Source organism: Helianthus annuus, chromosome 13 (genome assembly GCF_002127325.2).
Source record: "Helianthus annuus cultivar XRQ/B chromosome 13, HanXRQr2.0-SUNRISE, whole genome shotgun sequence".
Classification (NCBI taxonomy): domain Eukaryota; kingdom Viridiplantae; phylum Streptophyta; class Magnoliopsida; order Asterales; family Asteraceae; genus Helianthus; species Helianthus annuus.
The window spans coordinates 34,990,987-35,063,075 of NC_035445.2; the positions used below are offsets into that span (position 1 = coordinate 34,990,987).

At 36.9% G+C, this 72,089-nt stretch overlaps 1 protein-coding gene and 2 long non-coding RNA genes across 3 annotated transcripts; all 3 read left to right on the top strand.

The window, feature by feature from the left end:
* The first annotated feature begins 3,543 nt into the window (after positions 1 to 3,543).
* Positions 3,544 to 4,671, top strand: LOC118485607. Its single transcript, XR_004877010.1, has 2 exons — positions 3,544 to 4,182; positions 4,310 to 4,671. It is a non-coding gene; the product is annotated as an uncharacterized LOC118485607 (long non-coding RNA).
* Positions 4,672 to 27,137: 22,466 nt separating this feature from the next.
* Positions 27,138 to 28,358, top strand: LOC110902722. Its single transcript, XR_002571361.2, has 3 exons — positions 27,138 to 27,281; positions 27,824 to 27,877; positions 28,182 to 28,358. It is a non-coding gene; the product is annotated as an uncharacterized LOC110902722 (long non-coding RNA).
* Positions 28,359 to 32,325: 3,967 nt separating this feature from the next.
* LOC110900922 (calphotin-like) lies at positions 32,326 to 33,441 on the top strand. The gene has a single exon (XM_022147778.1). It carries the CDS (start codon positions 32,326 to 32,328, stop codon positions 33,439 to 33,441), a length of 1,116 nt encoding a protein of 371 aa, XP_022003470.1.
* Positions 33,442 to 72,089: the final 38,648 nt, after the last annotated feature.

The window sequence follows — 72,089 nt, forward strand, 5'->3', positions numbered from 1 at the left end:
CAAACACCACGTTTCCATATAACTTGACAAGAAAATGAATTTTGATTCGTTTTCTCAATACTATTTCGAAAACCGGTTATTCCAAAGATTTAATTCAATCACAACTCAAAAGATTTATTTCAAATCTTTTACAAACAAACTATGAACTCGCTCAACCTTATGTTGACTTTTTCGCATGTTTCTTTCTCAGGTTGCATTTCTAAGACAAGGCACGGTTGGAATAGGAGGACCATGAAGAGTCGAGTACTTAGTGGGCGTTCAATTTCTAAAAGACTTAGATTATTTGCTTCCGCTGTGCAATGAAGATACCAGTCCAGTCACGCCAATGCTCTGATAATTTCGGGGTGTGACAGATTGGTATCAGAGCTATAGGTTACAGCGAATTAGGTTTCTGTTGTGATACCTAGGCTCTAACCTCACCTTTCCCCCTGGGGACTTAGATCATTGAGACATTGAACACATACAGAACGCCTAGTACTCGAATATGGTCTCCAACCGTTGCCGAGAAACAAACAGTCAGAATATTATTTTCAAACATACGCTATTATGGTATTTCATGCACGGTGCATAAAACAATTACATACAGTACACAACCCTCTAAGAGTATAGGAAACATGCATTTAAGACCTTCGGAAAAGGGGATTCAGTCTGAGAGGCTGGGAGGATAGTATAGTGGGACTAGGAGATTCAGTCTGAGAGGCTGGAAGGATAGTCTAGTGGGACTAGGAGATTCAGTCTGGGAGGCTGGAAGGATAGTCTAGTGGGACTAGGAGATTCAGTCTGGGAGGCTGGAAGGATAGTCTAGTGGGACTAGGAGATTCAGTCTGGGAGGCTGGAAGGATAGTCTAGTGGGACTAGGAGATTCAGTCTGGGAGGCTGGAAGGATAGTCTAGTGGGACTAGGAGATTCAGTCTGAGAGGATGGAAGGATAGTCTAGTGGGACTAGGAGATTCAGTCTGGGAGGCTGGAAGGATAGTCTAGTGGGACTAGAAGACTCAGTCTGAGAGGCTAGGAGGATAGTCTAGTGGGACTAGAAAGTTCAGTCTGAGAGGCTGGGAGGATAGACTAGTGAGACTAGGGGAATTACTTGATTGCTTATTGGTGACTAACATGCTTATTTGATTATATGATCGATTATTTGTGCATGGTCATCACGTAGGAACCGCGAATATTAACTCGGGTACACACTATTATCCATATTGTCTATGACATTTTAACGTCCCAAGCAGGCAGCCTACGCATAACAAAACGCTAGCGCACGAGAATACATGGAACTCAATTTTTACGTCAACGGATGTCGGGGTACATCACCTTCTACGCGGCACACAACGCTAGTGCACAGGTATATGTGAAACTTAAGCTATATATCAACGGAGGTTGAAGTACGACACATACGATTATCGAGGTGAGGCCTTTGAGAATGAACGATGACGCAAATTTAATGACGACGCTAGATTCCTGTCAGCACGAGAACTAACGATCAGGAAACGGCAACTTGTCACGCGATCCTGCAACGACACGAATCACGCCAGGGAGAAGATGATTGTCTCCGCATTTCTCCCCCCCCCCTACCTAATTAATGACGAGTACGCTATGATCGACATTCCATGGTAATGTCACTTAACAACCGAATATCACACGCAACCCCGGGTAAAGTCCTCAAAATTTCTTTTATTGACGTTTCGACTCTTACATTTACTGAGTAGATTTTCGTATCTCTACTCCTCTTAAGGGTCATTGTATCACGATCATTTCTTTACAAGTTACATACATGGTTTTTCGTTGTGACCATGCCGAAAGTTTTCTTGTTGATACATATGTTTATTGTCGGATTGCGCTAAAACCAAGTTCAATTGTTTGAACTTGTCCATTACACATGTTCGATTCAAAACACCATATGATGTATTGAAAACATCATATTCAAATTCGTATTAACAAGCGTTTCATTTGTTCCGAGTCGAAGTAGACTTGTTTGACATTCGACTCCACTAAATTGTTTGTTGATTTCGACACCTCGTGGTGGTATCTTTCACTTATTTGAAGCTTGCGCTAAACTCGTTTAGACATCTCATGCACAGATTTAAATATTACTTATTGATTGCTTTAAATCCGCTTTGATTTATCATAATTAAAACAGTCTTAACACAATCGTGTGATAAGACAAGGGTATAGAAAATTCGTTTCATATTCCGGTGTACCTTCTAACGGTCCTTTCAACATCGATCGACTATCTTACGATATTCATTGCTTCTGCACCTTCGATCGAGAACATTATTTCCTTGGTGTTTCATTTTCAATTGAAAATTCTATGATGTCATTTGAAACGAACTTTCAGATTCCCTTTACTGCGCATTCAATTGACTTCAAACACGGTGAATTTGTTTGATCACCGCTATTATTGGATTGTTTAAATCGTTACGACACCTTGTGGTGTTGGTACAAACTTGTAGCTTGGGCTAATCATGATCAATCATTTCATGCAAAACACAGGTGATACTTGTTCGATCACCAATATTATTGAATTGTTTCGTTCATTACGACACCTTGAGGCGTCAGTATAACTGGCAGCTTGTGCTGATCACGATCGAGCGTTCATGCAAACTATTATATTTGAGATTGTTGATTCTAAGTTCATCCAGTAGATGTCATTGCTTCTAGAACTCGTTTACATGTTATAAACGTTCATATGGAATTCGATTGGTCGGAGTTCCTGTTCATTGTTGGATCCTGTTAACATAGTTAAACTAGTGACTGTATCTATACATCTTGTTTCCCTTGACATCAACTCTTGAAACAGAATTCTGAAGCGATAACATAATCTAAATTTCGAGGAAGAAATTTCCGTAACAAGGGGAGAATGTGACAACCCGTGATTTACGGCTCTTAACTACGTGATTAACAAGTGATTAACGCGATAATAAATGGTGTTTACAGCGCGAGTTAACTTAATTAGGCCTTTGGAGTGCCTGGGAACGTCTATCCGTCTTTACAGTGCGCGAACGGTGGTTTATAGAGAAACCGGCGAAACGTTAAACGGCAACACATTTAAACCGAACAGAATACTGACAACACCGACAAATACTAAATTTTTACGATATATTTTAGCTTCGTAGTTAAATTTTAGTGACTACAGTCGAAACCGGATTGAAAAACGGATTAAAAGACGACAGCGATATAACTTTTCGCGATTATTACCGTAATCAACGAACGGGCGTGCAAACAACGACTACCGACCGTATTTTGTGTATTTTAATTTTGACATTAAAACGGAGTTCAGAATTTGACAACGGGTCTCGTAGGAATTAGGGGCCACTTACACATGGGATTGAGCTTGTGGGCCCCGGGCACAAGCCCAAGATACACAATCCTAAACCTACACATAATATAATAGATCTTTACCTTACAAGATCTTATAAAATCATGTTAAAATCTCTACAAGATCCAAGCAAAAGATCTACACAATTAATAGAGATCTTCTTCCAGTGGAAATAGCATTTGACCTGAAGGTATTATAAATACACAAAAGAACATTAATCCTCAAATCTCTATTTAAAGGGACCCCTCATTTGCTGCATACCCACACAACAAACCCACAAATTGCTCTCACTCTCTCACTCGAATACATGTACAGAACACAAACAACCTTTATACTTTCAAATACCCACACAAATCCTATCCATTTCTTACATTTACTCTCTCCCTCTCGATATTACTTACACAAACACAACCACACTCCCTCATCCTCTTCCCCTCCGATGAAGGTGAACGGCCGGACTCCGGCCAGGCATGGCGGAGCCGGCGGCGGCGGTGGTCATTCCAGCCAAAGACACCCTCAATCACACCCACCTAGCCCCCCCTCTTCAAGCAACAAGACGGACCACCACCACCACAGTTGGGTGGTGGTGAGCGGCGAACCAAACAGAGAGAGAGAGAGAGAGAGAGAGAGAGAGAGAGAGAGAGCGTCGGAGATAGGAGCAGCACCGCCGCTCACGGCAACGGCGGCGGTGGAGGCGACGACGGGTGTCTCTCGGCGGCGTCACATCATGGTCCGGCGATGGTGATTGTTTGACGGAAACAATGGATGCTGTTTATGTTGAAGACGGTGATAGTGGTGGCTTCGGGTGTTCGACTCAGCTCCGGTGACGGCTGTGGAATAATGGTGGTGCTGATGTTCGGTTTCAGGTATGAGGTTCTAGATTCAGATTCAAGATTATTTGGTTCCGGTTATGTCGGGCTCGGGTATGTGGTTCTGGTTTCGAGTCATGGTTCGAGACCTGACTCTGATTTGCTTTATGGATTTTCGGTTCAGATTATGGTTTCGGGTCAATCCGGGTCAAACCCGGTCAACATATGTTAAGATCAGTCAACAACAGTCAACCCGATCGGATGTGGGTTCGAGTCAACACATCGGGTCTTGCGGTTCGTGGTTCGGTTCGGTTGGCTCAGTTAAACCGAGTCGACTCAGCGGGTCAACTCAGTCAAACTGAGTCAACTCAGTCAACCGGTTCAGCGTTCTGACACGAAGAGTGGTAAAGTTTTAACGGCGAATACGTTATTTCTATAAATTTTTATTACATATGTGAAATCGAGCTCACACGAACGGTTTAGTGTTTAGTCTATACTTTGTCGTTTTTACGAAAATTTATATATTAGTGATTGAATATTGTTGAATTTTTGAAATTATAACGACACTTTAGTTGTCGGGGGCGTCCAAAAACAGAGGAAACTCTGTCCGTTTTTCAAGAAAATCCGAAAAAACAACACGCATCTTATTATATAACGAAAACAAATCGGATTCATACGACTTTTTACTAATGCATGTTATTTCGACGACACTTACAACTTACGAGAACAACGATACGGAAATTATTTTGACAACAAAAATAAATATAGTTATTATTATATTTATTTCAAATAAACTCGAATCCTTTATAAATAAATATAGTATATATATTTATTTCAAATATCACGCGACACGATTTCGCCTTATAAAATAAATATAGTTTTTATATTTATTTCAGATATCGTACGACACGAGTTCTTTTATAAAAATAAATATAGTTATATATTTATTTTCAAATACAACTCGACGATTCTTTTATAGAATAAATATAACTCTTTTATATTTATTTCAAACGCCTAAACGGCATATACACATATTTTGATAATTTTCATACAAGACGCGATACAAGATTATTATATATTACTTTCATACGAATATTCCTATATATCAACATACGACTTCTCAAAACGAAGCTAAACGAATATAACTTAATCATTTTCATTAAGTTAACAACTTACGTCAAATCATTCAGTTAACGATTCAGTAGAGCTCGGTAATACGTAGTTACCGTTTTTGCTTAGAAACTTATTAGATATTCCATGTTAGGAATATTGTAGAACGCACGCTAGCGAGTCTCGTCTTGGAAACAACATCACGAAGTCGTATTTAGCTAGCTTTGCACAGGAATATTCAGGCGAGTTCATAACCCCCACTTTTTACCGTTTTACATTCTTTTTGTAAATGTTTTCGGGGTGGAAAGATATGCACGATTTTCTGAAACATACAAAGTTTTGAACAAACGAAAAACTCGTATTTCTAAATCATATCACGAATGGATTTCGAGGAACTCAAATGATTTACGAAAGGTTTATACTAAACATACCGGTTTTTACAAAACAAATGCTTATTTTCGAAATATGAATGATTTTTCATAACTAAGGAGTCAGCCTTAGTGGCTGGGGAGGTTCAGTCAGGGTGGCTGGGGAAGTTCAGTCAGGGTGGCTGGGAAGGTTCAGCCAGGGTGGCTGGGGAGGTTCAGTCAGGGTGGCTGGGGAGGTTCAGCCAGGGTGGCTGGGGTGGAATATATGTTACAGTAATTACGAATACTTTTTACATGGTATGGTTAGCGTAAGGAGGGTTACTACTTAGATCATGTGAGTGGGTAGGCGCAACTTGAGGCCATTAATCCTCATTGTAGGACCGAGGGACAGTAGCGGTAGATCTATCTGGGTGTAGCGAGCCCAGCCCCAGGCCCAGCAGAACGGACCTCGGGGTGACTTTGTGCCCAACGCAAAATCCGCTAGGTTTGAGTCTTCCTACTTGCACTTCACACATATCAATGGCCTTGCAAACCATTGGTGATCTCTTTTTCCTTATCTGCTACATACTAGGGATTTTATACTTACGGAAACTTCTTGTTCATACAAATTAACTACCATGTTTTATATAAATTCAAAGAATTATGGGGGTATGGAGTCACAGTCAGGGTGGGCAGTGACGGTTATACGAACATTACAAACACAAGACTTTATAAATACATGGTTTTTATGAACATACTGTGTTACAAACACCACGTTTCCATATAACTTGAAAAGAAAATGACTTTTGATTCGTTTTCTCAATACTATTTCGAAAACCGGTTATTCCAAAGATTTAATTCAAATCTTTCACAACTCAAAAGATTTATTTCAAATCTTTTACAAACAAACTATGAACTCGCTCAACCTTATGTTGACTTTTTCGCATGTTTCTTTCTCAGGTTGCATTTCTAAGACAAGGCACGGTTGGAATAGGAGGACCATGAAGAGTCGAGTACTTAGTGGGCGTTCAATTTCTAAAAGACTTAGATTATTTGCTTCCGCTGTGCAATGAAGATACCAGTCCAGTCACGCCAATGCTCTGATAATTTCGGGGTGTGACAATACGTGTGTAAATGTTTAAAGGATTTCGGCTAGGATTTGATAGATTAGTATGTTTTGAGTTTGAATGATAATTTCTGAAACAAGATCCGTGTGATGAATGATGAACAAGCTAACTATCTTAAGAATGATATATGATAGTTGATGCTTGATAAGCGACATGGAAGCTTGGCAAAGAAGCGGGCCAATGGGACTTATGCGCACGGGAAGCACATTTGGATGAGAGGTAAGTAAGCTTACACCCCTTTTTGTAGAATATCTATTCGTTGTATTGATTACGAACATGGTAAGTAAATATGTGAAGAATGATGTTCCGACAAGTATTTGATACGGGTCGGAATATGTGGGTATGATAAGAAATTAAAGTTGATGTCTAAAAGGGTAAAATGGACATTTGGATCTAACGAGTCAAATGGTAGAGATGTCACCATTTGGCGTTATCGACTAATAAATTGTTTTGCCAAGTATTATGAATTCACAGAATGAATAGCGAAAGGATCTTGTTGTTATCATCTAACAATTTGGTGGATGAAGTATTAAACGGATCTTAGCTTTGATCCCAGCAAGGTATGTGTGTTTAGAGTTGTAGTTAACTGATAGGATTGGTTGAATGTGCAATGAAGTCCTTTGTTGTAAAGGATGGAGCGAAGTTGACAAAAATGCCCTTGATAGGTATATCGGGAAAACGACTCTAAAAGTTGTTTAGAAACAAGCCATTTAATTAAATGATTACTTAGGACAAGTATGAAAGCGGAAAGTATGATCTTTGCAAGTCAAAGTCCTTAAAAATGCGTAAATACCCTTAACGGGTCAAAATAAGTTTTAAGCGGAAATGGGTTGGGATGTTGTAAGAAACCGTGATTGGAACCTTATATGATAGACGACGTTGAAATTATAAGGCTCACGAGAAATTGAGGTCAAATAAACAGATTATTTTGATAAATGCATGAACGGGTCAAAACTTAGTAAAAAGGTGATAAGTCGATAGCTTAAAAGTCTAGAATTTTGTTAATCCGGATGTCGGATGTTAACTCCATGTGATAGAGAATTAAATTACGATCACGTAGGAAAAAGAATCGGGTAAAACAGACCAAAAACGAGAAAGATATGCTTGTTTCCGTAAAATTGAGTTATGCGGGGAATATGCAGCAACAGCTGCGAACATTCTGTTAAAAAGGGGTGGTGGCGCGAAGCGACGGCGAAGGCCATAGGCCGTCGCGTGACACCATGGGCTCCAGAGTGTTGAAAAATAATATTTTAATTGTATATGCAACACGAACCCGTTTAGACCGTTTTTAAACGCTTATACACTAAGTATGACTGATTTATTTCATGTTTTAGGAGATGTAGACAAGGGTGAGGATATGTATGTATGTATGTATGTATGTATGTATGTATGTATGTATGTATGTATGTATGTATGTATGTATGTATGTATGTATGTATGTATGTATGTATGTATGTATGTATGTATGTATGTATGTATGTATGTATGTATGTATGTATGTATGTATGTATGTATGTATGTATGTATGTATGTATGTATGTATGTATGTATGTATGTATGTATGTATGTATGTATGTATGTATGTATGTATGTATGTATGTATGTATGTATGTATGTATGTATGTATGTATGTATGTATGTATGTATGTATGTATGTATGTATTGTATGTATGTATGTATGTATGTATGTATGTATGTATGTATGTATGTATGTATGTATGTATGTATGTATGTATGTATGTATGTATGTATGTATGTATGTATGTATGTATGTATGTATGTATGTATGTATGTATGTATGTATTGTATGTTATGTATGTATGTATGTATGTATGTATGTATGTATGTATGTATGTATGTATGTATGTATGTATGTATGTATGTATGTATGTATGTATGTATGTATGTATGTATGTATGTATGTATGTATGTATGTATGTATGTATGTATGTATGTATGTATGTATGTATGTATGTATGTATGTATGTATGTATGTATGTATGTATGTATGTATGTATGTATGTATGTATGTATGTATGTATGTATGTATGTATGTATGTATGTATGTATGTATGTATGTATGTATGTATGTATGTATGTATGTATGTATGTATGTATGTATGTATGTATGTATGTATGTATGTTATGTATGTATGTATGTATGTATGTATGTATGTAATGTATGTATGTATGTATGTATGTATGTATGTATGTATGTATGTATGTATGTATGTATGTATGTATGTATGTATGTATGTATGTATGTATGTATGTATGTATGTATGTATGTATGTATGTATGGTATGTATTATGTATGTATGTATGTATGTATGTATGTATGTATGTATGTATGTATGTATGTATGTATGTATGTATGTATGTATGTATGTATGTATGTATGTATGTATGTATGTATGTATGTATGTATGTATGTATGTATGTATGTATGTATGTATGTATGTATGTATGTATGTATGTATGTATGTATGTAATGTATGTATGTATGTATGTATGTATGTATGTATGTATGTATGTATGTATGTTGTATGTATGTATGTATGTATGTATGTATGTATGTATGTATGTATGTATGTATGTATGTATGTATGTATGTATGTATGTATGTATGTATGTATGTATGTATGTATGTATGTATGTATGTATGTATGTATGTATGTATGTATGTATGTATGTATGTATGTATGTATGTATGTATGTATGTATGTATGTATGTATGTATGTATGTTATGTATGTATGTATGTATGTATGTATGTATGTATGTATGTATGTATGTATGTATGTATGTATGTATGTATGTATGTATGTATGTATGTATGTATGTATGTATGTATGTTATGTATGTATGTATGTATGTATGTATGTATGTATGTATGTATGTATGTATGTATGTATGTATGTATGTATGTATGTATGTATGTATGTATGTATGTATGTATGTATGTATGTATGTATGTATGTATGTATGTATGTATGTATGTATGTATGTATGTATGTATGTATGTATGTATGTATGTATGTATGTATGTATGTATGTATGTATGTATGTATGTATGTATGTATGTATGTATGTATGTATGTATGTATGTATGTATGTATGTATGTATGTATGTATGTATGTATGTATGTATGTATGTATGTATGTATGTATGTATGTATGTATGTATGTATGTATGTATGTATGTATGTATGTATGTATGTATGTATGTATGTATGTATGTATGTATGTATGTATGTATGTATGTATGTATGTATGTATGTATGTATGTATGTATGTATGTATGTATGTATGTATGTATGTATGTATGTATGTATGTATGTATGTATGTATGTATGTATGTATGTATGTATGTATGTATGTATGTATGTATGTATGTATGTATGTATGTATGTATGTATGTATGTATGTATGTATGTATGTATGTATGTATGTATGTATGTATGTATGTTATGTATGTATGTATGTATGTATGTATGTATGTATGTATGTATGTATGTATGTATGTATGTATGTATGTATGTATGTATGTATGTATGTATGTATGTATGTATGTATGTATGTATGTATGTATGTATGTATGTATGTATGTATGTATGTATGTATGTATGTATGTATGTATGTATGTATGTATGTATGTATGTATGTATGTATGTATGTATGTATGTATGTATGTATGTATGTATGTATGTATGTATGTATGTATGTATGTATGTATGTATGTATGTATGTATGTATGTATGTATGTATGTATGTATGTATGTATGTATGTATGTATGTATGTATGTATGTATGTATGTATGTATGTATGTATGTATGTATGTATGTATGTATGTATGTATGTATGTATGTATGTATGTATGTATGTATGTATGTATGTATGTATGTATGTATGTATGTATGTAAATGTATGTATGTATGTATGGAAGTAGTTATGTATTAACGTAAGTATGAAGTTATGCTTGAAAGTATGTATGTATGTGGGTACGTATCTATGCATGTAATGCAAGTAAGTAAGCATTTTTCAATACGATCGAGTATCGACATTATTAATAGTGTACCTTGTGAACGAAGTGTAACGCAGGAATAGCAAAGAAGTCTCACCGCGGATTGTATGATCGGATGGAAAGCCGGAATGTAAAGAGTTAACGGAACCAAAAGTAAACCTGAGTAAATCTTATATGTTTATGATGCATACTAATGTTATGAATTTTATGTGGTGAACGCAGGTAATACGAAACACGAGGATCATCAAGGGATAGAGATCTAGGACCGAGTCACTTGATGGATTGTACGGGATTGTCTGAGAATGTAATTTGATACACATAAGTTATGTTTTATTTTGTAAATGAGTTAGATTGATGTGTTCAATATAAAAGAGTTGTTTTAAAAATGAACTTTCAAGTAAGGCATAAAGTTTATAATAAAAGAAATTTTATGGCACGAATTTTCCGCTGCGACTTTTTGTCAAATACGAACTAGGGCCTTACATTTTCAGCTTTTTTAGTTTTTATTTTCATGTTTAAAACTTTTTTTAAACTTTTGATTTGATTAGACGTTGAGGATAAACCGGTACTAAAAGCTCTTGTGTCCTTGGACGAGCTCGGTATCTTACCAACGCTATACTACGCTCACGATGGGCGCACTTACCCATATGTGTGTTTAGTGTTAGTAAAATATCGTGTTTTATAAATTTAAAACTTGACCAAAGTGTTAAAAAGGGCTTAAAATATAACTAAAAATATATTCACACCGACACACATCAGTCATTCTCTACAAAACGCCAAACATCAGAAACTTCGAAAAAACACACCCAGGAAAAATGGAAACAGTAGTCTCTTGAAGGTTAAACACTTCAATCAACATGAACTCGCTCAACAAATTCGACTCCAGAAGAAGGGTGATGGTGAAAACTGTAAACGACATAATGAACATGGAAGAAGAAGTTCAGAAGAGGATAATGGAACTTAGCGTTCCTCTGGACAACATGTTTGAGAAAACGGAGACTGTGATAAGGCGATTGAGAAGAAGATTTCCACGGAATAATGCAAATCAATTTGTCGATTCAATCATCGAATCATGGTGTTATGATGAAGATTATGAGTGGGTGATAGTTATGTGGAATGACAAGCAAGAAGATGACCACATAGTTGATACAATATTGACCGAACAAAGACTTCGGTTTATAGAACAGTTATGAAATGCAAGATGTTTAATCGCTGTGATGAGCCCGACAGTGGCTTCGTTTGAGGCAATATTTAAATGGATGCGTCAAGAACTTGAGGACGAGTACGCCCTTAAAACTGAAGATGAAGATGAGCATTTTGGTGAGGAACTAGAAGAAAAGGACGAGGGCAGTGGTGGGTAGTTCTCGGACGTAATTCCATCTAATGATGAATTTAGTTGTTTTCTTGTGTTTTTCAAGCATGTCTTATTTGCTTGTTTTCCTTTAATGAATGTTCTGATAATTATGGTGAAATATTGTCTATCAAAATGCCTTAACATATTATAATTAACACCAAGACGTTTGTTAAAACGGGTTAAAACACTATTTATAACACACAAAGCTAAAACGCCAAAAATGGTAAATATAAAATAACATGCCAAACTGTAAAAATGTGGTCTCAGTTAAATCAAATACTGATGGAAACAAATGCCAACGATGGTAATGTAATAATAAAACGCCAAAATGTAATGTTTTTGTTGTGGTCTTAGTTAAATCAAAGACTGATGGAAACAAACGCCAACGATGGTAATGTACTAATAAAATGCCAAAATGTAATGTTTTTGTTGTGGTCTTAGTTAAATCAAAGACTGATGGAAAAAAACGCCAACATTGGTAACGTAATAATAAAACGCCAAAATGTAATGCTTTTGTTGTGGTTTCAATTAAATCAAAGACTGATGGAAATAAACGCCAAAAATGGTAACATAATAATAAAACGCCAAAATATCATGTTTTGTAATGCTTAATATTTGCAATAAAAATTAAAACACTGATACTCATGGAATAATAAAACAAAATAAACGCCAAAGTTATTCTTCGTTAGTGTCCGCTCTCAAAGACCGTGTCGATCTTCTTTTGATTACTGGTTGTTTGCATGTGGATGCGTAATGTCCAAATTATTTACAATTTTTACATTGTCGTTCTTTCGCCCCCGTCTGCTCTTTTGTTTTTGTTTTTTTTTTGTTGCTTACTCATGTTTCGTCTTCAACCGTTTGTGAGATCCATAACCTTCCGACTTATAAACAATAGGAGCTCTTGTGGGAATCTTGTCGTTTTGATATTGCCTTGTTATCTCGGCAAATCTATCCTGGGTACTAGGATCGGGGCAACAATCTGCATATCCTGAACCTTCTTAATGTAGGATTGAACATGATCCTTATATAAGTAAAGCTCCTCCTTCTTGCTTGATAAATGATTCAGAGTATACTCGGTCGCAAAAATAATTTCTCGCATCATAACTTGGACATTGGCATCAAGTTCGGTTATAAAATCACGGCTCATTGTGTCATTTGTGGAACAATTTGCCGCAATGTCTTTACGCCATCTATTGAGAATGTATTATTTTCAAAATTCCCAAATGTCCAAACTTCTAAAAACATAGAAGACATGTCTACATAACAACCCAAACTGTTTAAAGCGCCTGCATGAACAACTACTAGTGTAATCAGACTTCCGATAAATTACCTACAAAACGCCATACTAAATTAAGACCAGCCACTGTAAAACCCAAAACACGCATGCAAATACAAGAATAAATGTTTCCCATCTCAAGAAAACGCCAAAGTATGTTGAGAAAACGCCATTAAGCAAAAAACACATTATACACACGCATTAAACTATAGTGTATGATGGGAAAATGCCATGATAATTAAAAACTCCATTTACCTCAAAAAGTGAGGAACATGGCTGCTGAAAATCGTTTATATAGAATTTAACAAAGCCATCGGGCTGATCTTCATAACGAGCATTTATGTAGTCCCTAATCCCGATTAGTTCAGCTTGTATATCTTGTAAGATGCTTTTGGTGTATATCTCCGAAGTTTGGCTCTCCATCGCTTTATAATTAATTTTCAGCTTAGGATGTTTGTATCGAGTCTCGTGGTCATTTTTTCGATGGGTATGGTGTTGTGCTTCTATTGCAGCTTCATAATGGGTCATGGACTCAATAGGAGTAGATTTTGCGTTACATACTTGACCAAAGAAGTGGTTTTCACTCTTGGACCTAGATGTTGTATGCATAAGACTCGACAAAACTCCATCCTATAGTATGCAGGGATCCATGATTCCTTTAAAGCAAAAATATCAGATAGCCGGTCGTTATCAGCTAGATTGAACTCTTCAATAACCTCTTCTCATCCCGATTCAAACTCTTCAGATGTAAATATATCCGACCATACAACACCACAAATACGTTCCTTAAAATTGGTGGAATTGCATGGCCTTACACCAACCTACATAAACACGTAAACGCCAAAGTAAAAATGAAAAATAATATACTAAGCTAATATAAAAAATTATTTTTGAAAAATTCCAAACATCTTAAAACTCCAAAAAGGAGAAAAAGGGAAAAAAAACAATATTAATACCTTTAGAGAAAGTTTATGCATCACATGCCACATGCATAGTGTAAGGACTTGCACGAAATTGTCCTAAAACGCTCGGTAAGTAGAAACTCGGACCCCTAAAACCCTAATCCTTGTGAAAAATCAAAAAATTCAAATTTTTGAATCGCTTGCGGGCCGCGTAAGACTTAAGGGAAGCTTACGCGGGGCGCGACAGCTTGATGGTTCGACCGGATAAGCTTTAGGCCACGTGTCGGCCACGTGGTGGGCCTACGCGTGACACGCTAGCCCTAGCCGTAGCTAGAGTGGCCCTCGCGAGCCGCGTAAGATATTGTTAGAGTTTACGCGGGCCGCGACAAACTCAATTTTCTGCTATAAATAGGTCGTGCATGGGGCTTGCTTCGGTGTTCGAAAATTTAGTTCAAAATGCCCATATTCTGCTTAAAAACGAGTGTTAAGTTATCAAGATGCTGCTACGATTACAGGGTAATAACTCGATCACTACTACGATATAATGTCCGATCGATTGAAACCGATCCGATGGATGTTTAAGTGCTGCCCGAATTCGGGCTATACTTTGTCATTTGTCGTGAGGGTTTTGATTTCGTGAGTTTATCGTAAATGTTGTATCAAGTTACTGACCTAGTTTCGTGTGCATTGTTATTTAACTAGGTTACAAGGCTAAATCAGTAGGCAAAGTTCTGTCCAACTAAACTTGCAATGTGAGTCATTCTCTTTTTATCAAATTGCTTTACAAAACCCTAAATGTTTTCCAGTTATAATTTGCAGCGATTAAATCTTTGCTAATCTTTAATTACTGGCAGTATGTGGGGCTTTTGTGCATATTACTACTAATGATTTACCACTCTTAGGTGGGCGAGCCTAATTAGTGATATGTCCACAGTCATAGATCCGGTCGAGTGACAACTGGACCAGATAATTAATAGATAAGGAAAAATGTAAAAACTCTTAATGCTGTAAATTGTAACAATGTGTCGTTTTGTGCAAATTGAATGACTCACCAGTATTTCCCCGCTGATAAAATCTTTTTAAACATGTTTCAGGTGATTTACTGTGAACCAGGAAAGAGTGTCGCGTAGCACTACGACTTGAAGAATGTGGCTAAGTAAATAAAATAAATAAACATGTTTTTGAAAAACAGGGAATTTCCCCGTGAAATTCCTTTATTGTAAATTATGGGGTTTATCCCAAAAATGTGAAATAAAATAATTGGGTGTTTTCAGTTTAAACGATCCTGTTAATATTTCCGCTGCCAAATTAAATACAAATACCACGGGTTTCTGTCCCGCGACTTCTGGACCGGGTAAAACCGGGCCGGGGGCCGTGACAGAAAAAGGTGGTATCAGAGCCACTGATTTAAGCCAATTAAGTATTTAGAAATACTTAATTTTTCTGATAGCCATTCTGTGATTCTTTGAAAATTTAATTTACAATAAATAAAATTTTAACTTAAATTTGTGTGTGTTTCTTCATGTGTGCTAACAGCATGAATGAACTGTCGGAGGCACTCCAAAACTTTACTATCCATACCACCGATATGGACACCACAGGAAACCCATCAGGCTACCAGGCGGATACTGAGGAACCACTAACATTCCAGGCCTAGCCCCAGGAGAAACCAAAGCCGAAAAAGGGAAGGAGAATCTTGGACTGGAAACGCGAACGTAGGAAGAAGCCAGCTGCCCAGAAGATTAAAAAGACTGAGGATCCGAAAGACAAAGGGAAAGGAAATGAGATCGGGGAAAGTTCCGGGCAAGCCCAGGGAATGCCACCATGGGAGGAGCTTGATCGCAAACTAGCAAATTGTGACCTCATCAGACCTGCTGATGAAAACCTCTTCAATTACCCTGCCTAATCTGAACTTCCAATTTTTTTTTTTAACGACAAATTTGGATCTCTGACGGACCAATTCAGCGGAACCACCCGATCATATCCATCTCCACTAGGCATAATGCCTATACACCAATTCAGGAGGAAACCCAATAAATATGGGAAAAACCCCCTTGTGAGAATCGATCCTAGGACCTATTCGTCCAAAGTCTTATCTCACCCCCAAGATACCACTAGGCTATAAAGCCATGGGTATCTGAACTTCCAATTAATCTGGAACCTGCAATCCTGGACCATATTGTCAACCCCCGACTTTTACCCGGAGAGCTGGAAGAATGGTGGACGAGCGACTGGAAATTTCAAAACTTCATGAATAACCCTAACGTTTATTTTCCCCAGTTTGATCCTGAACCTGCACCAAACCCACCTATAAGCACAGAAAACTTGGCTGAACTCCACCACTATGGCGAGGAATTGGTGGATGCAGGAAATAGAATTCGGGAAGTGGGGGAGAAAATCACGTGGAAGTACGACGAAAGGGAACGTCGTTTCTGAAATGCCAGCTGACTGTGGTTGTGTGTGGTTGTGTATTTGTGTAATAATAATAATATAAAAACAATATAATAATAATATACTATTGTATAATAACAACTAAAAATAAAACTTTTGTAAAATACACGGTGTGTATTGATGCATATTACTATATATAAAAATATGAAAGTCGCAAGGTCTACAATTTTGGCTATACGTGCTAACGTGATTATGTGTGATTGCCTTATTGTGTTTGGTTGTTATTTATTTTGTGACAATAATTTGCATATATTGTTAATTATTCAGATGGAAAACGTGGAAAACCAACCAGTCAACGAAGTTAATCAATCTGAACAAAACAATGAGGATCATTTTCTTAATAGGCAAGACATAGAAAATATCGTTGCCCTGGGAATAGCCAATGCTATCCCGGCAATCGTCGCTGCTATTAAAAGCCCTGTTGAACCTTCGCAAGCCAACTATAGTATGTCACACCCCGACCACGTAAAACATCAAATCGTGGCGGAAACGTCGGGGAGTGTTGTAACAGAATTATTGTTTCACAACCATGGCATACAAAGTTATATTTTATTTATCAAACAAACGAGTTTCATTGTCTTAAACAAAAGATACAAGAGTACATCACATAAATTAAACTAAGTCTATCTTCATTTTAAGTCTCTAAGGCACAGGTCCGCCCTAGTGTCACGAAAATCATCCTAAGCAACAGCTCCTGAAAACACATGTGAAAATAGGTACGTCAGCATAAAAATGCCTGTGAGTAACATAGGTTTTGTGAAAATTTGATTCATGACTTAGGTTTTAGAAAAATGTTTAATAAAAATTCAGTCATGAACCTTGTTAATTGTATTGTTTTGTAAATCATTTGTAAAACGATAAAATCAAATGATATGTATAAATAAAAGAATAGTGTATGGTTAAATGAATGACCAAGTAAAATAAGTTGTATAAAATAAACTGTTTTGTAAAACAAAGTCTTGTGAAAAATATGTTATTTGTGCAAAATGTATAAGTCCAAACTGAATGCTTTAAATAACGCTACAACATGTAATATAATACAAGCACTTATATATAGGAAGTACCAGCGGCGTATCCACCATGCTTGTATTATACTACACACGTCTCGTTACTTAAGTCATTTAAACAAACCACCAATGTATAAAGTCCATGTTTAAACCAACCATCAAATGTTCTTGTATAAACCATTGTTAAATGTTTAAAAGTCCAAAAATGTAGTCATGTATGTGTAACAAATGTTATGTATGTTAAGTAAAATGTGTTCACTTAAACCAAATGTAAAAATGTACAAAACAAAGTATTTTGAGTATATCAAAAAGTTATGTTTTGCAAAGTAAAAGCATGTTTTAATGATACAAACATTTATGTGGTAAGTTAACGCATACATTCAAGCCTTGAGACAGACGGATAACCCTAAGTCAAGGTTATCAAAAGAAATGTTATCGGATTCAGTCATTCCTTTCATCCAAACAAACCTAGGATGTCAGGAACGGGATTTGTCAAGTCCTATGGTACCATTACTTACTACCGAGCGGCGTAGCTAATGTTAATGAATGTATATAAGTCCCGTTTGTGCAAACCAAATGTTATACCAAATGTAAACATGTTATAAGAAAACAATGTACTAAGTATGCTAAGTTAACATACGAAGCAGAGAAGTCATGTAAATCAATGTGCTAGCATGCTCAGTCAACATACATAGCAGTAAATGTAATGTAAAACAATGTGCTAATATGCCAAGTAAACATATATAGCAAAACAATGTAATGTAAATCAATGTGCCAGCATGCTAAGTTAACACACATAGCAAAACAATGTAATGAAATCATGTACTATAAGTGTACTAATGAACATAGCAAGCATATGATGTGAAAACAGGAAAGCACGAAAGTAACAAGTAGGCACATGTGTTTCACCCCAAAACGTTTGAAAAACAGAAAAAGAGGGGACTATGTACTCACCTGAGATTGCTCAATAGACTTTAGATATCCACCAAGCAAAGCTAGAAGATCACGGATTCAAACGACACCTAATATAGGTATCTACATTAATAAACGGACCTATCGGAGGATCGGGTAGTACGAGGGTTTGTAAACCAAATAAGTATGGGAACTTATGTAATACGGTTTAACAAAGCCTACATACTAAAACGAAAGCTATCCTAAGTGCTTTTGACCCGTTACGACCCGTTTAGGTAGCTTATGCTACTTTAACGCGTCGTTCGCGTAAAACGCGTTTGGAATGCCTAACTAGTCCTATGACAAGTAAAATATGCCTTAACATGCTTAATATTGTTGCTAAATCAGTTTAGATATCAAAAATTATGTTACATAGGCTTAAAATGAATTTCGGTGCAAAAAGGGTATTTTGGTAATTTTCCGAAGGCATAAGAACTACTTATCATACAACTACTTAAACGACGTGACCATAAGGTATAACCTCGGAAGGTTATTCCCTATACAACTATGGTCACCTAAACTATTTGGTCGGATCCTAAAGATCGACCAAATGGGTCGGGTTCGAAAGCATAAGCGATTGATTAGATCACTTACCTTTACGACCCTAGACAAGCACAATTCTAAAAAGCGACGAGCTAAACATGCTAGAACATGTTTAGTAAATTTAGAAAACAGGTTTGGTATTAAAACAAATGGTTTTAATACCCTAGAGTAGTTTGGTTACAAAATACACGAGAAAACGAATTTTGGCTGAAACTACGACTCGTCACTGAGCCTAGATAACGTGGTAATCAGTAGGTATAGTCACTAGGGACTATAACCATCGTGATTACGCTCACGTTATGAAGTTCAAACGAACTTCGCGTTGACCATAAATTAGTTAATGCAGAAAGTCAAACGCAGTTTGACTTTAACGCTAAAATGAACGAAAAACGCGAAAGAATACTTACAGAAGGTCCCCGCAAGGTTTGAACCCGATTCACTCTCTGGTAGGAAGCATATACTTCCACTTAGAGAGTGTAGAATCTGATTCAAATGTGAGGAATGAAGGGAAATGGGTTGGGGGGTATTTATAGGTGTAGTAGAACCGTTAAGATCGTTCCTCGTTATCCGAGATTCAATCCTAGCCGTACACATCGAGCCCATAGTTTTAGAAAACCAGGGAGCCCCTAAACCAGCCCATAGACTCAACAAAACCATGTGCAAAGGTGGGTAACAACTGGAAATGGCTGGAATGCAATTCTGCTGATCTGGGCATGGCTTACGGACCGTAAGCATACCCATACGGTCCGTAAGGACCCTGCAGACCAACATGTTTTGCATTTTGACAGCTTTGGTCCCTGTGCGCGTATGGTCGTGTTTTGGCACTTCTAACACCCGTCAAACCCATTTTTAAGCTCCATAAGGATGTTAAACTATGGGGAACATGCTCAAAAATATGCCGGATGTCGGTTCGTTTGGCCGTACGATTGCGTTGTTCGGTTAATTACGACGGAAGTCGTAACGGACGCAAAAACGGTCCAAATTGCGCGACGAATGGATTGTTGACAAGCCAATAACTAAAACATAATTTTTTAATGATTACATAAATTTTTGGATGTCCGGATGTATTCAGAACGTAAGTTATGCGCGAAAATGCAAACTTATGCACTTTTTGACGCTTTTAGTCCCTGAATGAGCATAAAGTTTATTTTAGCACACCGAACCCCTCGAAGCCTATTTCTAAGCTATGTAAAGGATATTTAGGGTGTGTTTAACTTATGGTCATGTTCTCGAATGTTACAGTTCAGATTGGCGTACTTTCGCAGTTTGTCAATTTTAGTCCCTATAAGCGAATAAACTTGATTTTGCCATACCAAAGCCTTCAAAACTTATTTCTAAGTTATGTAAAGGTTATTTAAGGTATGTTAAGCATAAGTTGATGTTCCAGAGTATTTGTCGCGTTTAACTGATTACGTTTATGCACCAGTTTGCGTATAATTCTCTAGAAAGCGATATGGAGTTTGAAATTCAATAAAAGTCAAAACATGAAAAACATCAAACATAAAGAAACAAACATAACTGAACTGTTTACAATGATTACAAGCACAAATGTCACATAGTAAACGCACGCGCGATGATAATTTTAGTAACAGTGTAAATGGAGGCGGCAACAATGATAATAATGTGGTTCAAGCCCCAATACTCAAGAAAATGAAAGTTGCAACACCTGGTTACACTTACAAGGAATTTCTTGCCTGTAAACCGGTCGAATTTGCAGGCAATGAAGGGGCGACTGCCGCACTGCGTTGGTTAGAGAAAACCGAAGCAATAATTAAAATAAGTAAATGTGCCGAGGAAGATAAGGTCATGTATGCATCTCACCTCTTCAAGGAAGAGGCATTAGAATGGTGGAATACGGTGTTGTAAGCCAAGGGAAGTGACATGGCTTATGCCATGAGTTGGGAAGAATTTAAGCGAGAGGTGGAAAGAAAATTTTGTCTCGAATATGAAAAGGAGCAAATGGCAAATAAGTTCCGGAGCCACCGAATGGTGGATGTTGACTGTCAAGGGTATACTTCGAAATTCTTCGAGTCTGCCAGAATTGTACCAACTCTGGCTTCGCCAGAACAGGTACTTATTTCTCGCTATATTTGGGGTTTAATTAGCGAGATTCGTGATATCGTCAAAGCTGCAAGACCCCACACGATTGACGATGCGGTGGAATTGGCCAACACCTTGACTGATGGGCTGATACGCACAAGAGAGGAAAAGCGGAAGAAGGAACTAGCCCAAAAGATTACCCAAGGCTTCCGTGGGGGTAATACTAGTAATTACAAGAAAAAGGGTATTGGGCAATCTAACACCCCGCCATTCTGCGGAAATTATAAAAAGAAACATTTTGGAAAATGTATGGAAAATTGCAATTTCTGCAAAAGATCAGGCCACCAAGAAGAGGATTGCAGGAAGAAATCAGTAATCTGCTACAACTGCGGCGAAACAGGGCACTTCAGGCCCGACTGCCCGAAACTGGGCAAGCCAGCTGACAACAAGGCCAAACCTGCAGAAGGAACTACTAAAAAGAATGCAAGAGCCTTCCAGCTGACTACACAGGAAGCAGATCTGATCCTAGATGTGATAGCTGGTACGTTTCTGGTACACAATGTTTACGCAAAAGTATTATTTGACTCTGGTGCAAACCAAAGTTTTATAAATACTTCATTTTGCCAAGCTCTTAACCTACCTTTAACCAAACTCAGGCAGATTTATACAGTAGAAACGACCGATGGAAATTCTGTTAACATAGATAAGGTTTTGCAAAAAGGAAAAATAGAACATTCAGGCCACAAATTTTCTGCAAACCTGCTACCTATGAATTTAACTGGATTCGATGTCGTGCTAGGAATGGATTGGTTAGTATCCAACCATGCTCGAATCCTTTGTGATAAGAATTCCATAGAAATTCATACACCTGCAGGAGAAGTAATTGTGATCACAGGAGATAAGCCACATAAACCAATGAAGTTCATTTCAGTAATGAAAATTGCTAATTATGAACGGAAACAAGGAATAGTGTATATGATTTCGGTAATCATTAACACTAAAAGTAAGAAACTTAAGGAAATTCCTGTAGTATCAGAATACCCGGATGTATTCCCAGAAGAACTACCAGGATTACCGCCCAATAGGGAAGTAGAATTTAGAATTCATCTAATTCCCGGAACTACACCAATAGCTAAGGAACCCTATCGGTTAGCACCCACCGAAATGCTAGAACTGAAAAAGCAGTTAGATGACTTGTTAAGCAAAGGATTCATACAACCTAGTTCATCCCCTTGGGAAGCACCAGTGTTGTTTGTGAAAAAGAAAGATGGTTCGATGCGAATGTGTATCGATTATAGGGAATTGAAAAAGGTTACAATTAAGAACCGATACCCATTACCTAGGATTGGCGATCTTTTTGATCAACTTCAGGGAGCTAAATATTTTTCTATGATAGATTTACGCTCCGGATATCATCAGTTGAAGGTACAAGAAGAAGACATACCTAAAACTGCTTTCAGAACTAGGTATGGTCATTACGAGTTTACAGTCATGCCTTTTGGACTAACAAATGCTCTGCAGCATTTATGGACATGATGAATAGGATCTGTAAACCGTATTTGGATAAATTCGTAATTGTCTTCATCGACGATATACTTATTTATTCCAAAAGTCAGGACGAGCATTGTGAACATCTACATGCACTCTTAACTTTGTTAAGAAAGGAAAAGCTTTACGCCAAATTCTCGAAGTGTGAATTTTGGCTACAGGAGGTGCAATTTTTAGGACACATGGTGAATCACGAAGGTATTCACGTAGATCCCTCCAAAATAGAAGCGATCACCAAGTGGAAGGTCCCACAATCAGCTACCGAAGTTAGAAGTTTTCTAGGATTAGCTGGCTATTACAGATGCTTCATAAGAGACTTTTCTAAGATAGCTGTGCCATTAACTAAGCTAACCTGTAAAACAGTCAAGTTTGAATAGGGACCCAAGCAAGAAGAGGCCTTTAGGATCTTAAGGCAAAGGTTAACAAACGCCCCAATTCTTGCCTTACCCGAAGGGACAAAAGATTTTGAAGTCTACTGCGACGCTTCTAAGCTAGGATTAGGATGTGTGCTAATGCATCGCAAAAAGGTAATTGCGTATGCCTCAAGGCAATTGAAAAAGCACGAAGAAAATTATACGACTCATGACATAGAATTAGGAGCGATAATTTTTGCCCTCAAGATTTGGAGACACTATCTGTATGGAAGTAAGTTTACCGTTTATACAGATCATTAGAGTTTAAGGTATATATTTGGGCAAAAAGAATTAAACATGAGGCAAAGAAGATGGATGGAAATTCTAAGTAACTACGACTGTGATATTTAATATCACGAGGGAAAGGCAAATGTAGTCGCTGATGCCTTAAGTCGTAAGTATCATGAGAAACAAAGACGAGTTCGTGCTCTTAAATTAAATCTACAATTAGATTTAATGAAACAATTGAAGAATGTACAGGAGACAACAATCAAGGATGATGCTGAAGGAATGAAGGGACGAATAAAGGAATTAGAACAAGGGGCTAATGGAATTTGTAGATTCCACGAGAAAAAGATTTGGGTACCTAAGCAAGGAAATTTACGAAATAAGATTTTAGAGGAAGCCCATAAGTCTAGATATACCGTGCACCCTGGTAATAATAAGATGTACCAAGATTTAAGAAATAACTTCTGGTGGATAGGAATGAAAAAGGACATAGCTAGATATGTATCTAAGTGCCTAACTTGTTTACAAGTTAAGGCAGAACACCAGAAACCTTCAGGGTTACTCTAACAACTAGAAATGCCTGTATTGAAATGGGAACTAATAACAATGGACTTTGTGACTAAGTTGCCCAAAACCCGGAAAGGTAACGATGCAATCTGGGTGATTGTAGATCGATTAACCAAATCAGCTCATTTCCTGCCAATAAAGGAAACCTTTAGCATGGAAAGATTGGCTAAGTTGTACGTTGATGAGGTAGTATCTTTACATGGAGTTCCACTCTTCATTGTATCAGATAGGGATAGTCGCTTCACTTCACATTTCTGTACGAGCTTCCAAGAAGCAATGGGAACATGATTAAATTTAAGTACTGCCTACCATCCCCAAACAGATGGACAGAGTGAAAGGACGATCCAAACCCTGGAAGACATGCTCAGGGCATGTGTAATAGATTTTGGTGGAAACTGGGATGACCACCTACCCTTAATCGAATTCTCCTATAACAATAGTTATCATGCAAGTATCGAAGCTGTCCCATTTGAAGCACTGTATGGACGAAAGTGCAAAATTCCAGTATGTTGGGCAGAGATAGGAGAAAGTCAATTATCAGGTCCCGAAATTGTACAAGAAACCACCGACAAGATAACTCAAATCAAGGAAAGACTGAAAACGGCTCAAGATCGCCAGAATAGTTATGCAGACAATCGACGCAAGCCACTGGAATTCCAAGTTGGGGACAAGGTGCTCCTGAAAGTTTCTCCTTGGAAATGAGTAGTTCGGTTCGGTAAGAAACGAAAGCTGAGTCCGAGGTATATAGGACCATTCACCGTTACCCAACGAATAGGACCAGTTGCCTATCGATTACAACTACCAGAAGAGCTAGCCGGAGTACATGATGTATTTCATGTATCCAATCTTAAGAAATGTTTATCTGACGAATCCCTGATAGTACCTCTTCAAGACATAGAGGTAAATGAGAAGCTAAAATTTGTTGAGAAACCACTCCAAATAGAAGACAGGAAGTTCAAGTTCCTCAAACACAAGAGACTGGTACTAGTCAAAGTGAAATGGGATTCGAAAAGAGGACCCGAATACACATGGGAGCTGGAATCGGAAATGAAGCGGAAGTACCCTTACCTGTTTCAGTAAATCTCGAGGACGAGATTTTAAATAAGGTGGGGAGGATGTGAGGACTTGCACGAAATTGTCCTAAAACGCTCCGTAAGTAGAAACCCGGACCGCTAAAACCCTAATCCTTGTGAAAAATCAAGAAATTCAAATTTTTTGATCGCTCGGGGGCCGCGTAAGACTTAAGGGAAGCTTACGCGGGGCGCGACAGCTTGATGGTTCGACCTGATAAGCTTTAGGCCACGTGTCAGCCACGTGGCGGGCCTACACGTGACACGCTAGCCCTAGCCGTACCTAGGGTGGCCCTCGCGGGCCGCGTAAGATATTGTTAGAGTTTACGCGGGCTGCAACAAACTCAATTTTCTGCTATAAATAGGTCGTGCATGGGGCTTGCTTCTGTGTTCGAAAATTTAGTTCAAAACGCCCATATTCTGCTTAAAAATGAGTGTTAAGGTATCGAGACGCTGCTACCATTACAGGGTAATAACTCGATCACTGCTACGATATAATGTCCGATCGATTGAAACCGATCCGATGGATGTTTAAGTGATGTCCGAATTCGGGCTATACTTTGTATTCGTCGTGATGGTTTTGATTTCGTGAGTTTATCGTAAATGTTATATTAAGTTACTGACCTAGTTTCGTGTGCATTGTTATTTAACTAGGTTACAAGGCTAAATCAGTAGGCAAAGTTCTGTCCAACTAAACTTGAAATGTGAGTCATTCTCTTTTTATCAAATTGCATTACAAAACCCTAAATGTTTTCCAGTTATATTTTTCAGTGATTAAGTCTTTGCTAATCTTTAATTACTTGCAGTTTGTGGGGGTTTTGTGCACATTACTACTAATGATTTATCACTCTTAGGTGGGCGAGCCTAATTAGTGATATGTCCACAGTCATAGATCCGGTCGAGTGACAACTGGACCAGATAATTAATTGATAAGGAAAATGTAAAAACTCTTAATGCTGTAAATTGTAACAATGTGTCGTTTTGTGCAAATTGAATGACTCTCCAGTATTTCCCCGCTGATAAAATCTTTGTAAACATGTTTCAGGTGATTTACTGTGAACCAGGAAAGAGTGCCGCATAGCACTACGACTTGAAGAATGTGGCTCAGTAAATAAAATAAATAAACATGTTTTTTGTAAAACAGGGAATTTCCCCGTGAAATTCCTTTATTGTAAATTATGGGGTTTATCGCAAAAATGTGAAATATAATAATTGGGGGTTTTCAGTTTAAACGATCCTGTTAATATTTCCGCTGCCAAATTAAATACAAATACCACGGGTGTGACAACCGTCATAAATCCAGGTATCCGTACAATTAATTAATATTGATTAATGCTTAATGACTGTTCTTAATTACAACTGATGATATAAACTGCTTTATGATTTCTATATCATACATACATGTGCATCACATTTCATACTGTCACACCATTTATTACATACAAACTTTAGTGACAAAAACGATGCACAAAGCACGGTTAGCACAGTTAGCGGATAATTCAGAAACATGCTGACAATGTCAGTACATAGACAGACAATGTTTTGAGACCCCGTAAGGGCCAGAGATAAGGTACTACACTAGTATGGAGTGTAGGGAAGTAATGACCATAACACTGCGTCATTAGGTGATAGTTTAAGTGCCGGAAAGTGCCTAAAACCCACTCAAAATGCAGAATTCTGCATTAATCATCAAAAATCAGCATTTTAACATGCTTGTAACATGCAAAAATATGGCAAAATGGTCCTGTATGCTTTATTAAGTATCGGGAATTAAAAGTGTCACAAAAGGGTACTTAATGAACATTAAACGGAATAACTTGACACTTTAATGAACCGGTGTAACACCCCAAAATGTGCAATTTATTTATGTTATTTGAAATGTCTAGACAAGTTATATTTAACCTAGTTAAGTAGTTATACTAGTAACTTGATAGGAAGAAAAGTTAAATGATAAATAAACAAACTAAGAAAGTGAAGGGACTAAACTTGTTAAAAAGAATAAAAGTTTTAATTAAAACAAATAAAGGAAAAAGGGAAAACACAAAACACACGTACTGGTGTGTTTGTGGGATCGATCAAGAGGGAGAAGCCAAGAACAAACCCTAACTTTCAGAAAATCACAAGATTAGGAAGGAATTAAGGGCCTAAATTGATGCATGAGCTCCAATCTTTAACTATCTAAGCTTGTTCAACACAAGGTAAGTCGAAAATTATGATTTGATGATTTGTAGAAAGTGGGTTTTAACCCAATCATGAAATCATGTGGAAATCTTGTGTAATTCTGAGTTAGGAATTCGTAATAGACTGAGGATTTTGTATAATTTTGATTGTTTGGATGATTAGGGTTCATACCCACTTGTTGTAGGAAAAAGATGAACATGATGAATTATGATGATATGTTTATGGAGGTGAATTGATACATAATCTGAATGTGATAGAGAAATTAGATTAGTTAAGATGGTGTAGGATGAAAGAAAGTCATGAACTTGATTGATTCTTGTTAGATTAGAAGGTGAATAAGTAGGGTTATGCAATAAATACTTGTACTTTGTGCTTTGTTGATAATGTGCACATCAAGTGTTTGACAAAATGCCTTAATGAAAATGCTAGTCATATAAGCCATGAACTTGTGTGAATTGAACATGTTTATGAAGCATGAGTAAATTGTATGATGATTTATCGATTGATATGTGTAAATGAGCATGAAACATGAATTAAAAGAATGAATGGTTATATGTAGGCGTTAAGGAAGAAAGTTCGAGTAAAGTGAAGCAACAAGGGGATCAAGACCGAGGTACGCTTCTTGTACAAATTTTTGGTTTCATCATAGATATGTGTTTATCAATAATGTGTTAATTCGAATCAAATTGGAGAAAGATGTATGCATAGACCCTTCTCTTGAAAGGGTCGAATGATGTTATTGTAAGTTTAGAAGGAATGGTATGAAGTCCGTTGGAACATTTTACCGTGCAAGGATGTAAGAATGTAGCAAAGCACAAGTTGTGAATGTCACATTTGTTTCTAGCCCGTAAGTTAGATTCTTGGGTTAAAGAAAGTAATTTTTGTTCTAATGAGTTTTTGATGTTGTGGTCATGTAGGTAAATCTCATGTCTAGCTATCAAGCTCCGCCCGGTTCGAACACGCCTCAAGCCCGTCAAGCGTTCCGCATTTTGTAAAAGTCAATGTTTAATACTTTGTCACTTATGTTTTCGTCTAGTAGTTAAACCTAGTTTTATTATGTTTGTCTTTTGAAAAACTTGTCGTAAGTACGTACATAAACTTAATGGTTTTGCAAGTAAAACATGGTATGTTTTGATGTGTATGTTGTGTCTTTCGAATGATTTTGGATTATGTAAAACAGGGGACCGCTCGTTTTTCAAACGGGTCATGCCCAATTTTCGTTAGAAAAGTACGTTGTTATTTAATAAATTAAAAAAGAAAATTTTGGACGTTACAACCGGTATCTAACCGAACAATCGGACATTACCCGGAATACCAAAATATTGCTAGAAGCATTGTTCTACTTTTTCTGAGCTAGTTATGGTTCCCAAACACTTTAACATACTACATAATGCATGATACACTAAAACACTAGACTTTTACACTTAACCCCTAACTAATTACCTACTTTTACCACCAACTTACACTTAACCCCCCCATATGATATTTACGGCCCAAATGGGGTGGCTCCACACTCAAGATTCATCTAATCTTACTTAAATCTTCCAATGATTTTCCTTGGGATTTGATTTGATATTGTTTGTACTTCTTAAGACATAAAGACCAATGGATAATAGAGATTTGAGGATTATAAGAACATAACCATCTTCATCATCCTCACAACTTCACCACAACTCTCTCACCCTCTCCCTCACCTCTCGGCCGACCCCTCTCACACACACCACCATCTTTTTCATTCCAATCTCAACCATTCTCAAGTGTACTCAAGGTGTAAGAAGCCGTATTAGAAGGATTGGTGGACTCGGATCTTGAAGGACCTTAACCGTTTGCTTTTATCCACTCAATTTTCATCATTGTTCTTCCCTAGCTTGAAGCTAGTAGTAAGATTTTTTCTAACCTTTGTTACTCTTATTTTTAGTGGATAAAAGATGTATTGTGTTGAAATCACTAGAACACTAAAAGACTTGAACTTGAATCTTGAACATAAAGTTTACATATGATGATACATGGGTGAAATGATATTGTTTAGTGCATGAATGATATTTGCTAGTTGATTTCTTGAGATGATGATGTTAATCATCACATGAAGCTTGCTAGGTGATGTTTAAACATTTAATCTAGCAAGTGGAAGGATGATCATATAACAACATATGATAATCATCTTCTAGTAAACACATTAACTTGATAAATGAAATGGTTTCTTGGGAAATAATGAACAAAGTAACCTAGTAATCTTATAAATCTAAGATGTATGAGTGATTTTTCCAAAGAACCACGTTTAAAATATGATTTTTAGAAGATCATGGTCTTTACTTGAACTTGCATTATTTTTGGTGATAAAATAAGTGTAGAAATACCTATGAAGCAAGAAGATGTTATGAATAAACATCTTTGCAAAATGTGTTTACAAGTTGTAAATATCTAAAACTTCCAAGAATGAAGTTTACCAAGAAGTAAATATATTTTGGAGGATAACTAAGGCTACTAAACACTTTACCAAGTTACTACGCGTTTTTGGAAAGATCAAGTTCATGTTGTATTCTAAATGGAATAGTTTTTGCACTTGGTAAGTATAATATTGTTTAGGGTTGATTGTTGATCATTATGTGTTGATTTTTAAAAGAAAATGATATGCTAAATAGCATGGACACCTCCATTTTCAAAGGAAACTATGGCGAAATTTTCTAAAAATACCAACACCTAGAAAATATTTTCTAAACAAGTGTTTACTAGTGTATTTTAAACTATGTTTTTCAAATATAAACTTTGCCATAATTTTTGTAATAAAATACAAATATTGGAGGTTGGTTTTTGTAAATAAAAATGGATAAATATATATTTAGAATATATATTTTGTATTAAGACACATGTGTGAATATTTGTATACTTTGTGGAATAGTAATATTATTTTAGGATAAAATAATGTAACATACAAATACCAAGAATTTACAACTCCAAAATAATACCAAAAATCACAAGGATTAAAATATAAGTTACACACTTGATATCGTGAAACCGAACGAGAAAACGTAACTTACAAAATATTCCGAAAAATATCATTACATATATTTTTGGTAAATATTATTTTGGATACAAGAAGTGAAAGTATGATTTTTGGGAAAAATATATTTTCTTGGGAATACATTATTTTTGACAAATACGACATATATATTTTCTGAAGTTAAACTTGAAAATATATTATTTTGAGAATACAAAGGTACATGTATAAAATACCCCCATCCTTGGGAAGGAAAATACTTGAGAAGTATTAATACAGACTATTGTCAAACAATTATTCCAAAACGAAATATAATTTAAAGTTAAAATAATTTATTTTAACAAATAATTATAATTTTGAATAACATAAGAAACGCAACTCAAAAACGTTAAACTCTAAGCCAAGGCACGGCCCGTTCGTCTAATAGACGTTAGTACACTGTAGGTAGTCGTGTTTGCTGTGGAGACTTGAGTTGCTAGTTCTGAAGACGCAATACTGTGAGTTCATGTCCCCCTTTTCTTTTAACTGTTTTCAGTTTTATACTTCAGGGGTGAAATACATGTTACAATTATTATAAACGTTTTATACATGGTATGATTAGCTTAAGGAGGGTTTACTACTAGATCATGTGAAGGGTGGGTACGACACTTAAGGCCATTAATCCTTGTCATAGGACCGAGGGACATGAGTGATAGATCTATTTGGGTGTAGCGAGCCCACACCCATGGGGTCCAGGGTGGCCCATAGTGGTGACTATGTCTTCCAGCCGGAGGCCCGGTACAAATTTGCTGGGTTTGAGTCTTCCTGCACCATTTCACACATACCATTGGCTTTGCAACCCATTGGTGATCTCTTTTTCCTTATTGCTACATACCAGGGACTTACATTCATAGAGACATACTTTAAAGGTTTATACATACTCACATACACATGAACTCGCTCAACTTTTGTTGATGTTTTCAAACTACATGTATTTCAGGGAACTAATGGATCTGGCAGGGGTATGCATGTGTCTTCAAGCTGCGTCGTGAAATAAAGATGTTATCCATGGTTGTTGAGTTTAGAGGGTGTATCCTAATCCTGGACGGGATACATGTTTCTAAGCTCAGGTTTTATTTAAAGTCTTTTGTGGAGTCTTTATGAACTCAGTTGAACATGTCATGGTTTGTAATTTAAATTTGGTATCGATGTTTTCAAGACAAGTATTGTGGTATTTCTAAACTTAATTAATGGATAAACATCTACTGTTTTTTATCATATAGCATTGTTATGATTGATTGCTATGGTATTAAGAAGTCACACCAAAAAAACCATGCTTCCGCAAAAGCCAGGGTGTGACAGCTTGGTATCAGAGCATCGATCGTAGCGAACTTGGATTCTTTCTCGAGTCTAGACTACGATCACTAGGGCTCTCACGAAAACATTTTTACATTGCATACACAAAATGTCCAGATCCAGGAAACAAACATTTTTACAAACATAAGGCACAAAACACATTTCAAAAGGTCATGTTTAAAATTCAGTCTTAGAGACTGAGGGAGTTCAGTCTTAGAGACTTGGGAGGTTCAGTCTTAGAGACTGGGGGAGTTCATTCTTAGAGACTGGGGAAATTTAGTCTTATAGACTTAGGAAATTCAGTCTTAGAGACTGGGGAGGTTCAGTCTTAGAGACTGAGGGAGTTCAGTCTTAGAGACTAGGGAGGTTCAGTAGAGACTGGGGGAGTTCAGTCTTAGAGACAAGGGAAATTTAGTCTTAGAGACTAGGGAAATTCAGCCTTAGAGATTGGGGAGGTTCAGTCTTAGAGGATGGAGAGGTTTAGTCTTAGAGGCTGGGGAAATTGAGTCTTAGAGACTGGGAAAGATTGAGTCTTAGAGATTGGGTAGTTCAGTTTGAGAAACTGGGAAGGTTTTAGTCTGAGAGACTAGGGAGTTCAGTCTAAGAGGCTGGGTGGGATAGTCTGGGGAAGACTAGGATGATTACATGCTTACATTGTTATGACTTACATGCTTATTTGATGATTATTGATATACGTGCACATGTGTGATTGTTTTGTCACAGACACTATGTCATCTTCTTCTGAGAGTGGAGTATCCGATTCATTAGACCCTATGGCCATAGTCTCAGATGACGAGATAGCCACAGACCCTAAGGTTTTCACTTCAGACACTACGAGCAGCGACGATGATGACTTTCAGCCATTCGCTTTACCAGATTTTGGAGATGGCATACCTATAGCTGATGGTTTTCATGATGGGGATCTACTTCTTGTCCCGATCCCTGCTCCTTTTCCCCTCGCTGCATTTCCTTTGGAGGATCTGCCTCTTGATGATATGTCAGACGACGACATCGATCTCCTTATTGAGGGTCCCCCTAAGGATGCCCAGGATGGCGGGGATCCGGTTGATGATGATGTCGCTATTCCGTTTGCAGAGATTCCAGTCGATGACGATGTTGTTATCCCTCTTGTTGAGATTCCAGTTGCTGATATTATTGTTGTTCCGTTGGTCGAGATTCCTGCTGTTGAGATCTCATCTGACCATTCAGGTCCTGATTCGTTTGATTCGGTATCATCTGTTACTTTACAAGCACGGGGCGTGCAACATTATCCCACTGACACTGATTCCGACATAGCGATTTCTGCCACACCCATCTTTCCACACGACTTTGACCCTGATCATGAGATTGAGTTTGTACCTGACGAGCAGCCTTTTGAGGCACCTGTCATACCTGATGATCAGCTCTTTGATATACCCGCTGATTTTGAGTATGCTCCAGCTAACCCTGAGCCTGAGATTGCACCTGAGGCTATACCGGCACACAACCCACTACCTGTGCATGACCCTCTCCCTGTTGATGTACCTGTTGTCGCACCACCTTTTCCGGACCCTCTACCTGCACCCACAGACCACGCTCCTTTTGCTACCCATGTAGACCCCAGATATGCTCACACTCACAATGGGTGGATTGAGGACGACGACGACTATCCTCCTTTTGTCAGACCCGTTACTCCCCCATCTGCACCTGTTCATGCACCCATTGATATCGCTCAGTTTTACCCACACGAGTCAGATATGCACCGCACAGATTTGCCAGTCACATTTCTTCAGGATATCCATCCCCCCGTCCCGGGGAAGGACCATCGAGCCAGCAGGCCAGTCACGTACCTTTTATGTCAGTAGCCGATCATTTCATGCCACAGTTCACACACGCTGCTTCTTCTTCTGCACCCACGGGCGAGCCACTTATTTGGTTTCCGCCCAACGTGATGCCTATATATGATCCATACCATCCCTTCCACATTGGATATTCGAGGGATGATCTGCTTGTATCCTTGCAGCTCCAGCAGGATATGTTGAGTCTTAGAGTCACTGAGTTAGAGAGGATCCCGCGCCCTCCGTTTTGCACTTGTCAGTCACCATTCGCGATTCCGCCGGCTCCTCTTCAGTCCTATCTAGAGTTTGGCGCTCGTTTCCTCACTGTGGAGCAGCAGATTGCTTACCTGCTGCGTATTGTTCACGCACTTGAGGAGGATTTAGCGCATTTGCGCAGGTTGATTTTCGTTCCTCTACCACCTCCTCCTCCTCCCCCATCAACTTAGAGGTTTTTGGTTTGATGCAGATATCACGCTTTTGATGAGAGTGCAGCTATTGAGCCAGATTGTGCAGCTTTTTGAAGACCACATGTTGACTTTGACTTTTGACTTTTGATTGTGTGTAAATTGTTAGACGATTCGGACAAGGGTGATGTGAACCTTAGTCTCCTTTGATGTATGATACTATTGTGAAACTTGTAAACTATACTTATGGTCTTGATATATGATAGCTCAATCGCAACATTCTCATTATATGCATTGTTGGATTACTTGTTTGTGTTATGACATGGGATGTTATGTATTTACTTGTGTTGATAAAAGTCATTACATACGCGTACTACATACTTATATGCATAAGACCTGACCTATATAATCTTCTTATAGAAGATGCCTCCACGAAGGGAAAATCGTTTGCCCACTACCGAGGCCGAATTACAAGCAAGGATCTCCCAAGCAATAGCAGATTACGAGGCCTCACGCGCTGAAACTAGCGGGTGTACCTCGAGGAACAACCCACCAGATGGTAATGTTTAAGTCGCTTGGGACACATTACGTTACCATTGGATATCCTATGTGCATTTGCTAATGCTTCCTATGAATGACGTTACTTGTACAGGCTGTACCTTTAAGCAGTTTTTAGACTGTAAACCGCTAAATTTTGATGGCACCGGAGGTGCTGTGGCTTTTGTTCGATGGACGGAGAAGACCAATTCAGTGATAAGAATGAGCAAATGCGCACCAGAACAACAAGTCACCTACATCTCCGGATTGTTCATAGACGGAGCGCTTTCATGGTGGAATCTCCAAGTCCAAACTCTGGGAGAGGCAGCAGCATACGCTTTGACTTGGAATGAGTTAAAGGAACTCATGCTTAAAAAGTATTGCTCCAGGGCCGAAATTCAAAAGCTGGAAACTGAATTCTGGAACCTCAAGATGGGCGGCACGAAGATCGCCGAATATGTGCAGAGATTTCACGATCTATCTCACGTGGTACCATTCATGGTCAGTCTGGAATTCAAACTCGTTGAGCGTTTCATTTGGGGGTTGGTACCTCAGATTATGAGTATGGTAACATCGTCAAAGCCTGCAACAATTACTGAGGCTATCGATCTGAGCGTGTCACTGACCGAAGAAGCTATCAGGTTAAACAAGTTTTCGAATTCCGACCAGAAAAAGAAAGAAACTCACATTGAGTCCTCGGGAGAGAACAAAAGGAAGTTCTCCAACTTTAAAAAGGGTACCAGCAGCGCAAACAAGAAAAAGGAGGTGAACCCACCAGATGAAGTTAAAACTGGTGCTGAAGTCAATGGAAAAGGATACATGGGCGCTCTGCCCAAATGTGATGTCTGCCAATACCATTATTCTGGCCAGTGCAGGTTAAGGAAATGTGAGTCTTGTGGGAAGACCGGCCATTCGAAGGAAACATGCTGGGCTGGTACTGGTGTTGGTCATGGTAATCAAAGAGGTCATGGAAACAGTAATGGAAACCGCCAAAAAGGAGGGAATGGCGGAAATGGAAATCGTGGAAATGTCGGGAATCAAGCTGGTAACCGGGGAGCAAACAACAATCGAGGTGGTAATGAAAACGGTAATGGTCGAGGACTAGGTTATTTTAATTGTGGAGACATGGGGCACTTCAAGAGAGAATGCCCAAAGCTCAATCAAGCATAAGGAAGAGTTTTCAATATCGGAGCGAGAGAAGCACGCCAAGATCCAAATGTGGTTACTGGTACGTTCCCTATCAACCAACGCTTTGCATCTGTGCTATTTGATACTGGTGCCGATTATAGTTTCGTATCGCTAGAATTTAAGAATATACTTGGGTTGGTAGCCAGTAAGTTAAATATCCCCTATTCGATAGAACTAGCTAATGGGAAGCTAGTAGAAACGAAGAAAGTCATTAGAGGATGCGTGATAGAACTGGGAGAGCACGAGTTTACACTTGATCTACTACCAGTCGAGTTGGGAAGCTTCGACGTGGTAGCAGGGATGGATTGGTTGTCAAGCAACAGAGCCGAGATTGTGTGTCATGAGAAGGTCATTCGCATTCCGATGGCGAATGAAGAAACAATTGTGGTTCATGGAGAGAAGCGCGATACGCCCTTAAGGATCATTAGTTGCTTGAAGGCTAGAAAATGTTTGAAGAAGGGATGTGTTGCCTTCTTGGCACATATTGGGGATAAGGAAGCCACTGAACTGAAGCTAGAAGATATTCCAGTCGTGAAGGAGTATCCTGATGTCTTTCCAGAAGACTTGCCAAGATTGCCGCCGCAAAGGCAAGTCGAATTCCGCATCGACTTAGTTCCAGGCGCCGCGCCTGTAGCTAAGGCACCTTATAGACTTGCACCTTCAGAAATGCAAGAGCTGTCAACGTAACTTCAGGAGCTACTGGATAAAGGATTTATCAGACCTAGCTTCTCGCCTTGGGGAGCTCTAGTTTTGTTCGTTAAGAAGAAGGATGGTAGTTTTCACATGTGTATCGACTACCGCGAGCTGAACAAGTTGACTATCAAGAATAGATATCCCTTGCCAAGGATTGATGACCTGTTCAATCAATTACAAGGTTCGAGTTTTTACTCCAAGATCGATCTTCGATCGGGATATCACCAGTTGAGGATTCAAGAGGAAAGTATTCCAAAGACGGCCTTTAGGACTCGCTATGGACATTACGAGTTCCTGGTTATGCCATTTGGTTTGACAAACGCGCCAGCTGTATTCATGGATTTGATGAACAGAGTTTGTGAGCCATACCTCGATAAGTTCGTGATCGTGTTTATTGATGACATTTTGATCTACTCGAAGACGAAGGAAGAACATGAGCAACATCTAAGAGCTATCTTAGAGATGCTTAAGAAAGAGAAGTTGTACGCTAAATTCTCGAAGTGCGAGTTCTGGTTACGCGAAGTCCAGTTTCTTGGTCATGTAGTTAACGGGAATGGAATTCATGTGGATCCCACAAAGATCGAGCGATCAAGAATTGGGAGACTCCGAAAACGCCAACCAAGATTCGACAGTTCCTAGGTTTGGCAGGATATTATCGCAGGTTCATCGAGGATTTTTCAAAAATCGCTCAACCATTGACCTCCCTCACACCGAAAGACAAGAAGTATGAATGGGGAGACAAGCAAGAAGAAGCATTTCAGCTGTTGAAGAACAAGCTTTGCGACGCACCGATTTTATCTCTACCCGAAGGCACTGACGACTTCGTGCTATATTGCGACGCCTCGCGTCAAGGTCTGGGATGTGTATTGATGCAGCGACAGAAGGTTATAACGTATGCATCACGCCAGTAGAAGGTCCATGAGAGGAATTACACCACGCACGATTTGGAATTAGGCGGGGTGGTATTTGCTTTGAAGATCTGGCGACATTACTTATATGGCACGCGATGCACAATCTTTACTGATCACAAGAGCCTGCAACATATCTTCGATCAGAAAGAGCTTAACATGAGACAGATACGCTGGGTTGACCTGTTAAATGATTATGATTGTGAGATTAAGTATCGCCCAGGGAAGGCGATCGTGGTCGCCTATGCCTTGAGTCGGAAGGAAAGGATCAAGCCCATAAGGGTTAGGGCTTTAGAAATGATCATACAAACGGACCTCTCGTTGCGCATTCGTGCCGCGTAGAGAGAAGCTCTTAAGGAAAAGAATCTTGAGAATGAGTATCTCCGTGGGATGGAGAAGCAGTTGGTACCAAATGATGAAGGAACATTGTGCTTCATGAAACGAATTTGGGTTCCCTTGTCTTGTGGTCTGATAGAAGTAATTTTTGATGAAGCTCACAAGTCACGGTACTCGATCCATCCTGGATCGGATAAAATGTACCAAGATTTAAAGGATTTTTATTGGTGGCCGATATTAAAAGGCGAAGTTGCGACTTATGTTGGCAAATGTTTGAGTTGCGCCAAAGTAAAGGCCGAATACCAGAAGCCTTCAGGTCTTCTGCAAAAACCTAAAATACCCCAGTGGAAATGGGAACAGATTTCGATGGACTTTATAACGAAATTGCCAAGGACGCCCAAAGGTCATAACATGATTTGGGTAATCGTAGACCGACTGACGAAATCTGCACACTTTTTGGCAATCAAGGAAAAAGACACCACGAGCAAGCTTGCTGAGCTGTACCTGAGAGATTGTTGCACGGCATGGAGTGCCTCTCTTAATTATTTCTGATAGAGATGGAAGATTCGTGTCAAGGATCTGGCAATCCTTCCAAGAAGCTTTTGGTTCTCAGCTGAATCTGAGTACTGCATTTCACCCACAGACAGACGGACAGAGTGAACGAACGATTCAAACATTGGAATACATGTTGAGATCTTGCGTAATGGAATTGGGTGGTAGTTGGGACACTCACTTACCCTTGGTAGAATTCTCATACAACAACAGTTACCATGCAAGCATTCAAGCCGCACCGTTCAAAGCTCTTTATGGACGAAAGTGTCGATCACCGTTATGCTGGGCTAACGCGGGTGATAGACAGCTTATTGGTCCACAATTGGTTCAAGAGACAACTGACAAGATTTTCCAGATCCGAGAGCGCATCAAAGCGGCTCGTGATTTGCAAAAGTGTTATGCGGATCGAAGAAGGAAACCTTTGGAATTTGAGGTGGGAGATATGGTTTTGTTAAAGGTTTCACCCTGGAAGGGTGTAGCATGCTTTGGGAAGCGTGGGAAATTGACTCCGCGATACATTGGTCCATTCAAAATCTTGGAAAGGATTGGTCTGGTAGCATACAAGTTAGATCTACCCGCCGAGCTGAATGGTGTTCATGATACATTTCATGTATCAAATCTGAAAAAAAGAGTCAAACTTAGGAAACAATTGTCATTCCTGCCGAAGAAGTTCATATTGACGACACACTCCACTTCACTGAAGAACCTATTGAGGTTACTGATTGGAACGTTAACAAGACACGCCGGAGTAGTGTCAAACTCGTCAAGGTTCGATGGAATGCACGACACGGCCCAGAATTCACGTGGGAGCGTGAGGATCGCATGAAAGCCAACTACCCACATTTGTTCCCCAAGACCCCTGCATCTAGTAGCAGAACTAAAATTTCGGGACGAAATTTTCTTGACAGGGGGAGAATGTGACAACCGTCATAAATCCAGGTATCCGTACAATTAATTAATATTGATTAATGCTTAATGACTGTGCTTAATTACAACTGATGATATAAACTGCTTTATGATTTCGGTATCATACATACATGTGCATCACATTACATACTGTCACACCATTTATTACATACAAACTTTAGTGACAAAAACGATGCACAAAGCACGGTTAGCATAGTTAGCGGATAACTCAGAAACATGCTGACAATGTCAGTACATAGACAGACAATGTTTTGAGACCCCGTAAGGGCCAGAGACAAGGTACTACACTAGTATGGAGTGTAGGGAAGTAAGGACCATAAAACTGCGTCACTAGGTGATAGTTTAAGTGCCGGAAAGCGCCTAAAACCCACTCAAAATGCAGAATTCTGCTTTAATCATAAAAAATCAGCATTTTAACATGCTTGTAACATGCAAAAATATGGCAAAATGGTCCTGTATGCTTTCCTAAGTGTCGGGAATTAAAAGTGTCACAAAAGGGTTCTTAATGAACACAAAACCGACTAACTTGACACTTTAACGAACCGGTATCTAACCGAACAACCGGACATTACCCGGAACACCCTAATATTGCTAGAAGCATTGTTTTACTTTTTCTAAGCTAGTTATGGTTTCCGAACACTTTAACATACTACATAATGCATGATACACTAAAACACTAGACTTTTACACTTAACCCCTAACAAATTACCTACTTTTACCATCAACTTACACTTAACCCCCCCCCCCCCTATATGATATTTACGGCCCAAATGGGGTGGCCCCACACTCAAGATTCATCTAATCTTACTTAAATCTTCCAATGATTTTCCTTGGGATTTGATTTGATATTGTTTGTACTTCTTAAGACATAAAGACCAATGGATAATAGAGATTTGAGGATTATAAGAACATAACCATCTTCATCATCCTCACAACTTCACCACAACTCTCTCACCCTCTCCCTCACCTCTCGGCCGACCCCTCTCACACACACCACCATCTTTTTCATTCCAATCCCAACCATTCTCAAGTGTACTCAAGGTGTAAGAAGCCGTATTAGAAGGATTGGTGGACTAGGATCTTGAAGGACATCACCCGTTTGCTTTTATCCACTCAATTTTCATCATTGTTCTTCCCTAGCTTGAAGCTAGTAGTAAGATTCTTTCTAACCTTTGTTACTCCTATTTTTAGTGGATAAAAGATGTATTGTGTTGAAATCACTAGAACACTAAACGACTTGAACTTGAATCTTGAACATAAAGTTTACATATGATGATACATGGGGTGAAATGATAATGTTTAGTGCATGAATGATATTTGCTAGTTGATTTCATGAGATGATGATACTAATCATCACATGAAGCTTGCTAGGTGATGTTTAAACATTTAATCTAGCAAGTGGAAGGATGATCATATAACAACATATGATGATCAGCTTCTAGTAAACACATGAACTTGATAAATGAAATGGTTTCTTAAAAAATAATGAACAAAGTAACCTAGTAATCTTATAAATCTAAGATGTATGAATGATTTTTCCAAAGAACCAAGTTTAAAATATGATTTTTAGAAGATCATGGTCTTTACTTGAACTTGCACTATTTTTGGTGATAAAATAAGTGTAGAAATACCTATGAAGCAAGAAGATGTTATGAATAAACATTTTTGCAAAATGTGTTTACAAGTTGTAAATATCTAAAACTTCCAAGAATGAAGTTTACCAAGAAGTAAATATATTTTGGAGGATAACTAAGGCTACTAAACACTTTACCAAGTTACTACGCGTTTTTGTGAAAGATCAAGTTCATGTTCTATTATAAATGGAATAGTTTTTGCACTTGGTAAGTATAATATTGTTTAGGGTTGATTGTTGATCATTGTGTGTTGATTTTTAAAAGAAAATGATATGCTAAATAGCATGGATACCTCCATTTTCAAAGGAAACTATGGCGAAATTTTCTAAAAATACCAACACTTAGAAAATATTTTCTAAACAAGTGTTTACTAGTGTATTTTAAACTATGTTTTTCAAATATAAACTTTGCCATAATTTTTATAAAAAAATACAAATATTGGAGGTTGGTTTTTGTAAATAAAAATGGATAAATATATATTTAGAATATATATTTTGTATTAAGACACTTGTGTGAATATTTGTATACTTTGTGGAATAGTAATATTATTTTAGGATAAAATAATGTAACATACAAATACCAAGAATTTATAACTCCAAAATAATACCAAAAATCACTAGGATTAAAATATAAGTTACACACTTGATATTGTGAAACCGAACGAGAAAACGTAACTTACAAAATATTCCAAAAAATATCATTACATATATTTTTGGTAAATATTATTTTGGATACAAGAAGTGAAAGTATGATTTTTGGGAAAAATATATTTTCTTGGGAATACATTATTTTTGACAAATACGATATATATATTTTCTGAAGTTAAACTTGAAAATATATTATTTCGAGGATACAAAGGTACATGTATAAAATACCCCCATCCTTGGGAAGGAAAATACTTGAGAAGTATTAATACAAACTATTGTCAAACAATTATTCTAAAACGAAATATAATTTAAAGTTAAAATAATTTATTTTAAAAAATAATTATAATTTGGAATAACATAAGAAACGCAACTAAAAAAACGTTAAACTCTAAGCCAAGGCACGGCCCGTTCATCTAATAGACGTTAGTACACTGTAGGTAGTCGTGTTTGCTGCGGAGACTTGAGTTGCTTGTTCTGAAGACGCAATACTGTGAGTTCATGTCCCCCTTTTCTTTTAACTGTTTTCAGTTTTATACTTCGGGGGTGAAATACATGTTACAATTATTACAAACGTTTTATACATGGTATGATTAACTTAAGGAGGGTTTTCTACTAGATCATGTGAAGGGTGGGTACGACACTTAAGGCCATTAATCCTCGTCATAGGACCGAGTGACATGAGTGATAGATCTATTTGGGTGTAGCGAGCCCACACCCATGGGGACTAGGGTGGCCCATAGTGGTGACTATGTCTTCCAGCCAGAGGCCCGGTACAAATTTGCTAGGTTTGAGTCTTCCTGCACCATTTCACACATACCATTGGCTTTGCAACCCATTGGTGATCTCTTTTTCCTTATTGCTACATACCAGGGACTTACATTCATACAAACATACTTTAAAGGTTTATACATACTCACATACACATGAACTCGCTCAACTTTTGTTGATGTTTTCAAACTACATGTATTTCAGGGTACTAATGGATCTGGCAGGGGTATGCATGTGTCTTCAAGTTGCGTCGTGAAATAAAGATGTTATCCATGGTTGTTGAGTTTAGAGGGTGTATCCTAATCCTGGACGGGATACATGTTTCTAAAGTCAGGTTTTATTTAAAGTCTTTTGTGGAGTCTTTATGAACTCAGTTGAACATGTCATGGTTTGTAATTTAAATTTGGTATCGATGTTTTCAAGACAAGTATTGTGGTATTTCTAAACTTAATTAATGGATAAACATCTACTGTTTTTATCATATAGCATTGTTATGATTGATTGCTATGGTATTAAGAAGTCACACCAAATAAACCACGCTTCCGCAAAAGCCAGGGTGTGACAACGGGTTTCTGTCCCATGGCTTCTGGACCGGGTAAAACCGGGTCGGGGGCCGTGACACATAGCCTATGCTTGGTATCAACAAATACAACATAAATAGTCTTCTTCACTGCTGGATCTTAGTCAGTAACAAAAACTTTTGGTTGATCACCGACAGCATTTAAAAACACTCTCAACAACCATTTATATGTATCAGCAGTTTCTGACGCCAATAGTATATCACCAAACGCAACATTACTGTGGTGATTATCTACACTAGTAGAAGGTACAAACACCATAGAGTATCTGCAAAAAAAAAAAAAAACAAATAGGAAGAAAAAATCCTTAAAAACGCCCATCAAAGTGAAAACGAAAAAGACCACGCAAATGAAGCATGATAACGCCAAAACACAAAAAAGATGAATTCTAGTTCATACTTGTTACAGGGTAAGTGGCATCAAATCACATCACCAAACACATGATATTTATGTTTGCATTGATCATCACACTAGAAAAGACCTTTCAACCGATTGTCATCGCCTGTGAAGTAGTCGTACAAAAAATTAGGCTGAGATTGTTTCTTTTCATGCAACTATCTCACAACCATGTTTGCATCATATTCCCTGATGAATAGATTAGTTTGCCTCTTGTAATTATTAAAATCAACTTTACTTGAACCCACAACTTCAAAACCACCAAAAACAGTCTTCAAAACATTAAACACCTTAACCGGGCCCAAGTTCAACTTAGACATGCTATGTATAACGTGCTTCTGAAGCTGAGTGAGGTGTCGTTCCGACGATAGGAAATGCTTGTCAGGCTGATCGAAAAATTCGTGGTTGTGCTCTTCAACAAACTTATACACCTTCCATAATCCAGCCTCAAACTCTAGACAAATTTTTGCTCCACAACCAGTCCTCTTCGAAAAATTGGATCACACACTCGTTTCCTTTTGCTTCGGGTCAAACGTATCAACCTTCTTTTCTTTATATGCTCCAGATTTTGTACACATGTAATACTTTATATGTTTTTCTCCCTTGGCGTTTATCTTTTCAGTCTCTTTCTAGATAGCAAACCTACCAGCCGTCGCGTACTTAAGATAAAAAGAAGAACAATCATCAAGGCTTTCGAAAGTCATTTCTATCTTTGGCTTTAGATCTTCTCGAACGTCGGGAAGGTACAATGTAAACCCAAGTTTGGGAGAAATCATTTCATTGGACGCAACAGGCTCATCTAAAACCAACAAAAACGCCATGACAATAAAAAGTGATACATCAAAAGAAGAAAAAGAAGACGCGACATGTTTTCAAAAACCTCAACAATGAAAATAATACACGCCATAAAATAATTCAATGTTTAATATGTATATAACTGCATAATGAAAGAACGTTCAACATTTAAAATAATTAAAACACCATTAACCTTAAAAAAAAGATGTGCAAAACACAAATGCCAAGAATTAACATTAATGGTACTAAAATAAACACTATTAGTGATAGATGATATAAAAACTTCATTCATTAAATATAAAAAGGATCTAAAGAATTGTTAAAATTGAAATGCCATTAAACACATAAAAATGTGAATAGAAAAACAAACGCCAAGGATAATATTGATGTGTATATTAATACCAAAACAAACGCCATTATGTACCATATAATAAACAAACGCCAAAACTTTTACATGAATTTCTTGAACGAATTTCAAGCAGAGAAAATAAATTTAAATATGTATTATTTTGTAGCATGCAATCCATATCAGACGCCATGGATCTCGGAAACTTGGAGATGAGGTAACAGGTAACACGATTTTTTTGGAGTTTTATTTCAAAAGGAATAAACGCCCTGACAATAAAGGAATGTTTGGATAAATAACTTGGAAATGACGATCATACCCCCGCATATTATTTAGCGCCAACGCCACGTGTCGTCCCATGATCCGTTTTCACCGTTTTCACACTTTCCATCGTTTTCCCCTAACCCCGTTTCCATATAATATTGTATATAAATAATATTAATTTTATCGTTGTGTATCTTTTAAATATAACTTTTACTTATAGTAAATAAAAATAAATTTAAGGATATGTCCTAAATTATATTTTTTATTTTTATTAATAAATGTTATTTGGATTTACTTAATAATTAGTTATCGTAAAAATACGATCTAAGTTAACGGTTTATATGTGCGAAATAAAATAATTTCATAATTAATGGATAATTTACTATATCACGAATTGATAGAAGATAAATAAAATAATTATATTAAAATATGATTTAAATTACTCTTTCCTATTTTATAAAACATTTTTTTTTTATATAGGGTCGATTAAGTTACTCTTTCTAACTTTATAAAATATCTCTTTATTTAAGGTCATGAAGAATTTTGGACGAGAAAAATTTTGTGTGGTGAAATATACCAACAAATAATATGAGTTCTAGCCAAATTGGGGTGTTACAATTATGGTATCAGAGCTCAAGCTCTTTCCAGTCGATTTTTTTTTCTAAAACAAAACATGTGCGGTAATGGGTAGATGCTGGATTATGATATGTGTATAAGTTACGTTATTGCTATGAATAGTGTTCGTATTTATTCATTATAAATGTATGATATTCTGACTATGTATTAGTCTCTAATGACATAGATTTTCTGTCTCTGTCATTCACATACCCTGTAAGTATTTTTTGTTTAGTAATTTCGAGAACGTTATTTTGTTTTAAGGTTGTATAGTTGTACAAAAAAATAAATAATTAATAGTTATACTTCAATAATATTTAAAATGACATTAATGCCAATGATGCTGAAGGTGGTTGTATGTTCATATATCAATTGATAAAAATTAGAACCAACTAGATTTAAGCTCTTCGCGTTACGGCGGGGGCGTAAAACTATGTCAAATAGTACTAATGTCACACCACCGTCAGTGACTACCAACACTGAGTCAATCCAGAACCCGCGCGTTGCGACAAACTTGTCATACAAAAAAAAAATAAATGTAAAACATTGAACCACACATGCATGTTGCGTGGTGTTAACTCGCATAATTTTGAACGAAACAAAAAAAACGTTAAACGACACACGCACGTCGCGCCGTCTTAACTCGCAAATTTAGAATGAAACGTAAAACAAAAATTTGCGAAAGATGAAAAGTATAGAGACCAAAATTGAAGGTAAAACTATTGTGAGGTTAAATTGAAAATATTGAAACTTTTGAGTTAAAAGTGAAAAGAAAAAAAAAACAATTTATATGGGTTAAAATTGCAAAACATAAAAAGCTTTTAGGTTAAAGTTAAAAAATCAACTTTTTTTTTTTAAACCCCCAAAATATGAATTACAACAAGCACAAAATTATTCCTAATTTATGGAATGTAAATTATCTAGGAAGAGAAAAAAGGCGAAAGTTCTAAAGTTGATAAGAAAATTTAATCTGCAAGTTTTTTTTTTTTTTTTTTTTTTTTTTTTTTTTTTTTTATTATCGCACAACTATATAAATATATGATATCGTTTTCTAAGCGTTTATATATTACTATAGATTAATAAATATAATACCGTAAGAAATGAAATTTTATATAGAAAAACCTTAGATATTTTTTTATTACTATAAAATTCTTCCATGACCCTATAGTAAATCTTGCTTTAGTCCTCTAGTAGTCTCATTACATAATATATGGATAGTTATGATAATAAAGAGTTGCGGAGTTTGAGCAAAAGTTTCGAGAGGCGTAAAGTAATGGGACCTAAATTTTTTTTCCTATCGTTATGTTTCGGGTCGGGCCGGCTATTTGATTCGGGTCGGGTCAAATAATAATAGTTCCAAATAAAACTAAAAAATGTTCATTTATTCAAAGGACCCGTTCTTACATATAAAAAACTAAATATTGTTTAACAAACAAAAGACAATATATATAATTACAACTCAGCCGGATGACCTTTAAGATTTACAACTCAGCCGAATGACCTTTAAGATTTAAAGTGGTAACAAACTTTAATTTGATTTATACTATAAATATTTAGGCAAAATAATTGGAGGGACGATCCTATATAAGTTTAAATTTTTCAGACGAAAAATCAGAAATTATACACTTCTAATCGAAACATTGGAGAGGGCGGGCGCACCCCGAGCACTTAATAAGCTACGCCAATAAATAAATGATTTGTATTAACTCCCTTGGTTATTATAATATTATTATGATATATTAGATGTTAGATATTAAATATTAGATATTAAATGAATGTATTATTAACTAGTAATAATATTACCAATACTATTACTAAATAATGAAAAGTGTGTCACATGACATTAATTAAAATCTTGAGTAAATTACGTTTTTGGCCCCTGTGGTTATATCAGTTTTACTATATTGGCCCAAAATAAGAATTTTTAACAGATCAGCCCCCATGGTCCCATTATCTAACCGTTTTGGCCCCAAAGTCTAACCAAACCCTAACCCTGGTTAATTTCTTGGTCACATGGGTTGCACATGATGGGTAAAATTGTAATTTCCCCTCCCCCTTTTATGACTTTATAAATAAAACCCAAAATCATCATTTTCTTGAACAAATCAGATCATCATCTGCATCTCTCTTGAACAAAAACCCAGATCTGATTTCTTGAACAAATCATATCATCATCATCTGCGTGTCTTGAACAAATCATCATCTGCATCTCTTGAACAAAAACCCAGATCTGATTTCTTTAACAAATCAGATCATCATCATCTGCGTGTCTTGAACAAATAGTACGGTTGATTGATGGTATGGTGATGATGGTGGTGAAGAACGGTGACTGGAGAAGACGATTGATGTGGGTTACCAGTGATGATGAGAGGGTGGTTCACGGTTGTAGGTGGTGGTTGTGGTGGACATCGGAGGTTGGTTCGACGGGGAAGACGATGGAGAAGAACGGCCGGTGGATATCAACTCCGTTCAAACATCCGGCGACGATTGACACAGCGACGATCGATTCCGTTCAAACATCCGGCGACGATTGAATCACCCAGGTCAGGCGGATTTGGGGGTTTCATTCGAACACACAAAACACTGAATTTGGGTTTTGTTTTTTATTTGTTCTTTGACAATTTTGTGTTAAGAATTTAGGGGGTGTTTGGATGTTGTTTATGTGGGGATGATGATGATGACGATGATCTGGGTTAGATGATGATTGTTCTTGAAGATTAGGGTTTGAAGATGATGATGTGCAGATGATGGGTTCTTGTTCTTGAATTTAGGTTTTGTTTTTTTTTTATTTGTTCATGTTCATGTAGATGAAGAGTGTTCTTGAAATCTGGGTAAGTTCATGTAGATGAAGAGTGTTTTTTTTTATTTGTTCACAAAAATACCCTTGCATGTGACAAATAATTAACCAGGGTAATGGATGGAGTTAGTCTCAGGGGCCAAAACGGTTAGATAATGGGACCATGAGGGCTGATCTGTTAAAAATTCTTATTTTGGGCCAATATAGTAAAACTGATATAACCACAGGGGCCAAAAACGTAATTTACTCTAAAATCTTTTATTAGAATTGGATTTAGACCTTTTGGTAATTGTCGTTTTTTTATATAATTTCATCGAGAATTACTAATACTTGGAATCTTTATAACTTGTAACGTGTATATGTCAACACCAATGTGGATTGTTTTATATTATTTTTCTGAACGGCGAAATATATTATATTAAGAGTTTACATCAGTTTATTTATATTTATAATAACGTTTATACTTTGTATACGATTATTGCCATTTTGCAACAAAGTCTTAATAGAAAAAGATAAAGGAAACTTGTACATAAAACTTTTAATTCTGCATGTGACTTTTTCTTTCTGTTGTAATGTAATTTTGGTTGCTTGGGTTAACAGTTGTTAATCCGGCTTTTTTATAAAATGCGTTTGTTTGCCGTTAAAAAAAAACAAAACAAGAAAAATATATATCATATATACCTTTAATATAAAAATAAATATTGTACTTATTTTGTACTACAAGTCTACAACCGGCAGTATCTTATCTTCTTGGCTTCATTTGCAACTCAACTACCAGTTTCCCTTATAAGTTGCATGGTGTTTTCATATATATTTGGTGGTATACACTCACATGACCATGTGTTTGGGTCCAGTCCCACCCCACCCACCCACCCACTGGGTCTGGGGCATGCACATGAACACAATAAAGACTAGATTGCACGATGTTGGCCCGTCTGTTTATGACTAAAAAGTTGAACCAATTTAGAAGATGAAAATTTTTAGTTTGCTTGTAGGTCAGCACGGTTTTCAAAAGCTTGTATGATGTGCTTTGGGTAAGTAAAAACGACCACGCGATGGCGTTTTTATCCTTTGTTATTAATTGTTAAATTTTAATCTTTTGTACTCATCTCACCTGATCATGTGCGTGTGACCTCTGGTTACACAAGCTTCTGGCCACAACTTTTTGACATGTTTATCTAGTCTCAACAAGTAACTCTAGATTCTCATTTTTGTGTTGTGACCGATACGTGTTGATCATAGAATTAGTGGCTTCTTAGTTTCTTACATGAACTGCAAAGACAGATGCATATAGGACATAATGTGAGTTGTTCTGTGTCGAATGTAATCTTCTCCTTGACGCTGAAGCTAATTGTTGGAAGCTACCTTCTCCCTAAGAGCATTCACATCTCATTCATCAAATTTGATGAGTGTTGTTTTTATATTATAAAAAGTAGTTGTGTGTGGAGAAGAGACAAAATGTTACTGTTGATATGTATATTTAATGGGCCACTGTTAAACCTATATAACTTTTTATTATATTTTAAAAGTGTTTGTGAGTGAAGAAGAGATAAAAATTAATGATAAAGATATAAAAAATATTACTTAATTGAAAGAATAGAGAAAATATAGTTGTTTTCAATATAATTATAGGATAGAACTGATATATGGGATATGAATACTCTAAAAGTAGATGTTGATTGGAGAACCTATTTTTGGGGATCTCTTTAAAAAGGCTAATAAGAAATCTCACACTTTTAACCAATGGTTGAGATAAAAAAAATGACTGGTAGAGTATTAAAAAAATTATTTTTGTTGACTTTGTAAAGTTATCTTAAACTTTTTTTTTTCAAAATGCTGATAATTTTATTCTACGGCAATTTATAAATTACAATATAAAATTAGATATTTTTCTTCTTTAATTTGAATATAGTATTGCTTTATAAAATGATAACTAAAAAACGAAAGTTGTATTGTATTGTTGTGTTGATATTTTGTCTTGTATTATACGTTGTAAAAAACAAAAGTTGTATTGTATTGTTATGCTGATACTTTGTCTTGTATTCTACGTTGTATATATTGTACTATATTTTTGTGATGTATTTTTTATGTTAGATTTTGAAGTAGTGTTTTTTAGGATCAAACTATTAAAGACTTCTTTTAGAGTAAACTGTAATTTTATCTCTTGGGGTTAGAGCCAATTAGCACTGTTAGCTCCTCTTAGAAAATAATTGCAATTTACCCCTACAACATAAGATGTTATGTCGCAATATTACCCCCTGTCATCAAATAAGTTAACAGATATGTTAAATGAAATGTGAAATGACTATGTTACCCTTTCATATTACCCCCTATGCTTTGTTCTACTCTATAATATTACCCCTGGTGTAAAATGACTAAATTGTCCTTTCTTATTACCCCCTATGGTTTGTTGTACTATGCAATATTACCCTTTGGTGTTAAATAGTTCTTGCAAACCTTACCCCTGCAGAAAAAAAACATTTCCCGCCTAAACCACCATCAGCCGCCATCACCCACCTCCACCACCATGAACTGAGACTTATTACCCCCGGTGTTAATAAATGAATAAATCAAACATATCAGATAACCATGAACTGAGACTTAACCGAAATCAAACCGACTTAAGTGGATAAATACCCATGAAGTGCTAAAGATTTCACTTGACCAGAAGATAGGGCTGTAAATGAACCGAACGAACACGAAAAAGGATATGTTCGTGTTCGTTCGTTAAGGAAATTAACATGTTCGCGAACTGTTCACGAACGCATACCGAACATAAGTTTATGTTCGTGTTCATTCGTTAAGGAAACTCAATTGTTCACAAACTGTTCGTGAACACTGGTCTCGAACACATACGAACGCAAGCAAATAAAAATGAACACAAACGAACATTTAACTTGAAAATAAAAAAAAAATGAAAACATTGTTATCCTTAAACATAGGATATAAGTAGTTAAATACAACCATTAAATGATAAATAAAAACACAAGAAGTTTACCACACCACCAAACGATAAATAAAGTTTAACCAACTTAGACATAATTATCCCCAAAAATGTCTTAGAATGTCCAAATTTTAGCTAACTTAGAAAAAAAATAAGGTTTCAAGTTTTCAATATGTTTAGATAAAAGGTTTATTATTTATTATTTTTTTAATATAATTAAACGAACATATTACCGAACGTTCACGAACGCAGTCGAACGAACGAGACCTGTGTCCGTGTTCGTTCGCTAAGCTAACCGAACGAAATTTTTTGTTCGTGCTCATTCGTTAAGCTAATCGAACGAACATAAACGAACTTCCCGCCGAACGATTCACGAACTGTTCGCTGAACGTTCGGTTCGTTTACAGCCCTACCAGAAGATCATGATAATAGTGCCAAAAGGGTTAGTTTTTGACCAAAAGAAACAAAATAAAATGGAACCCACAAAGTGAATAGGTTAAACTAACCTAAATATGAAATTAATTGTCTTGCAGCTTCAAGACCAAGCAGCTAAAGATTAAATGAAGAATTTTTTTATAGTACTGCGTGGTCTGCTAAAAATGCTAATACTTGATAGTTCATCTAATTCTCCCTATATAGCAAATATGATCAGCTTATTCATAAAATTCATAACAAATTGATAAAGCTTGAAGCTTCAGATTATTCTTATTTACAAACAAAATCAAATCTTTTTCAAATTTAATCTTCACCATTGACCCATTTGACATGTAAAAGTCAAAACTGAATTCTAATTAAAAAAAAAAATTACCTTTCGGTCCTGATTCCAGAAGGAGCCATCTACACATCAATCAATACAAGAATATTACTTCCAATCAATAAACTCATAAAAAAGTCAAAAAGATTAAAACTTGAACCTTAAACAGGACATGATCAAGCTGTTCTTGAACTTGTGTAAAAGCCAATCTCACTCTCCGGCGAGCCGGCGCGTTAAAGTTCAAGATAATCACCGAAACACATATCATGTCGGGATTAGTAATATATATGAGTGGAAGTTTGCCTCGTTAAAGTTCAAGATTTTGAAGTTTGCTCATTTGCAGATGATAGCATTCATCCAGAGCATCATGATCAAGGCTCCAAGTTAACTCTGTGTGAATTGGTGGTAGAGGTGGGTGGTGGAGGAGATGAGGTGGAGGTGGGTAGCGGCGATGGAGGTGGAGGTGGGTGGTGGCGGCTGATGGTGGTGGAGGTGGGGGATGGCGGCTCATGGTGGTTTAGGCGGGAAATGTTTTTTTTTTTCTCCAGGGGGTAAGGTTTGGAAGAACTATTTAATACTGGGGGTAATATTGCAGAGTACAACAAACCACAGGGGGTAATAAGAAAGGACAATTTAGTCATTTTACACTAGGAGGTAATATTACAGAGTAGAACAAACCATAGCGGGTAATATAAAAGGGTAACCTAGTCATTTCACATTCCATTTAACAAATCTGTTAACTTATTTGACGGCAGGGGGTAATATTGCGATATAACATCATATGTTGGGGGTAAATTGCAATTATTTCCTGAGAAGGGCTAATAGTACCAATTGGCTCTAACCTCAGAAATAAAATTACAGTTTACTCCTCCTTTTAACTAAACTTTTAATTGACACATATGTCACTCTCCTATTATTTTCTACAATTATTTTTCTTTAGTTTGATCTGATGTCATAGTTCTATAGTATCTGATCTTAGATTAAATATATTAATTAAATTTAATTAAGTAACCATTATAATGATTTATATTATATTAAATTAATATATTAAAATTATACCTTATTATTATATTAGTTGGTAATTGTTGATGTATCATATTATCTTTACTAACTAATAAAGACTTGAATTTATTTAAGGAGACCATTAAAAAGGTTAAAGACTTGACTTCACAAATAACGTCACTGAGAACCGTCCTCTTCTCTCTCCATTATCAAAAGTTCATCAACTTAGGAACTTCTAAATTCTTATCACTCATATACACCCTAAATAGGAACTAGATTAAGCTGACAATCATGTCGTCTACATCCATCGTTGTTGCGGTTGCTGGCTTACCAGATACACTTTTACATGTTTTTCATTTCATACATATGGAACTGATCAACAGATGGTATCAGAACATATGTTGCTCAAATCAGTTCTATTTATTTTCCTAAATCCATAATTAAATCTGGAAACAAAAACTTTCGATGAAAAAACAGTTAATTAAAATTCACGTTTTTTTGTTCATGTGGAAATCACATTTTCTGCTGTAACAGATATGGAAAAGACTGTTTTAATGGGTTTTTGATTTTATCAAAATTTGACATCTAATAAGAATCAAAATCTATAAATAAATAATGTTCAAGGTTTAGATTTTAGATAAAAACTGTAATAGATTCTTCGAATACGTTCTTCGTGTTCATAATATAAATTCAATTCATCGTTATTATTTTGGATGAATTGAAGGATTAAAGAGTGTTATTTCCTATTTTGGTTATTGTTTATCCATTAAAAATTTCAAATAATAATATAGTTTATCAGTAAAAGATTTTGAAATTTTGGATAAATATAATTAAAACATTTAATTAGGAAACTAAATAATAATCCATTAAAATTCAAATTATTTTCATCCTTTTCACAAGTTTATGTTTATGTTTGTATTTCGAAGAAATAATAATAATAATAATAATAATAATAATAATAATAATAATAATAATAATAATAATAATAATAATAATAATAATAATAATAATAATAATAATAATAATAATAATAATAATAATAATAATAATAATAATTCACTTTTTGGGGTTCACATTTTCGTTTACCATCCTTTTGAGGTTCTAAAACCCTTTTGTTCCATAAATTTTAAGAGAACACTTAATTTTTTAAGATAACTTAAATCTTTGTTCCATAAATTTCTAAGAGAACTCAAAATTTAGTGAACACAATTTTTAAGAGAAATCAGTTTTTTTATTCCATCAATTTTAAAAGAATTTAGTTTGAGTAAACTTATAAAACTAGACAACACTTAAACTCGAGAACTAGGGAACTCAAAACTAGAGATCATTTTAAGAGAACTCAAAACTAGAGATCATTTGCTTTATTAATGAGTTTTTACATAATTTGCTCTTAAATTAGATTCTTGATTATATCTTAAGACATGACAATCCCACTGCTCTTTTCTGATAAAAGTACCGCAGAAGAAAAGTAGAGCATGACTAGTGGGATACATCAAACATTTTGTCTCTTATTGTTGTGGGTGGTTTTCTGAACATATATCCTGGATTATATTCTGACTGTATTACTTTTGATCATGATCAGGAGGATACTGGATCAGGATATTTGTAGCATCCTGATGCAGTATCCTGGTAATAACTAATTGGTTCACGTGCAGATTAGAGAGGCTTGCTTATAACATTCAAGAAGACTGTTTCTCCTGAAAACTCGGACTCAGCTGTTGAGAAGAGAACGTTGAAGCCGCAAAGAAAGGGTCTCCAACGTTCATAGGGGAATATTCGAAGCATCCCCCATTTTTAGGATAGGTTGTTATTTCTTTTGCTATATAAAGGAATGATCGGATCAGTAGGAAGACACGAATTTTTTCACACACTTCTGCTCTCTACTAGCTGCAATTACTCGCAACACATACACTCACACTCGAATTACATTGTAACACTTAGTTGATCCGCATCATATCTTGCACTATATCCTGAAGTTTGAAGTAGTAAGAAGAACAAGGCAGCTGCGATTGTCAGCTCCTGAGGTTTTGTGCCGGCGATCTAAATTGATCAAGGGCTTTCCTCGTACATCTCGTGTCACCCTTTACTTTTTAGCTCACTGTTTGATTGTTGGTATAGCTCGATATCCTGAGCTATATCCTGAAAACTGTTTTTGTAAACAAGATAATCAGAATATTTTCAATACACATTGCTAGCACACTACCTCACAAAACTAATTTGATCACTAAATTGCTTCGGTAATTTTTGACCAAAACAATTTGGCGCCCACCGTGGGGCAAGTGGTGCTATTCATATTAAAAACCTTGCTAAAATCTTTACTCGGTTTTCTTTTTTCGAAACTTTTTTCACAACTATTTTCAATGGCCTCAAAATCAAACATGAGCTCTTCTACCATGTCTGCTACAACCTCTGCAACAGTTGGTTTGGTGCTTCCACCACCTCCAAGGACGCAAGCTTCTTCACAGGCTCAAGCTCCCCCAAGGAGGACCGAAATTTACACAACTCGGGATGTTATCCCCACTCAGAATGTTCAAGGATCTGCTGCCTCAGGGAGAACTCCTATTATGGCTTATAATGATGAAATTCTAACTTTGTTTGGTAGCATACAGGATCAGATGAAGCAACAGCAGGAAACCAACCAAATGCTGATGAGAGAGATACAACTCTTGAAATCCAGTTCAAGCAGGCCTACTGAGGATGCTGTCACTCCCTTGCAGCCCAGAACATTGAACATCAGTTCGGCAGTATATACCGAGGATAACAGGGGCAATATTGTACCTAGTCATTCCCAGAGTCATACTCCTGAGATACCCTCATCCTTTAGGGTGTCAACTATAAGAAGCTCAGGATATGCTCCAGGATATGGCCAGAATCCTCAGACTGGTAACGTGTCCAATAATACTAATACTCTTGCTACTAACGGTATTGGATCTTTGCAGGATACAGGTGTGACGTCGGCACTCTCTAGGGAGCTTCAGAAGTTGAAGGATATGATATCCAACGTACCTGGGGTGGTCCAGCCAATTCCAGAAGCATCCCACGATAGCCACAAGATATAACGGTTTGCATATCCTATTTGTGATGATGAAATTCCGAAAAGATTTCAAACCCCCAACATGAAACTCTATTATGGAACCACGGATCCTGAAGAGCATATTGCTCAGTATAGGGAAACGATGGAAATTAACCCTATCCATCCGGATCTCAAGGAAGCATGCCTCTGCAAGGGTTTCAGCTATACTCTAACAGGATCAGCCTTAAAATGGCTCTTAAACGTTCCACCTCATTCAATTACATCATTTGCTCACTTGGTTAATCTGTTTAATAGTCAATTTTCTTGCAGTCGAAGTTTTGAAAAACTAACCAGTGATCTCTACAGGACAACTCAAGGACCTCAAGAATCCTTAAGGGATTATGTGAACAAGTTTAGTAGGGAATCTCTGGATATCCCACATCTTGATGTTGCAATTGTTGTGCAGGCATTCAAAATGGGGTTGCAAAAAGATTCCCAATTTTTTCAGGATCTTGTAATGAATCCTTGCAGGAACCTGGATGAAGCTCGAAACAGGGCTTTGAGATATATTCGACTGGAAGACGAAAAAAAGATGCAAGAGAGGATGAATTCATCCTCAAACTATGAATCAACTAACAGGAAATCAGATCCTCATACAAACCATATCATTCTAAGCCATATGGCAAAAATGACAGCAAGAAAGTGAATGTTGTTGAAGATGAGGATCCTGAGGAGTATCCTGAATTGTCGGAATATTGTTTTTCTGTTAATATACCTGAACTAATGTATGTTATGCAGGGTTTGGGAGACAAAGCGAGGTGGCCTAGAAAAAACCAACAAAAGGCTGATTGGAAGGATAAATCCAAGTGGTGTGCCTTCCATGAGGATTTTGGACATGTTACAGAGGATTGCATAGCTCTAAGGAAGGAAATAAGCTACCTGCTGAGCAAAGGATACCTGAAGGATCTTCTGGGAAGAAAGAAGAATATGGGTCAGGATACTGATGTCACACCCTGATATTTCCACATATTACCTGTGGGCCCGGTGGGGAGTATCATGACGTAGTTGATATCATCATAGTCAAACAACACAAATTTAAATGCATAGCGAAAGCAAAAGATAGATTTATTTCAACCGAATAAAATTGTAATATTAAGTATCACAAATAGTTGAAACAAATCCACAGGCGAATCAAAATAAAGAGGAAACTTGTTCAATAGACTTAATGCATCCAAGCTTGCGAGACTCTTATTGATGCTAAGGAGAGGCCAGCCTATTACGAGTAGTACCTGCACTTAACCTTTTTGGGAAAATACGTCAGTTTGCACGATAAATACAATTTAACTGACTCATTTTGAAAATGTTTGAAAATTGATTTGAATGCACATGGCACAAAAGATTTTATAACTTGGGATAATTATTTGTATATAATCTTGTAAAAGAATTACATGTTTCTTAAACGTTCATGTGACAACCCTCACCAAAACAGGTATCCGTATAAATTAATTAATATTTAATTAATGCTTAATTACTGTGCTTGCTTACAATTGTGGTTAAACTGCTTCTTGATTTTTGATACATACATATTCATGCATTATACTTTATTACTGTCACTCCATTTATTACACAAAACTATAGTGACAAACTTGATGCACAAAAGCACAGTTAGCACAGTGAACGGATAACCCAGTAAACATGCTGACATTGCCAGCACTAGACAGACACTGTCTCTAAGGCCAGTATGAGCCGGGAATAGATTACTACACTAGTAGGGAGTGTAGGGAGATGAGGATTGTAAAATTGCGTCACTAGGTGTTAGTTATAGTGACTGGATGTGCCTAAAACATGCTTTAACTACAAAATTCTGCACTTTATTACAAAATTCAGCATTTAACTTAACTAATAAAGTGCAAAAACATGGGAAAATAATACTAGACACTTTCCAAAGTGTCGGGAATTCATTGTGTCACTAAAAACACTATAAAAGGCACTTTAAAGCTTTACTTGACACTTTAACGGATCAATATCCAACCGAACAACCAGACTTTACCCGGAACATAAAAAATATTGTCAATGACATTGTTTATCCTTTTCTAAGCTAGTTAGGGTCCCCGAACACCCTAACACCCGTTATTTTACATAACACACTAATAACCAATTTAAATTCCTAACTAACCTAACTAATCCTTAACTATATCATCAAAATCTAACCATATACCCCCTCCCCCCTAATCCGATCGGTCCCCCATGTGGTGACACACCACCCATTTCTTTGATTATTTTATTTAACTTTGTCTAAAATCTAGTAAGCATATTGTTTGTTGGATAATACACCAAATTAGATTATATATTTGCTTAAGAGATAAGACTTTCATTCACTAAACACTTCACAAAAATTTTGCTCTCTCTCTCTCCCTCTTGCCTTGTCTTCGGCCGAGACCACCATCCATCATCCACCCATCATCATGTTTTGTTCTTGCTATTTCACATACATACCAAGGTGCAAGGTGACATACAAGGAGGCTCGGTGCTTTCGGAAACTCAAGAACCTCTCTACATTGCTTTTATCCACCTTGTTTACGCCTTGATTCTTCCCTAGCCATGAGCTAGTAGTAAGTGCTTCTAAACACCATCTTGTTCTTGTTTAAAGTGGTTAATAAGAGATTTAACGGTTAAAACTCAAGAACATACAAGATCAAAACTAAAAGTCTTGAAAGAATGATGAACTAGTTGGTTAAAGAGAAACTAATGGTGTAAATCTTATGAAACTTGACTAGTTGTGATTATTTTGTGTTGTTAGTTGCTAGTCGTGGAACGGATCGTCATCTAACCATGCTAGATCATGTTCATGGAACATGAACTAGTAATATGTTAAGTGTAAAAGTTGTAAGATGATGAACCCTTCCACACATGAACATGAACTTGTGTAAAAGTAATTTTTCTTGTAAAATAAGGATCTAAACTAGTAGATCTAAAGATCTACAAGTGGTTTTTCGGAAGAACCAAGTGTAAGATGCCAGTCTTGTTTAAAACCCGGATTTTGCATAAACTACAAGCATTTTAGGGAATAAACAAGTGTGTAAACACTTGTGTAACAAAAGATTTAACAAAGAAACATTTTCGTAACTTTTGACTAGAAGTTGTAAAATTACATAATCTTTAAAAATAAAGTTTTCGAGAAACTAATTTTATTTTTAAAGATGACGAGATCCACTAAATATGTTAAAAGGTTGCTACGTATTTTTACAAAACTTACAAGTTCATGAGTTTGCGATTTAGACTTATTTTTACAAGTTGGATGTTTGAATATTGTATATTGATGATTGGAAAATTGATTGATTGAATTTTGAAAAGAAAATGATACGCTAGTAAGCGTGGCCACCTCCAGTTACAGAGGAAACTCTGGCGAAATTTTTCCAGAAACTAACACTTAGAAATATTTTTGTGACAAGTGTTATAAATATATTTTTAACTTGTTTTTCCAAACAAAATTCACCATGATTTTTATTACAAAAATAACCAAGTGTCAGAGGTAGACTTTCATAAATAAAACTTGATAAATATATATCTAGAATATATAATTCATAATAAAACGCTTGTGTGACTTTACGATTATTTTGTGAACTAGAGATATATTATTTTTAGGATAAAAATAATATTACTTGGAAATATCATGGAAATACGACTCCAAAATAATACCAACGTCCTCACAAATAAATGTCTAAGTTACACCGGTATTATTATTACGACACGAACATTAAAATGTAACTTATGTATTTTCGGAAAATACTCTTAAATGCGTATTTTGATAAAAGTATTATTTTGGAAATTGTAAGAAATAAAATATAGAGTAAATTACAAGTTTTGTCCTTTATGTTTGTACCAAATTACAGGCGCTGTCCTTTACCTTTAAAATTGATGAGTTTTGTACTTAATGTTTCAAAATCCTGCACGTTATGTCCTTTACCCCTAACCTAGTTAATTCTTTTTGTTAAATCTGATCATGTGCAAGGCACATGAGGGTATTATTGTAATTTTGTTTTTAAGGAAACTTGTGTAATTAACTTAAAATAAATACCCCACACCATCATCATCATCAGACCATTTTACACCCAAGCTTATAAACCCTAGAAAAAAAATCAGACGAAGAGATGGAGAACCAGATGTCTCCGGCGACCGGTTCCGGTTTGCTCCAACCAGAGGCGACACCACCCCTCCTTATCTTTCTCACCTCTGTTTCTTTCTCCCAATTACAAACCATCCACCACCACACACCGACTTATCTTTCTCACCTCGTAGATCCAGATGTAACATTGAACAGATCAGTGGGTTTGAACGCAGATCATCCGGATGTCACGCTGAATAGATCGTAGATCCAAAACTATGGTGAATAGATTGTAGCTCGATAAATACCGTGAAAAGATTGGTGACAACGGCGTTGAAGAAGCCGCGTCCGTTCGCGCAGGGAGCCTGCTCGGATGAGACCGGAAATTGGTTTTGTCATTATCTTCTTGTTGTTTTTGGATTTATTTGGATAATTTTGAAAACGAAAGTTGGAAAAATTGTTTGTTTATTATCTGTAGGAAAAGGGGGTGGTGGGTTTACATAAAGTGGGATTGATTTTTCTTTGGGACAAGTTATTAAAGGATTAGGATTTTTTTAATTGGGATAAGTTATTAAAGGATTAGGATTTGTGTGAAATTGTTAAATTTTCATGGGTAGGTTAGACGGTGGTGGTGGTGGTGGTGGAGGTTAGGTGGTGTGTGATGGGGTGGGTGGCGGATGGTGGTGGTGGTATGGGTTGAGTGACGGTGGTGGGAGAAAGATAAAAGGTGAAGAAAAATACTGATTCTTTCTATAATGTATATCCATGATGGGGTGGGTGGCGGATGGTGGTGGTGGTATGGGTTGGGTTGTTGCAAGTAGGGGTTAGGGTTATGGTGGAGACGGTGGTGGTAGTCTGGTAGACGGTGGTGGTGGTGGTGGGATGTGGCGGCAGGTGAGAGAGGGGGAGAGAAGAGAGAGAGTAAGAATTTAGAGAGAGAAGGCAGAGAACATGAGAGAGAAATGGCAGATTATTTTGTATTTATAAATCTTTTTATTTTTTTTTACAATCTAGCCCCTAAACATAATCAGTTTTACACAATAACTCCTAAAGATATGAAATGACATTTCTACCCTCATGTGCCCTGCACATGCATTCATTTAACTGAAACATATAACTGGGTTTGCCATAAAGGACATAACGTGTAAGATTTGCAAACATTAAGGACAAAACTCATCAATTTTAAAGACAAAGGACAACGCCTGCAATTTGGGACATACATAAAGGACAAAACTTGTAATTTACTCTAAAATATAATATTTTTGGGAAAAATAGGTATATTTTGGAGATAGAATAATCTAGACAAATGAATTAAAATATATTCTTTAAGTGAGACTTAAAAATATATTCTCGGAATTATAAAACACACATGTATTAAAACCCCCATCCTTGGGAAGGAATATATTTACTAAATAATTAAGAAGTGTAAATAGGAAATAGTTGTCTAACTATTTCCCAAAAACATTAAACCTTAAGCCAAGGCACGACCGTCCGTCTAATAGAAGTTAGTACGTGTAGGTCGTCACGCAGCAGGTTGATTGGGATTTACTATTTCGAGACGCACTTCAGTGAGTTTATGTCCCCCTTTTCTCTTAACTGTTTTCAGTTTTTATACGTCGGGGGTGAAATACATGTTACTATGATTACGAATACTTTTTACATGGTATGGTTAGCGTAAGGAGGGTTACTACTTAGATCATGTGAGTGGGTAGGCGGAAACTAGAGGCCATTAATCCTCATTGTAGGACCGAGGGTCATTAGCGGTAGATCTATCTGGGTGTAGCGAGCCCAACTCCAGGCCCAACAGTACGGACCTCGGGGTGACTTTGAGCCCGACGCAAAAATCTGCTAGGTTTGAGTCTTCCTACTGCACTTCACACATATCAATGGCCTTGCAAACCATTGGTGATCTCTTTATTTCCTTATTTGCTACATACCAGAGATTTTATATTTACAAATGTATTACAAAGGTTTTACATACTCACTTTTACATGAACTCGCTCAACATTTTTGTTGCTTTTTCAACTTACATGTATTTTAGGGAATTAGGGATTCTAGCGTGGTATGCCATATCTTCATGCTGCGTAAGAGGAGTGATGTCATCCAAGTTTAGGGGTTGTGGCTTTTACCTGGACGAGTCACAAATCTTAAACGGTGTTTATTTTATGTTTTTGGTTGTGTCTTATGAACAATGTTTTTATTTTGTTGGGTTGTAACTCGTTGCATGTGTCAACTTTAAACAATGTTGTCATATTTTATTTTTAAAACTTGAATCAATGGATGAACATCATGATTTTATTTTCATATAGCTTTGTTGTGGTTAAGCTATGGTATTAAGAAGTCATACCAAATAAACCCACGCTTCCGCAAAGCCAGGGTGTGACAGTTCAGTAGCCCGGGTTGAACACCGGGTTAAAGATTAATTGACACACCACATGGTATACTCCCGCGGCGGGTTATTCCCGAAACCGGCGGTTATACCTTATTATTTATAAATGCACTGGCGGGTGTACACCTACATCCGCGTGCTAAGGTTGTGGCCATTTCTTAAAATGATGCCAAGGATATCCGGGACATGGTCATTAACCCCCCAAAGGTTTTAAGCAAACAAAATAATTTAAACGGGTCATTTCAATGAATTTGTGACAACCCTCACCAAAGCAGGTATCCGTACAACTTAATTAATATCTAATTACTGCTTAATTTCTGTGCTTGCTTGAAAATGTGAATAAACTGCTACTTGAATTCTGATACACTTACTTGCATCATACTTTATTTACCGTCACTCCATTATTTACATACAGAGCTTTAGTGACAAACTTGACGCACAAAAGCACAGTAGCACAATAAACGAATAACCCAGTAAACGTGCTGGCATAGTCAGCGCCAGACAGACACTGTCTCTAAGGCCAGTAGGAGCCGGGAATAGTTTACTACACTAGTAGAAAGTGTAGGGAGATGAGGATTGTCGAACTGCGTCTCTAGGTGATAATTATAGTGACCGGATGTGCCTAAAACGTACTTTGTGTACAAAATTCAGCACTTTAAATAAAAATTCAGCATTTATCTAAACTAATAAAGTGCCAAAACATGAGAAAATAATACTAGACACTTTCCAAAGTGTCGAGAATAAGTTGTGTCACTAAAAATAGTAATAACGGCACTTTAAAGCTTTGTTAAGCACGTTAACGGATCACTATCCAACCGAACAACCGGACTTTACCTGGAACATGAAAATATTGCCATTAACATTGTTTATCTTTTTCTGAGCCAGTTAGGGTCCCTGAATACCCTAACACCCGCTATAATGCATAACACACTAGTAACCGTGTTAACCTTTAACTTAACTAACTAATACTTAACTTATGGTTGGAAACTAACCAAGTGACCCCCCCCCCCCAACCGAATCGGTCACATTGTGACCACCCCTTGTCCTATTTTTGATTAAACTAATCACACATGCCTAATATCTAGGCTACACATAATCCTTTGGTTAATGAACTTGATTTTGCCTATAAGTAATAACAAGAACACACCATAACATTCAACACTTAACATCACAACACTCACCAAAACTCTCTCTCCCTCTCCTCCCAAAGCTCACGGCCGAACACCCCCAATCCATCCATCCATTTTTCGGTTTTGATCTTCTCATTCCAAAGGCATACAAGTGTTAAGGATCTCACACAAAGGAGCTCGGTGCATTCGGAACGTGAAGGACCTCTTCTCATTGCTTTTATCCACTCATTCTTCGACTAGATTCTTCCCTAGCCTCGAGCTAGTAGTAAGTTGCTATAAACGCTCTCTCGATCTATTTTAAAGTGGTTAAAATAAAATATGACGGTTAAAACTCATGAACTTATAAGATGATGTGTTAAAAGTCTACTAAAATGCTAGAGATGTTGGTTAAAAGCTATGATGTGGTGTAAATCTTGTAAGACTTGTTTTGTGTGATTATTTAGTGCCGATCTATGCTGTGGTAGCTCGGATCATCGTCTAACCCGGATTGGTCATGTTCACGAAACATGACATAGAGTTTGTTTAAGTGTAAAAAGGGTTAAGTGATGAAACTCTACCACACACCAAACATGAACTTGTGTAAAATCGATTTTTCTTACGAAATAGTGTTCAAAACTAGAAGATCTACGGATCTACAAGTGGTATTTACAAAAAACCAAGTGTCAAAGAAATCATACTTTCTAAAACCGGATCTTACATGAACAAGAATGATTTTTTTTTTAAACTCACAAGTGTATAAACACTTGTGTAACACCAAGTTTCGACAAAGAACTAGTTTTGTCAAATTTTACAAGAAGTTGTAAAGATGGAATTTCTTTAAAAATGAGGCTTTTACAAAACCGGATTGATTTATATAAAGATCCACTAAAAGTAATGGGATTTACTACATTTTCCGGACAAACCACAAGTTCATGTAATTTTTGCGATTTACATATATGTTGACTAGTTTGATGTTTTGGAAAATTGTTATTGTGAATGAGAAAATTGTTGATTTGCATTTTAAAAAGAAAATAATACGCTTGAAAGCGTGGCCACCTCCAGTTACAGGGGAAACTCTGGCGAAATTTTTCTAAAACATAACACTTGGAAATATTTTCACTACAAGTGTTATAAATATATTTTTAACTTGTTTTCAAAATATAAATTTCGCCACGATCTTTATTACAAAATCACTAAGTGTCGGAGGTGGGATTTTTCACAAAATAAAAACTCGATAAATATATATATTTAGTATATATATTTTCCGTAACAACGCTTGTGAATTTTTATATTTTTGTGAACTATACAAATATTATTTTTAGGGTAAAAATAATATTACCGAATGCTAACGATTCCAAAATAATACGAACGCCCTTACGATAAATATTTAAGTTACAACGGTATAACTATTACCACGCAACCTATATCCGTAACTTACGCATTTTCGGAAAATACTAATGAACGCGTATTTCGTCAAGGTATTATTTTTGGAAAATTACATGTAATAAAATATAATATTTTTGGGAAAAATATTTATATTTTGGAGTTAGAAATAGAATATATTTTAAGTGAGACTTAATAATATATTTCGAAGTTATACGAACGCACATGTATTGAATCCCCCATCCTTGGGAAGGAAAATATTTACCAAATATTTACAAAGTGTAATTACGAAATAGTTGTCTAACTATTTCCCAAAGACATTAAACCTTAAACTAAGGCACGACCGTCCGTCTAATAGAAATTAGTACGTGTAGGTCGTCGCACAGCGGTTGATCAGGAGATTTACTTGGTAGAGACGCACCACTGTGAGTTCATGTCCCCCTTTTCTCTTAACTGTTTTCAGTTTTCTAAACTGCGGGGGTGAAATACATGTTGCTATGTTTACAAGTACTTTTTACATGGTATGGATAGCGTAAGGAGGGTTGTTATTTAGATCATGTGAGTGGGTAGGTGGAAACTTGAGGCCATTAATCCTCATAGTAGGACCGAGGGGTAGGAGCGGTAGATCTATCTGGGTGTAGCGAGCCCAGCCCCAGGTCCAGCATAACGGACCTCGGGGTGACTTTGTACCCAACGCATAAATCTGCTAGGTTTGAGTCTTCCTACTTGCACTTCACACATATCAATGGCCTTGCAAACCATTGGTGATCTCTTTTTCCTTATTTGCTACATACTAGGATTTTATACTTACAAAGGTTTTACTTACTCACTACACATGAACTTGCTCAACAATTTTTGTTGATTTTTCCAACTTACATGTATTTCAGGTAATTAAGGATCTGGCATGGTATGCTACGTTTTTCACGCTGCTTAAAAGTTATGAGGTCATCCAAGTTTAGGGGTGTGGCTTTTACCTGGACGAGTCACAATCCTTAAACTGCGTCTGCTTTACGTTGTGGTCATGAATTCCGAACAATGTTTTATGTTATTAGGTTGTAATTTCCGATGCATGTGTCCGCACTTTTAAAACATTGTTGTGGTACTTTTATTATGAAATTTAAATCAATGGATGATCTGCATGTTTTTAACTTCATATAGCTTTGTTATGATTAAGCTATGGTATTAAGAAGTCACACCAAATTAACCATGCTTCCGCAAAGCCAGGGTGTGACAGAATTAACCACCATACAATTAAAGATTCAATGCCCGACCAAGCGGTATTTTATATACCGTACCCCAAGCCCGTATAAGTGAAAATAAGTTAAAAGTATTTACCTTTGCAAGTAATATTCACAATAAGCAAGTGCACGTAGCTTTTACCGGGTCTCCTATTCTGGAACGAAGGTTTATAATAACCTATTAGATTCATAACGGGTCTTTAATTTAGCCTAAGCTTAGACCGGTTAGTTTTAAAGATAGATACGGTTCAAACGCATGATAAAGCGAAGACTGGCATAGAATGTGATTTAGACTCGACAAGTTTGGAGACTTGTACAATATGGGTAAACTAAACACACTCTGGATTTTGAGAGAAAAAAATGATATGGTTTGACCCGTTTCGGCTAATATATGCAAACTAGTTACATAAGCCGATCCGAACGCGAATAGTGCGTAACTGGTAACCAAATGAATCATATACAAGTTTCCTAAGTTAATATGCCTTAAATATGTTGTGACATCAGTAAGATATCTTTTATTGTGCCCAAAATGATTTTAAACTCAAACTATGCCCCGTAATGGCATTTTGGTCATTTAAAAGGTTATGAAAGAGTTTAAATATTAATCTGAGTTACAGGTCTGATATAAGCAGTAAAAATACTTAGTTTAATAAGTTATAACAGTAGGGTATCATATATATGTGAAATTTATTAATTATAACCATACTATGCACCGTAGGGGCATTTTGGTAATTTCACATAAGCCTAAAAGGTCAAAACTGGAAATCTGAGTTAAAAACTTTTGCTTACTGTTAAAATATAAAAATTTACTGAATATATCAGTAGACATCAAACCATACAAGTTTAAAATAGTCTTAATACATACTATGCATTAAAAACGCTTAAAAAGGCGATTTGGAGCCATTTCCGGGTTTTTAAAGGAAAGCTGATATTTTTATTATTCCAGAAGGCTCAAAACATTTTATTGATTATATTAGATCAGTAGAAAAAGGTTTGGTATCAAAAGGATTTGTAAAACTCATTTTATAGCCCAAAAGGGCAAAACCGACAATAACCGAATTAAGCTTAGAACTCTAAGTTATGCTCAGCCTAAAAATAAATAAAAATTTCCAAAAATCCCAAAATATTATATTATATCAGTGGGTAAAAAGTTTAGACTTGTTCTTACATTAATTACCAAGTTATATTAATGATAAAACAGGTTGCATGGCTTCTACATTGCTAATTATGCATTAATTTGAAAATAAGCTTTCTGTTGACTTTTTAGGATTAACTTTGACCCGACAATTGACATAGTTAGAGTGGGAATCAGAGAGTACCCTTTTAAGGGTTTATTACCCACATAATTACCTACTTATAGGTATTTTTGATTCGAGATTTGACTGGACAAATCTTGATTAATCACGAAGTCAAACCTTAATTACGACGGTTTGACTTTTAGCTAATTAACTAAGCTAAACTGAATTAAAAAGGGCTAAGGACACTTACAAGAATCCTAAGTATGATTAGAGATCCTCAGAAGGCTTGTTGCTGATCAGAGAAGCTCCAGAATAATACTTCAAGTGAGTTTGAATGAGCAAGTTCTTAGTGTTGCAACTTCATGTCCTTATATACTGAACAAAATTGCATGAGATCCTTACAACTAAGTCTAGGACTGATCCCAGATGTATCCATGTGTCCCTATAATGCCAAAACCAGTTGCCAAACTCCTGAATTCGAAAACCACTTAAGTAAGGTGGTGCAACAGGCTGAACATGCATCTGTCCATTTTCTGCTGCCAGCGACTGTCTTACGGACCGTAAGCAAGAAGCCTTGCGGACCGTAAGCACCTCTTACGGACCGTAAGCCCTAGGCCTTGCGGTCCGTAACCGACCTTGGATTATATCGCCCAGTTGCAGTGCTTGCGGACCGTAAGCCTAAGGCCATACGGTCCGTATCCGATGACCAGAATCCAAAAACTTGAAAACTTTCAAGCTTTGGCCATGCAACTTTGAAATCTTCGAATCTTATGCTTTCCTTTCAGTGTAGGGACCATGAAGTCAGTCTTTGCATGTCTAGCCATGCACTTACACAACTTGGATCCTTATGGGGAATCTTGTCATGCATTTGAATAAGTTAAATCCTTTTTAATAACAATTTCGATTATGAACTTGTTGTAACATCATTTAAATACCCATATTCTTTATAAATTGAATTTATTTATTTAGGAATAACTGGCTAATTACATAAGATGTTTATCATAACGATTTAAGGTCTTGGGATTTATAATTTTGGTCGCTCAGATGTGTTTTTATAACATGTCGCCCTTTTTAAATCCAACCATACATCTTTTATTTGATCCGGGTTCCTGACACGTTTATCTTACATGACAGGTGTCTTTATTTCCTTGGGTATGATTTTTACGCGGTGTTACATCCTCACCCCCTTAAAAGAAATCTCGACCTCGAGATTTACTGAAATAAATGAGGGTATTTTTCCTTCATTGTGGACTCTACCTCCCACGTGTACTCGGGACCTCTGCGGGCATCCCATTTGACCTTTACAATACGCACATGCTTTCTTCGAAGCTTCTTTACCTATCGATCCTCAATCGACAAAGGTTTTTCCACGAATTTCAAGCTCTCATCTATATGCACATCTGTATGTGGTATGACTAGCGATTCATCAGCTAAACATTTCTTCAGATTGCAGATGTGGAATACATTGTGAATACCACTGAGCTCTTCAGGTAAGTTTAACTTATAGGCCACTGCTCCTACACATTCGATAATCTCGAATGGTCCTATATACCTTGGGCTTAACTTACCTTTCTTACCGAATCGCATCACCCCCTTCCAGGGTGACACTTTAAGCAAGACTTTATCACCAACCTCAAACTTTAGAGGTTTTCGCCTTTTATCAGCATAACTTTTCTGCCTATCTCTGGCAGCTTTCAGGTGGTCACGAATCTGGAAAATCTTGTCCGTCGTTTCAAAGACTATGTCAGGTCCTGACATTTGAGCTTCTCCTACTTCTGCCCAACAAATAGGCGTTCTGCATTTTCTACCATATAATGCCTCAAAAGGTGCAGCCTGAATGATCGTATGGTAACTATTGTTATAGGAGAACTCGACCAACGGCAGGTGGTTATCCCAACTACCACCTAAATCAATTACACATGCACGAAGCATGTCTTCCAAAGTCTGGATGGTACGCTCACTCTGTCCGTCCGTCCGTCTGAGGATGGTAAGCCGTACTGAAATTTAAGCGCGTGCCCAAAGACTGTTGGAAACTTTTCCAAAAATGTGACGTGTATCTAGTATCTCTGTCAGAGATAATAGACACTGGTACGCCATGCAGAGATACAATCTTATCTACATACAATTGGGCTAGCATGTCGGAGTTATAAGTCTCCTTAATGGGGAGGAAATGTGCTGACTTAGTCAGTCTATCTACTATCACCCATATAGTATCATTTCCTTTATTTGTCTTTGGCAACTTGGTGATGAAATCCATTGTCACCATTTCCCATTTCCAAGTGGGAATCTCAGGCTGTTGTAGTAAACCTGACGGCTTCTGATGTTCAGCTTTGACTTGCGCGCATGTCAAACATTTAGCTACATAGGCAGCTATAGACTTCTTCAAGCCTTTCCACCAATAACTTGCCTTCAGATCCTGGTACATCTTATCAGCTCCAGGATGAACAGAATATTTGGAACTGTGGGCTTCCTGGAGGATGACATCCCGAAGTCCTCCATAAACTGGAACCCATATACGTCCATTTAACCTTAGGATTCCGTCCTTGCCATAGGATAACTGTTTTTCAGTTACTCCTAGCTTTTCCTCAGGGTAGTTAGCTTCCAAGACAGCTTCCTTCTGCGCAGCTAACAACCTTTCATTTAAGCTGTTCTTTATCTCAATGCTCTTGGCATTGATTCTTATAGGCTTCACTCTCTCCTTCTACTTAAGGCATCAGCGACTACATTCGCCTTGCCTGGATGGTATCTTATCTCACAGTCACAATCGGTCAAAGTTTCCATCCAACGCCGCTGTCTCATGTTCAAGTCCTTTTGATTGAACAAGTGTTGAAGGCTCTTGTGATCCGAATAGATCACGCACTTGGTTCCATACAAGTAATGCCTCCACAGTTTTAGTGCAAATACCACGGCACCCAACTCCAAGTCGTGGGTGGTGTAATTCTTCTCGGGCACTTTTAACTGACGTGAAGCATAGGCAATGACTTTGCCTTTCTGCATAAGCACACATCCCATACCGGTGTGTGATGCATCACAATACACTACAAACTCATCAATCCCCTCCGGCAATGTCAGTACTGGAGCGTTGCTCAACTTTTGCTTCAGAATATCAAAGGATTCTTGCTGCTTAGGCCCCCAATCAAACTTACTACTCTTGCGAGTGAGTAAAGTCAGGGGTGCTGCAATTCTTGAGAAGTTTTCGATAAATCGCCTGTAGTATCCTGCCAATCCTAGAAAGCTGCGAATTTCTGTAGGCGTCTTCGGCTCTTGCCAGTTCATAACAGCTTCAACCTTAGCGGGATCTACTTAGATACCACGCTCACTAACCACATGCCCAAGGAATTGGACTTCACAAAGCCAAAATTCACACTTTGAAAATTTGGCATAGAGCTTTTCTTGATGAAGCAGTTTCAGAATGCAATGGAGATGCTTCTCGTGGTCAGCTTGACTCTTCGAGTAGATGAGAATGTCGTCGATGAAGACGATGACAAATTTATCTAGATAAGGCTTGCAGACGCGATTAATGAGATCCATGAATGCGGCAGGTGCATTAGTGAGCCCAAAAGGCATCACTAGGAACTCGTAATGACCATAGCAAGTCCTAAATGCAGTCTTGTGTACATCTTCATCTTTAACCTTCAATTGATGATAGCTTGACCTCAAATCAATCTTGGAAAAGTAGCTTGCCCCTTGCAACTAATCGAACAGATCGTCGATCCTGGACAAAGGATACCTATTCTTGATAGTAACCTTATTAAGCTCACGGTAATCATAGACGCATTGATCCATCCTTCTTCTTCAGAAATAGGATTGGCGCTCCCCAAGGAGACGAACTAGGTCTAATAAAACCTATAGCTAGCAAATCATCTAGCTGCGTCCTCAATTCCTTCATCTCTGTTGGTGCCAACCTATAAGGCGCTCTCGCAACAGGTGCTGCTCCGGGGATGATGTTAATTCTGAATTCTACTTGCCTATCTGGTGGCAAACCAGGTAGCTCATTAGGAAAGACTTCAGGGTATTCAGAAATGACTGGAATATCTTCAACCTTGGGTTTCTGCTCATCAATAGTCACTTGTGCCATATAAATGACACAACCCTTCTTCAAGCATCTAGATGCCTTGAGCATGGACACTTGCCCAGGCAGTCCATACTGGGTATCTCCCTAAATGGTAAGTGGTTCACCAGACGGAGTCTTGATCACCACTTGCTTCTTAATGCAGACGATGTGGGCTTGGTTATGTGATTACCAATCCATACCTATCACTATATCAAAACCGGCTAACTTAAAGGGAAGTAGGGACAAAGGAAAAGAGTGGTTCCTAATGGATATGAAACATCCATCTAACGCGGTTGATGCGGTTTCTATGGTTCCATCAGCTAATTCCACCTCATACTTCACACTTAAGGCGTTAACAGGCAATTTCAATAATTCACAAAACTTATTGTCTACAAAAGACTTATCTGCTCCAGAATCAAATAACACTCTTGCATAAACATCATTAATTAGGAAGGTACCTGTTATCACATTGTCGTTCTGGATAGCCTCCTAGGTGTTCATCTGAAAGACCCTTGCATTGGTCTTTTTCCCTTCTTCAGCCTTCTTCGCATGTTTCGGGCAATTTGACTTAATGTGCCCCTTCTCGTTGCAACTATAGCACGTTGCGTCCTTCAGCTTCTTGCAATCGAGAGTCTTGTGTTCATTTGACTTACAAATCCCACATGCCCATGGCTATGACTGGGATTTCGACTCATATCTGCACTTCCCAAAATGATGCTTCTTACAGGTTTTACACTTGGGCTTGTCACCCGTCTGCTGACCCTCCTTCTTAGATCCTGAACCCTTTTTATGGTCATTGTTTCCCTTACGCTTCTTATCTGACCGCCGTGAGTTGTCATCCTCACGCTTTTTTTCTCAGCATCCTAGTTCCTCAGCGATCTCTGCCTGACCGCGTCCAATGTAAGGGACAATGATATATCTGCTACAGACCGAAAAGTAGCTGGCCGAGAGGCCTTCACGCTTGCCTTAATTTCTGGGGTTAAACCCCCAATGAAACGAGCTATTCTTTTGGGTTCCGGGGTCACTAGATAAGGAACCAACCTTGACATTGTATTAAAACT

Excerpts from the sequence above, each read along its gene's own strand:
- LOC110900922 (XM_022147778.1), top strand. The coding sequence starts at position 32,326 with ATGTCATCTTCTTCTGAGAGTGGAGTATCCGATTCATTAGACCCTATG.